A 71755-nucleotide genomic window follows, 5' to 3' on the forward strand; every position below is an offset into this window, starting at 1 on the left:
CATTTCTAATTTTTAAAAAATACCATCAGATAGGTCCTGCACTCATGTGCCTGAATGACAAAATGATTAACACTATCTCAAAAATAGGTTCTGCACTTAGATGCTCCTATCCAGCTCTGGTTGTGCATTAAAAAGGTACGTTTGCATGCGTAGTTGCATCCGAATGGGGATGTGCATGTGGCTGAGCACATATTAGAAGCAGTGCAGTGTGGGCAAGGGATATCTGTATTCTGTTGCCTAATCTGATGCACCTCAGGTTTAATCTCACAGTCTTTCCTATTTAGGAATCAGGGCCACAGAAACCAACTTCCACATGTAGATCCCCTTAGCCAGTGGCGTAACTAGAGGGGGTGCAAAGCACTAAGTTGCAGGGGGCCTTACCACAGTGTGCAAGTGGCCCCTCCCCTTTGGAGTCATTCTGGGCGTGGGGGAGCAAAACAGAGGTATTTGCCTCTTCTGTGGGTCTTCTCTGGCATTCACCTGTTTTGCTTCCACAGCCTGAAATGTCTCCAAAGGGCCGGGGGAGGGGCTGTTTGCATGCTGTGGTGAAGCTTCCTTCAAAACTTATTGCTTTGCATCCCCTCTAGCTATGCCACTGCCCTTAGCTGAATTCAATAATGGATAACTGAAAAAGATCCATGTGGCAATGGGCTCATCTGACAAGAAGTAAAAAGAGAGAATGAAGCATTTTAATTCATGGTGTTGCTGTGCAATTGCACAACTATCATAGCTTAAAAACAAACAAACAAACACACAAACACAGAAAATTGCACAATATTTTCACTAATGATAGTTGAAGCAGATCTGCCAAAAAAAAATCACAACAATGTGTGTCTTTAAATAAACGTATTTTTAGAGATGTTGTAAGCGTTTGAAAAACTGACTCCAGCAAATGCATCATTAGAAATAATGAGTATTCGTTTTGAAATCTATGTATATATTATTTTACAAATAATTGTGACGGGTATTGCCATTTAACACTAGGGCAACCATTCTAACCCATTTGCATCTGTTAGCAAAGAACCAGGACATGTTGCTGAAACCATAAATGTACTGAGGAGTAGGTAGAGCAAACATCTTCATTCCATAGCAGCAGGACAGATCAGTGACTAAGGATGAAGCCACAGCAGGCATTTACCAGAATTGAAGATTGATGCAATTTTCTTTACTATATTTGTGTTGCTTTTAGGTATTTTATATATTTTACTGGTTGCTGTAAAATGGGTAATAGCTTCACTAAGGTTTGCATCATTTGGTGAGGGAGCCCATTGTGTAACCCCCATGACAGACCTCCTCCCATGCAGTGGGTGGAGCAATACCCTGAGTAGTGGGCATGGTGATGTTGTATTGCCCTATCCCTGCTGGGTTTTTTGGCTATAAATTTTGATAGAATAGAGATATTAAAGCACAGTTTGTTCCATTGCACCCTGCCTGAAAATGCTCATTGAATGATATATAGCATGATTGTATTATTCAAAAATACCAAGATTTAAAAAATTTAGGCCAGTAGTGGTGTTGCCCCCGCCCCCGTGCATGTCCCAGTGCAACCTGTACACCCTCCACACCTCCCCACAGACACCACTGGATGAGGGCTCTCAAGACCCTCTTACAAAAAAAACCCCAAACACCCCTGCACACTCATACAGTGAGCCCTTGGTTTTCAGACTTGGAAATAACAAACATTATCTCTTTCTTTAAAAGCTAGTCATATGTTTTGCACATGTGTGTCTGCATTGCCATAAATGCATTTGGATTTAAGAGACCTTCAGCATTGACACCCTTTCCTCCTTCAACAGTCGAATACTAACCTCCTGTCCAGTGCCAATACAGCTGTGCCAGCGGGGTGCATACTGCATTCTGTGGTGGGGGGACAGTCACGGAGGTCTCCTCAAAATAATTGAATGTTTGTTCCCTTTCTTTGGGGCAGCATTGCGGCTGCATCAGTGCCAGAAAGTTGCTTAAGATTGAGCTATTAGGGCGCAATCCTAACCTCTTATGTCAGTGCTTTCCAGTACTGGCATAGCGGTGCCAATGGGACATGTGCTGTATTCTGCAGTTGGGTATCACTCACGGAGTCCTCCTCAAAGTAAGGGAATGTTTGTTCCCTTACCTCAGAGCTGCATTGCCCTTATGTCAGTGCTAGAAAGCACTGACATAGGGGGTTAGGATTGTGTCCTTACAGCCCAATCCTGAGCTGCCCAGAGCTGCGGGACCCGGCGGCTCCACAAAGGACTCCCTCTTTCCCCTCAGTAAGGGAAGCAGTCCTGCAATGGGACTACTCATTTTAGTGGCGACTGTTTGGTCACCGCTAAAATGAAGGCGCTTGTGTAGGGTGCGCAGCCCTGCCTGAGTGTCCTGGATCCTGCAGAGCTCGGCTCCGCGGATCCGCCTCTCCCCCGCCCCCAAAATGCCTCCACCACACCCCCAGCCACTCCTCCTCCTCCCCAGAACGCCTCCCCCACGCCCCACGACACGCCCCCATTTCCCGTTCCGCAGCCTGGCAGTCACAGACACCACCAAGCTGCGGAACGCGGGCACCTTACATGCGCTGGCTCAGCGCGGAGGTAAGCCCCACAAACATGCCTTATGGCACGTTTGTGACTGTGGTCTCTGCTGCGGAGGCGTGGCGCTGACCACAGGGTTGGACTCTTAGTCTGTTTAATTGAGGGTGCACTGTATGTCACAGAGAAAGAATCCAGTCTAGTTTCTCTGAGTTTCCAGTTTGCTACCTCAGTGAGGACTAGGTGACAGTTGAACCAATATGAAGGAAAGTAGTCTGTGTCCTCATGGGTGTAATTTTGTTAACGTGCATGGAGCCCCCAGATTGTTCATTAAACGGCATCCTGTTGCCATGCCATGAACATTCAGGGTTTCTGAAGTTCAGTTAGGTGCAGTAGCATAGTTATGGGCAGTGGCACAGTAAGTATTGCAGGCACTGCAATGTGCCATGTAAGTTGCCCCTCCCACTCGCTGCTCTGCTCTGAGGGATTTGCCCTGAGGGCCTCTTTCCTTGCCCTGGGAAGCCAATTTTGTGTGGCATCCCCAGATTGCGCTCCATGGAATTCCTTCAGGATGGTTTGCCCATTTCTAACATCTGTAGGAGAAATCTGCCAACTGCTTGTCCAAACTCATGTGGTGAGAGTTAAGGACCATCCTTGCAGTCTGGTTTTTTATTTCATATGTGAGGCTTCCCATTTGGAAGCTTTAAAACAAACAGATTATGGTTTAGACCAGAGCAGAAGCCTAAGTTTTGGCTAATCATTTTTTCAGGAGAGGTCCCTTGTTTTATCTGGGGAGTGGGCCTTCTCCTCCCCCCTTCCCCAAGCAACAACGTGACCATTTGCAGCAACTTGGGTATTAATTAGTAATGTCAAGCAAGCAAACTGGCTCTCTGCCGGGGACCACATTAGACATAATACTTGAGCAGTTGATCTGAAGCGAAAACACAGGCTGGGGGGGCACACACTTCTGAAGGGCCTCTTACTGGGTGGGAGTGTGTGTGTGTTTTGCCTGGGATTTCTCTGCGTCTGTTAAAGCCCAGCAGTTAGTACTACTTAGAACTGGGGAGGAAGCCAGGAAGTGTTGGGAACTGAAATCATGAACAAGGAGAGCGGTGGATTTGAGGCCACTAATAGAATGCAGAAGTGGATGGAGATTGGTATACAGTGCACAGAGGGCGTAGCAATATACACGTGTAGCGATATACACCTGTGGTGGACACATCTAGTGATTGGTAGTCGGTTTTACACTGTGTTGTAATAATTACATATTTATTTTAGGGGTTCCCAGACTCCTTACCTTGGCAACCCATTGTGTCGTGCATGGTGGATCGGGGTCCGCCAAGCAGTGGCATAGCTAAAGGGGGTGTAAAGCACTAAGTTTTGCAGGAAGCCTCACCACGGTGTGCAAGTAGTGTGCAATTGGCCCTTCCCCCTCTCCTTTGAAGCTGTTCCCAGCAGGGAGAGCAAAAGATGCTGCAGGGTAAAGTGGCAGATGACCTGGAAGTAGCTTTTGAAAACCCCATCCCAGACCTGAAAGCAATTTAGCTGGTGCAGATTCGAGTAGCCCCATTCAGCAGGCTAGGGATCTGCCCTGAGGAGACCTCCACCCTGCTAAGTTTCAGCGCTGGATAAAACATGAGCTCAGCAGCCCTGCTGTGCAAACATTGACTAGGGTTGGTTGGTCAGCTGCAACACCAGCACTTGTTGTCCAAGTGGGCACTTCTATCCCACTTGCAGCCATAGGGACATAGGGAAATAACTTAAATGAAAGTTATTTCATTTAAAATGACTATGTTGAGATTCATGCTCCCTGACCCAGAAGTAATTGTGGTGACATGATGACTTCACAGCAATTACAGTCAGGCCTCAGTATCTATGGGGGTTCCATTTTAAAGCATCTTCCAGTTGTAAAGGACACCTCTGGTTGTGTCGAGAGGGTACAGGCAGACCCTCAGCATGATTGTAGGAGACTGTGGAGGGGCAGTGAATAGCAGCAATACCTTCGTAGATGTGCCGCCTGGGCTCACTTGCCCCTGTTGACCTCCCCAAGGTAATCTAGAGCTGCTGAAGCACACACTGTACTCTGCTAGGGGGAACAATCATAAGGAAATATTTGTTCCCTTACCTGGGATTAAGTCTTCAGCACCGGAATGGATCTATATGGACCCGTTGCTGGTGCAAGATTGAAGTCTGAAAGGGGGATAATATATTGGTGGCAGTGCTTCCATCCCCTTTCACTCTTTGTTCTGTCTCCATTCTGCCCTGCCTCCTTCCCATTCCTCCCCCTTCCCATCCTGTTCTACTCCCTCTTGCCCCCCGCACTGACATACTGACACTGGGAGCAATGGAGGCTCTGTTGCTAGGCTGCCACTTGCCCTTGTGGCAGTTTGGCAGCCCCCAACGAGTGTCATATTTGCCACTGGCATACAGCACTTGACGCCACCGGAACTCCAGCAGTGTTAAGAGCAACTTAGGATTGGGCTGTAAGTTCTACATTGGAGACCTTATTCTGTAGTAACTTTCTCTGGCATGGGCACTGAGAATCTTTGAGTGATTTCCTGATTTAAACATTCTTCAGTCGAAGCTCAATGTGAGGGCTTTGACAAAGACTTCCAGTGGGACCCTCCCTTGATGCTCATAATTTTATAGGAAAGACTCATTGAATTATTAATACTGAAAATTTAGATAAGACTCACATTTCTCTGTTTATAACAGCTTCCTATTAATAAAGAAAATTGGAAATTTATCACTTAGATCACCTCATTAAAATTTACTCCCCTCCCCTCCTGATTACAGTACTTGCAGTGAATATGAACAAGAAAAAAAAGAGGAGAATCCTTTTGTCCATCCAGTCTTTCAGAGAATCCAGGCAGTCATGTTTTTAATAGCTCTTTTGCATTTCGATGTGGGGTGAACATGGCTGCATAGCATGCAATCGTATGTGTGTACTTTGACCATGTCTCCAGTCTGCCCATTCCAGGCATATGTGGAAACACCTAGAAGCCTGTGAAAATTTACAGAAAGTTTTGTCTTGTCGTTTGGAAGTAGAGTGCAAAAGAACGTATGTAAAATATGCTGTCATAATTGGTATTTTTCACCTGCATTTTATCAATTGCTATGTGTTGTTTCAAGGTGGATGATGTCATTAGAAGCTACTAAAGAACAGTTCAGTGCTTTCCCCGCTCTTCTCCTTCTGAATTGCCAGGAAAAATTAGCTACAGTAAGAGTTAAACAGGAGTTAGCTAGCCATGATCCTCTTTCTTTGTCACACCCTTTCATCTGGCATTCAAAGTCCTGCTACCTTACATCTGGCATTCCGAATGGGGTTACCTCTAAAACCTGAAGTTTGCAGATAATCATCATGAGTTGTAACCTGTGAGGGACTTTTCTTTCATCCATCCGTCCAATCCCCTTTTAAAGGCATCTAAATTCGGTGCCATCGCAACATCCTATGGCAAGGAGTTCCACCGATTAATTACATGATGGGTAAAGAAATATTTCCTTTAGTCTGTTTTGACTCTCCCACTGCTCACTGTTAATGGATGTCCCGTGATTCTGGTGTTGTGCAAGAGGGAAAAGAACTTCCCTCTATCCATCCAAAGCATAATTTTATAAGTCTGGCAGCCCAATCCTAATCTAGCTACTGCCAGTGGGATGAGTGTGCGCACTGTCACAAATGTGCTGTAATGCATATTGTGGCAGCGTGGAGGATTGTGGTGCAAAACACTCCAGATGTGTTCTGACTGCCAATTAGTACGATTTCCGATCTTTCAGCTTTCATGTCTGGGAGGACAGAACCTCCAGTCCTTTGAACAGACAGATCTGGGCTTGTCTCATGGCTCATGTTGATGTGTAACCCTGTTTGTACTGATTTTTCTCCACCTGGAAAGTGCAAGCAGTCTTGCTCTCTACTTGAGCAGTCACTTTTATTTCATCATATGCTTTTTTCTCCCCTTTGCTTTCAGCCATGGCAGATTCATATTCCTACCGAGGTGGGAAGAAGGTTGCAGGATCCAGCAAGCATAGCGCAGACAAAGATGGCCACAAGGCTGAGTTAAAGATCAACCCAATGTATGAGCAACAAAGGTTTGGTAAGGATGCAACATTTTTTCTAGCGGGAGTAGAGGGGGCTACTTTTAATTCAAGAGAAATGTCACAGGCACAAATGGGGAGCTCAGAGAAGGGCTAGACCACAGAACGCCTCCATTTTGCTCCCACTTTCCAGAATGGTTCCGAAGGAGAGGGGAGAGGCCACACATGCAGCGGTGAAGCTCCCTGCTAAACTTAGTTCTGTGCACCCCGTCTAGCTATGCCACTGGGCTAGACAGCATGGAATGGAATGTTTGAGAACAGAACAAGAAGCTCAATGAATATAAACAAACTTTATCCTCCACTGAGATGTTTTGAAGGCATTAAAGACTCTGTGGTGTAGCTACAAGGATGCCAGCATAGTAAGTACTGCAGGCGTGGCAACATGCCATGTAAGTGGAGGAATGGCTCCTCCCATTCGCCGTAGGAGCAGCCATGGCAATGCGCAGGCAGAGCACTCCTGCAACTGAGGCAAATTTTAGTGGGACAGAGGAAGTTGGCTAGGGTAGTCGGGATTCATTTTTGCTCCCAGGCAACTTGAAAGAGATATACAGGTATAATCTAATTATCTGTAGTTTTTTCACCTGTGGTTTTATCTCAGTGAGAAAGGCCCTTCAAATTAAAGGAAAAATGTCCTTTAGCAATAGCCTCGCTTACCTCTGTAATGTGGGAGAGCTGTAGCAGGCAGCCAATCAATCATAAGAACATAAGAACAGCCCCACTGGATCAGGCCATAGGCCCATCTAGTCCAGCTTCCTGTATCTCACAGCGGCCCACCAAATGCCCCAGGGAGCACACCAGATAACAAGAGACCTGCAAGGCCTCCTGGGAATTGTAGTTTAAGAACATAAGAACAGCCCCACTGGATCAGGCCATAGGCCCATCTAGTCCAGCTTCCTGTATCTCACAGCGGCCCACCAAATGCCCCAGGGTGCACACCAGATAACAAGAGACCTCATCCTGGTGCCCTCCCCTACATCTGGCATTCTGACTTAACCCATTTCTAAAATCAGGAGGTTGCGCATACACATCATGGCTTGTACCCCATAATGGATTTTTCCTCCAGAAACTTGTCCAATCCCCTTTTAAAGGCGTCTAGGCTAGACGCCAGCACCACATCCTGTGGCAAGGAGTTCCACAGACCGACCACATGCTGAGTAAAGAAATATTTTCTTTTGTCTATCCTAACCCGCCCAACACTCAATTTTAGTGGATGTCCCCTGGTTCTGGTATTATGTGAGAGTGTAAAGAGCATCTCCCTATCCACTCTGTCCATTCCCTGCATAATTTGTATGTCTCAATCATGTCCCCCCTCAAGCGTCTCTTTTCTAGGCTGAAGAGGCCCAAACGCCGTAGCCTTTCCTCATAAGGAAGGTGCCCCAGCCCCGTAATCATCTTAGTCGCTCTTTTGCACCTTTTCCATTTCCACTATGTCTTTTTTGAGATGCGGCGACCAGAACTGGACACAATACTCCAGGTGTGGCCTTACCATAGATTTGTACAACGGCATTATAATACTAGCCGTTTTGTTCTCAATACCCTTCCTAATGATCCCAAGCATAGAATTGGCCTTCTTCACTGCCGCCGCACATTGGGTCGACAGTGAAGAAGGCCAATTCTATGCTTGGGATCATTAGGATCAATCTCTCTCCAGGCACTTAGAACAGTTTAGTTTCAGTTCACTCTGAGGCAAGTGACCCCTCTCTTCCTCCGGATCACATGAAAGAATGCAAAGCAGAAGTGATTATTGCTTTTGCTTTGCGTTCTCTTGGCATTATTTCCCTGCGCCCTGCTGCCTCAGTGTGAAGCCATTCTCAGCACTTGGCGAATGACTGATTGATTGATTGCCTGCTGCTGCTCTCCTACATTACAATGGTAAGTGGGGCTATTTTTAAACCACTGCGCAAAGGGACATTCATTTTTAAATGGATTTTATTAATGTGATTTTTGGCATCTGTGGAAGTTCTGGGAACGGTACCCTTGCAGATGCCAAGACTCAGCTTGTAAAGCTGGTGTAACTTCAGGTAGCCTGAGAAGGGAGTTAGGATACATCAATCCTACCCCCTCCCAGACTCCCGTTCCACTCTCCCCCACTCAAGAATGCATTCTCCCCACCATCCTCCCCATGCCCCTCGCTGCCTGATGCGAGCCTACCTGTCTGGTTCTGCTCTTGGTGCTTTACAAACATTTGTGAGACTCTGAGCTGATGCAGGGACAGCTGCACGGACTCAGGCAGGCATTTGGATTGTGCTGTAAGGGCACAATCCGAGATGGCATCTGCATCAGCATAGTGCATGCTGCACCAGTACTAGCGGTCACAAAAGTGCTGTAAAGAAATCTGTAATCTGGCAACTGCCTCAGTCAATCTGATAGATAGTCTGAGGTTTGAAAGTCACATTCTTTTAACATCCCAACAGATTAGCTTGAACCACTAAAGAAAAAAAGTGGTTTTTTTCAACATAACCATCTATCAAACTTAACAAAGAGGCTTCTAGTTTCATCTGTATATTCACTTTTAAAATTAATTGTATCTGCATATGGATCTGTATCCAATATTTTTTCACCTTGCCACAGGTTCACCACATATAAGAACCTTCTTTTCTTTACATTTCCAGCATCTATTTGGCATATTATAATATATTTTTGCTAATCTATACAGAGTCATATACCACCTGTACATCATTTTATAAAAATCCTCTTTAACTCATTTCTGCCCAGCCCACAGGAGTACACATTTGATCCCTGTTGCGTGTATGCAATGTTAGGCAGAAATGGCTTAAGATTCATATTCAGTGTAAATTTCATTCATTTAATCCTTAATTTCTCCCATTGTTCCACTGGGATGACATTACCCACATTTTTTTGCCCATTGAATCATACAGTCTTTCACTTGTTCCTCCTCTGACTTGTATTTCAGCAACAACTTATACATTTTAGCAATAATCCTTCCATCTTCAGTACAGAAGGGAGGAATCCTAACCTCTTACATCAGTACTTTCCAGTACTGACATAAGGGCAGTGGAGCTCTGAGGCAAGGGATCAAACATTCTCTTACTTTGAGGAGGCCTCCATGAATGACACCCAACTGCAGGAAGCAGCACATGTCCCATTGGCACCACTATGCTAGTGCTGGAAAGTACTGACATAAGGGGTTAGGACTGCACCCTAAATGTGTTTCCAATATTGTCTTTCCCTGTTCAGAACAGCATGAGCTTTTATCTAGTTTCCATCTCTTCACCAACTGTACATATAAAAACCATTGACAATTAAAACCTTCTTATAACTCCTCTCTTGATTTCCTTTTATACTCCCCTTGTGTAAAAGTTAATAAATTTGTATTTAACATCCAATTTTCTCTCTGCTGTAGTCCCCTACCATACAATGCTTCATGTGGGGAAGTCCAAAATGGTATCTTTGTATAAAACCTATTTTTATATTTATTCCATATCCTCCATAATGCATGTCTTATATAATGATTCTTATGAACCTTTCAGAGCGCGATACCATAGTCTTTCGAGACTGAAGGTTGCCAATATACAATATATAATGATTCTTAAACTTTGCATTCACATTTATTTTATCATATCATAAATAACCATGTAGGCCAAACCTCAGGTCATGATCTTCAAGATTTATCAACTTTCTCTAAAATTCTGAAAGCATCCACCATAGCAGACCTCTGGTTCACATATCTGCTCAAGATAACAGCTGGCCTTTAAGGCACATCCAGTGTCTTTCCAGGACCTTTAACAAGGTTGATACATATGTATTGTGTTGTTGTGTAGATTTAAGGCATATTGTCTATTTTTTTTCTCTGTTTGCAGGAAATGCGACCAATGATAAAACAGAAGGCAAAAAGAAAGGGAGACCAAAAGCAGACAGCCATACCCTGAAGGATATTCCTGTAAGATTGTTAATGCATGTTAACTTTTCTGGTAATACAGAAGGAGAGAGAGAGAACAGTTCAGTATGGTCTAAATGGCTTTCATCCCATGAAGGTGCTGCATACTTGAGTCCAGTCATTAGCTCATCTTGGCTAGTACAGTAGTCCCCCATGTATCCGTGGGGGGTAAGTTCCAAAACTTACTGTGGATACCTGGAACCACAGATCGTAGTGAATCCTATATGCAAGGCTTTGAAAAACTGCCAGCATCACTACTTTTGCACTTTGGAGCCATTAATAAGCAAAATTAGAGTTATTTTCACATCAACACAACAGCAATGCGGCAACAAATGTGCACAGCGAGAATGGTAGTAGTTAACTGGATGCAGGTAAAATGAGCCAGCAGGTACAGAGAACAAAGAGAGTTGAGTCATGTGCCAAGTGCCATGGGGTGGGAAGTTTTCACCACATGACTCGTAATGGTGCACAATTTGAAATTTATGAATTGTTGATTTCTGGAATTTTCATTTAATATTTTTGATTATAAACCATGGGTAACTCTGAGTTCTACCTTTCTGTATGGAAAAAGGGTCTTTTTTATCTGGTTCTAGTAACTGCAGGGGCATGTCATGGTGGGGCTTTACCTCATTCATTTCCCCAGCAACTTAGTCCATGTGCTGTCCTCCTAGATACGTATAGAAGATGGCCACTTCTCCTCTCCCCCGTGGTTTTCTGACCTTTTTTCCCCTGTGTTACTGTGAGATGTGAGTGGCACCTCATCATGACTTTCCATTCAAACAGGCATTTCAGGGGCTACAGTGATGCATGATTCATGCAGCCATGTGCCACTCAGAGCCCCAGACCCTCCTTTGTCTGAATTGTACCCTGTAAGCTTTGGCTGTACCTGGTAGCAGGAAGGCATGGCTCTGACAGTCAGCAGGGGGGGGGGTCTTATGTCACATCGCTAATCAGCTGGGGACCAGACAGTGCTCTGCCCCAGCAAAGGGAAAGCTCGCTGACTTGTCAGAGGGTGGGAAAGGAGTCCTAAAGAGGAGCTAGGGGGAGGCAGCTGGTGACACCATTGGTGGCTATCTGCTCTTGGGGATAAATGCATAGAACCTAGCTGAGAGAGGGTGGGGTTTAAATGGAGCTCTGGGCTAGCCAGAGGGGGAGGAGATGGAAGAAGGATAATGAGGACAGGCCAAGTCAGCAGAGAGAGGTGAGGAGGAGGATAGATGGCACAAGAAAGGAAGAAGAAGTAAGTAGGCGGCCGAGACCAGTGAGAATGAGCTGGGATTCCTTGGAAGGTCTGGAAGGGGGGATGCTGACCTGGCCCCAGGACTAGGACCAAGAGGACAGCCTGGGACTCCCGGGGGAATGAGGAACCCCCATTAAGTGTCGCAGCCCAGGAGGAAGAGGCTGGGTTCGAAGCCCCTGTGGGCTGGAACTAGTCTCAGGGCAGGAGCAATAGCATAGCTAGAGGGGTGTGGGTGGTAAGTATTGCAGGCACTGCAATGTGCAGTGTAAGCAGCCCCTCCCACTTGCCATCAGAGCCATTTCGGGCAATGATGGCAATGCACAGGAGCACAGAGCACTCCTGAACATTGCCTTCATTGCCTGGAATGGTTCCAACAGTGAGTGGGAGGGTCTGTTTACATGAAGTGTTTCGGCGCCTACAATACAGGTGGTGCCTCTGTATCCACAAGGGTTCTGTTCCCAGACCCCCCCCACGCATACCAAAAACCACGATTAATGAAATCCACTGTTTTCTGAACCCACATGAGCTCTGAATGCAATTGGAGCCTTGATCCAGTTGTGGCTGGAGCCATTCTGAAACCCGCAGAGGTGACACGTGTCTGCCTGCGGCCTCTGTGGACTTCAGAATGCCTCCTAGATGCAAAAAAAGTCACTTTTGGTTTTTCATCAAAATTGGAAGTGACATTTTTATGCCTTTAAAAAGCATTCTGAGGGCTTGGACTGAAGGCACAGCTCTAGTTGCCTTTGGAGGTGCTCAGGTTGGGCCAATCTGGCTCAATGCAGGGGACCTGCACTGAGCACTTACTGCACTGCCGGCTATGCTGTTGGATGGGACTGGGAAACCACCTGCCACTCTCCCTGCAGGAGTGTTATTCTCAACTATGCAAAAGTCAGTGGGATGTTTTGGACCACATGATGTATGAATCTCTCCTTTTCCCCCCCTCAGCTGCCTCTGATGAACCAGTGGAAAGATGAGTTCAAAGCTCATTCCAGAGTGAAATGCCCCAACTCAGGCTGTTGGCTGGAATTCCCCAGCATTTATGGCCTGAAATACCACTACCAACGCTGTCAAGGGGTAAGGAGGACAGAGGTTTGTGTTCCCTTTTTGGTGACCCGTATTTCCAATTGTATTATTTCAATGTTCAGTATGTCTATCTCACCCTGCTTAACCCTTCCAGAGTTTGGGTGCCTTTCCAGGGCTTAGAAACAAGAGCCAAAAGGCCACCTAGACCAGCACCCACCCACTGGTCAACCAGATGACCATGGACAGCCCACAAGCAGGGCCTGAAGGCTAAAGCCCTCTCCCCTTGTGGCACCCCAGCAATTGGTACTGGGTGCCATCTTGCCTCTGAACCTGAAGGTTCCATATCACCATCGAGATTCATATCTGTTGCTAAACCCTGTCCTCCCCCCTCTTGAACTTGGCCATTCACTTAGATGGCTTGAAAAGGAGAGTGAGACATCACCATCTTACCAACTCACTCCTGTGGCAGTGAGTTCCTTATAGTAAATTACATATTACATAAAGAAGTATTTTCCCCTGCCTCTCCTACCTGCTAATTTCCCTAGATCACCTTGGGTTCTAGCATTACAAGTGACAGGCAGCCCAATCCTGAACAGTGTGTGCTGGCTTACCACTGGTGCGCACTGTTGCAAATGTGCCGCAAGGCACATGGACCCTACCACCGAGCGAGCACCAGTGGTAGCCCAGTGCTGACCAGCTGACCAGCACTGCATTAGTACCGGGCTGCTGCCAGAGCTCCGCCACTTGGCGGTTGCACGGACTGCTGAGCAGTGGAGAGGTAGGTGGGGGAGGCAGGGAGGAGGCGTCTTAGGGAGAGGGAGTAGGACGGGAGGGAGACAGGATCAGTGGAACTTCGCTGCACCAGATCCAGAACCTCCACATTGGACTCACCGCCTGACACGGAGGCTCTTGATTCACTGCCGACCTTTTGGTTGGGGGTGATCAAGTAGCCCCTTTGCAGGGCTACTCCATTTACCCCGGGGGAAGGGGACGAAAGTCACCTTCTCCTGAAGAGCTGCTGGAGGCTGCCCGAAGCACGCAGGATACGGTGGCAGCCATTTTCAGCGCCACTGCAGCCCCGCACCCTTGGCAGCTCAGGATTGAGCTGACAGGGTCCAATCCTATCCAACTTTCTAGCACCAGTGCAGCTGCAATGCAGCCCCAAGGTATGGGAACAAATGTTCCCATACCTTGAGGCTGCCTCTGTGACTGTCCCTCCACCACAGAATGCAGTGCATGCCCCATTGGCACAATTGCATCGGCCCTGGAAAATTGGATAGGATTCAGCCCTCATTCTGTATATCTGACTAAATATGCGTCCATTGCACCTTTATGACTTTAGTGCAATTGCTGCTTTTCTTGTATTTTGGTTTTATTAAGAATAAAAAATAAATGACGTTGGTAATATTTAACACACCCTCCCCAAGGAAACCTGCCAGAGAGTCTGGGTTTATCCTTTCTGAAGGCAGAGGGCAAAGTTTTTCCCGCATAGACAGGTGTTTTTTTTTTGGGTGTTTTTTTGGCAAGTGATTAAATTCTGAGTTAACTTCATCAGGAAAGCTGTTGACAAGCTGTATGGTTCTGCTTCTTTTGCTCTGTACTTCTGATATTTTTGGTTAATTTTTATTGATTTGCTCCAGGTAACTTTGATTTTTTGAGAGTCAGAATAGGAAGGACAGTGGAAAAGAAATGGAGAAAATTGGTTAAATTCCAGGGATGGGCGAGTCAAAAATGAGTGGGGGACTTTCCAAGTCACCCAGAGTGTTTTGGAGATTCTAAGAGACTCAATTCCTGAGTCTTTCCCTTTAAAAAGCTAGACGTGGCTTCATAGGAAAAAACAGAACTGCTGTTGGACTGTTTGTGTGTGTCAGTTCTCTTTAACCACTCCTCTGATGTCCCCCTCCCATCTGTAAACAAAGTGGGAGGGGGTGGGACAGACTGTGTGAGAGCGGGGACAGAAATGGCAAGAGGGAGGAGAGGCATGTGCAGTAAATGGGAGGCTTACCAGTATGACCTAATCCTTTGCAGCTCTACTCAGAAGTAGTTCCATTTGCACCAATTGTTCAATAAGGCTTCCTCCTCCCAAATAACAACAGAGCCATTCGTTTGGAAAGTGTGCTCGCTATGAACCACCTCCCCCCCCCCCGCTTCCTTGCCTCCTTCCCTTCCCTGGGCTTCTACAGCTAATTCTAAGGCAAGAATCCCTTTGGGCTTCCCCTTCTGTCCTCCCTCATTCAAAGAAAAAAATCAACCACCCATCCAATGACCATTGGTTCCTTCATGGACAGAAAAGAGAGTCTGCTCCTGCCTCCCTTCCTCCTGCTTGATGCAAAAGAAAAACATTAACTCTTCCCTGTCTCTTGGCTGGAACTCCCCTGTTGCTCACCTAGTCTGAATGATGGCCCCATGAGGCCTTTTGCACTGTGAAAAAAGTAAGCAAGCATACCCAGACAGACTTGAGTCTGCATCTGTGAGGACCAAGTTCTGAGTCAGTGGGCTCAAGCTTGAGTCAGTTTCAGAGTCATTGATACACATTACTCAAGTGTATATGAGTCAGCAAAAAAACACGTGTTTTTGCGACTTGGACTCGAATCTCCTGACTCAAGTTCCCATCCTTGTTAAATACTAGGGTTGCCCACTTGTTGCTTTGTCTTGTTTATATCACCAGGAAGCATGATACTCTGTGTCTATGGTGGTCCTATTCAGGTTAATCAAGTATGGCAGCTGAAATTCTGGGCATCTGTGTTCATATCCAAAAGAGAAAGCCAGTTTCTAGTCATTCAGGTGGCAGAAATATGCTTGAAAGCATCCATGCTACATCTAATACAAATTAGAGTTAAGCTGGTTTGTGAGATACCAAAAATCAATTATGCAAAATGAAAAAAGCTTTTTTGAATGCATTCACTACCAGCCTTTCAATATACAAGCCAATATATGCAAATATGCTTAGTTTCCATAAGTCCAAGCAGTTTATAGGATTCTGGGGTTTGCATAGAGAATTTGGATCATCATGCAATAACATTTTGCTGCTTATTTTTAGTAAGGCTGCACAGTATAGTCAGTTATAGCTAGCTCTCTTGAAAAGGATTGCCCTTGATAAGTATTTGAAAATGGCAGGTGGTACAAAACACTGTGACCAGGCTGCTTTTGGGAGCCTGAGCCTGATCATGTTGGGATCATGTGACTCCATTTTCCAGTGTGCATTGACTCCAGTTGGTTTTCTGGCTCAATCCAAGGTGCTGATTGTTCCCTTTAAAGCCCCAACTGACTTGGGCCCAATATGTCTTCAAGCACCTTCTCCAACAGAATCTGCCTGAATGTTAAGATCTTAAAAGCTAGGTTCCTGCTCCATGTTTCACCTCTTTCTAAGGATTGATTGGTGATGATACAGGGCAGGGCCTTTCTGGTGATGCCACTTAGGCTGGGGAACTCTTTCTCACGAAAAGTCTATATGGCCCCTCCATTGGCAGGCTTCCACTGCCTGATTAAGGGCGCAATCCTAACCTGGATTTAGGCCGGCACTTTCGCGCCACTCTGGAGGCAGTTAGGCTGGTGCAAGGGACTTGTGCCGGCCTCCCTGCGCTGTCGTGGGCCGCAGGGAAGGCGGGTTCGCATTGGTTGGGCTTGGCCAACGTAGGGGTCTGGTGAGGGTGGGGAGGGCGGGCAGCAGCCGTTCCTAGGTGCGGGCAGGCGGGGCCAGGATCTGACAGTTGTGCTGGATCCTAACTCTGTTCCCAGACTGCCTAGGCCAGCCCTAGGCTGTTTGGATTTGTGCCACTGATTTTGGTGGCATGGATCTGAATAGCCCCATTGGGGCTGCAGTGGCTCTCCCTGGGGTAAGAGGAAGTGATTCCTCTTGCCCCGGGCTGAGCCACTAAGCCCCTGAAACTTGTACTGGATACAGCACAGACCTACTGACTTGCCTGTTCCAGTGCAAGTTTGTACTGCACAACTCTTCTGTTTAGGCAGGCATTTCCTAAGTGAACAATGACTGTGCATGTTATTTTTCATGGCACCTCTATGGCACCTGTGTCATTAGGACTGATATTGTGCTTGTTAATCTAGTGTTAATGCTTTGCTGGTTTAATCCTTGTGTGCCTCTTTGAGCTGTATGGAAAAGCAGCACGTACATTTATTTAATAATAATAAATCCATTAGAAATTGTGGATGTTTCATCCACAATTTTTTTAGAACTTTATTTTTTTAATGGTTTTTATGGTTAATTATTTTTACAATATTTACAGACACACAGGTTGTAGGCATCTTCAGGAAGAGGCATCCAATCCTTCTCTCTCACATAGACAGGAATGCCTCTGCTGAGCAGGGCCTGGTGTGACACTGGCATATCTCATCTAAAAGCAAAGAAAGAATGCTGTACTTCATTCAAAGTGATTGTTTTGTTCCTATGAAAATGTGTACATTTGGGACCTCAGTATCTATGGGTGTTCTGTTCCAGGACCCCCCATGGATACAAGAATCAGTGGATACTGGGATCCCAGTTTAAATGCCCTGGAAAAAAGGCACAAAAATCTGGGTTTCTACCACTACCAAACCATTCTGCCAAACTGCACCATTTCCAAGGCTGAGGAACTTTTTTTTAACGCTGAAACGTCCACTTCCAACAAGGAACCTTTGTGCAGAGGTTTCTTGCTCCTCCCAGCCTTGCCCCAGAATGCATCATGGTGGCTGAGGTAGAAACTCCAATTTTCATGCCTTTTTTCAGGGTATTTAACCTGGGGCCCTGGTATCTTCTGGCATCCACAGTGAGTCACATCTACAGATGCTGTATCCATGGATACTGGGGATCTGCTGTACAGGTTTAATTGATTAATCAGTTAAAAAGTTATATGGTGAATCAGCATATTCAAGTGACAGCCCCATTTTCTAGTGTATTTATAGCACTGTATTGAGCTGGAAGACTGAGGAACAGAATGATGTGGGAGTAACATAATAGAGTTCTGGGGTGGCTAAATCACTTCTGCTGGGAAATACTATGGTTGAGTACTCTCTTGCAGTTGCAGAGCAAGGAGTAAGCTAGGCAACAACATGTCTTCTAGATGTGCCAGCTTTCTGCATGTGGGGCATTGACATATATATGAGGGAATATTAAAAAATGATGGTCTCTTCCACCGGAAACCTGAAGCAGTGCAGGCCAGTAGCATAGCCAGAGAGGGGGCAGTGCAGTGAGTACTGCAGGCATCGAAACATACTGTGTAAGCACCTCCTCCCACTTGCCATTGGAGCCATTCCAGGCAGAGGTGGCAGCATCTGCACATTGACATCACTGTCCACAATGGCTCTAGTGGCGAATGGGATGGGCCACTTATACAGCATATCGTGGTGTCTGCAGTACTTACTGCTCCACCACCCCCTCTGGCTACACCACTGGTGCAGGTCATCTCAAAATGGACACCAGACCCTAGGCTATACTCTGATGCTACCCCCTTCTTCCTCTTCCTACTTTCTTGCAGAGTGCCATCTTGGAGAAACGGACCTTCCCTTGTCCGTACTGTGAAGCCACCTTCACGTCCAAGACTCAGCTGGAGAAGCACTGCCTGTGGAACCATCTGGACAGGCCGTTGCCAGCTATTGCCCCCCCAGTGGAAACCAAAATGCAGAAAGCAGCTGGCAAGGGCGGAGGCAAAAAAAGGTATCAGCTGCTGGTTCTGCGATAGAGAAGAGGGCTGGCAGCTCCCACATGGACTGGGATGGCAGGAGGTGGTCAGACATAAGAGGCCTTGCTTTCTTAACTCCACTTTCAACCAGCCCTCTGTGCTTTGCCCTAGAGCTGCTGAGGGTTCAGCTTCCCCCACCATCCATCCCAAACAGGCAAAGGTGGAGAAGACCATTGCCCTGCAGCGCCCAGAGAATGGAGAGTGTGCTGCTATGAACCAGGGCGGCAAAGAGTTCCAAACCAGGGCAGGCAGAGGCGGTGTGGAGGTGGCTGCCCCAGCTGCACAGCCATCAGGTGGCCGAGGCTCCAAGCAACAGGCGAGCAGGCATGCCATCGTGCAAGAGGAAGACCCTGAGCGGATGAAGCATAGTAAGACTAGAGCAGTGTTACCCCAATACCCAGAGTTCAAAATACCGGTACAGGTCTGGCCTTAGCACAGTTTGGCCAAATTGGGTCCCACGCCTGGTGGGACCTCACACTGGGGGGGGTGGGTGAGTGGAGTGCCCGCAACCAATATCTTGCTGTGTAGCTGACACTTCAGAATGGAATCTTCCGTGCTGAGGCATTGTGAGGAGAGCTCAGCAAGCGGATTGTTGCTGCTGGGCAACCCTCCCTCCCGCCTGCCCCTTGGTCTGATTGGCTTGAAATTGACCTCCCCCTGAAGCAGTTGGTGATGACACCACTGCCGGGTCCTTTGCCACTGTCGCTCATCCTGATGAGTAGGGGGGCCTTATGAACGTGCCCCCTTCCACAAAAATGTTTTGCATTGGGCTCTGCAGCTCCTAAGGCTGGCCCTACATATATACTTCAAAATTTTTTCTTTTGGAGCATGTAGGAATAAGCCGGGCAATGGGTTTATCACAATTGTCTGCTCCCAAATTTAGAAACAGCAGCAATAGGGGCACCCAGTCTTGATTAGGGACTTTAATCCTTTGCTCCTGCCATGTTCCCAGTCCAGATCAGCTCCGTTCACCCCCATCCCCTGCCCCAACTGATGTTTTCCCTGCTGAGAACTGAGAATTTTCTGTTTAGCCTTAATTTTTTTAAAGCAAGACTGATCCACACTAGCTGAGCCACTTTGTGCTTTTCTCTGTAGTTAATTACAGCACTTTGTATTTTCTGTGCATTTGTAATCATGCCTTTGTCCATTTTTTTTAAAGGAAGCCCTACTTTAAGTTTGTCTTAAATGTTTAGTGAGAAATTCATTGTTACACTAAAAAATAAAAAAACAAGTTTCTAGTCTTCTGTACTCTGGAGATAAGCTCAGGAGCGTATGAGCAGGGTGTGAGATCTGAGAAGCCAGAGGTAGGCTAAGAAGGACTTTCTGTGATCAGGGGATGGTATTTCAGTGCTATGGCTCTACCCTTGGCTAGAGAAAGCAGAATAAATTATGCAAAGGAGACAGCCATTTACAAATTGCTTTCATTTGAATAAGTAGCTTTGTGTTGTAGCTTTGGGTGTTATAGCTTACAGTGCAGGTGTTTGACCACATTTTTATTTCTCATTTTCTCCTTTTCGAGTTAGGAAGGAAACAGAAAACTCCTAAGAAGTTTACTGGGGAGCAACCATCTATCTCGGGAACATTTGGACTCAAAGGTAAAATGTGAGCGGATCTCATTCCAGTGTCAAGATCCGCTAGTGCAGGGCTTTCCGGGTTCTGGCCTGCAGGCCAGATGCGGCATCCTGCCTAAGCCCTCCCCCATGTGAACAGTGTTTACCATTCTGTGGGAGTCTCTGCAAAGCACTTCTGTGTGCCCCCAGTCTTTGCCGTTTTCAGCTTCCAATGCCCCAGCAGACTTCGCACTTTGATTTCCAGGCAGAAGCAGCTGGTTACAATGAGTGAGGACAGGGGGCACGCAGAAACGGAAGTTCCCCTGCAGAATGGTAAGTGTCCTCTGTGCCAGGAAAGCCTTTCTGGTGTGCAGCAGTCTCCACTTTTGAGACCGCTGCTCTAGTGCAGAGATTTTCAACATTTTTCTTCTCATGGCACACTGATCTCTGCTGTTCGCACTCCCCACTTGAAACACACCCCATGCCACCATAAGCTCCTTCTCAAATCGCTTATTTCAAATTAACAATGAGCATTGAATAGACTGGTCACAGCATTTCACATACATTGTGTTGTTGTTTTTCTTGAAACAACTCTGTAAGATAGATCACTATTAACTCTATTGTACAGTTGTGGGGGGGAGGCGGAAGGTGAGGCTGAGAGATTGGCTTGCTTAAGGTCTTCTAGTGAGTCTGTGGCAGATTTAAGATGATGATAATGATGATTAACAATGGTATTTATATACCACTTTTCAACAAAAAGTTCACAAAGCAGTTTACAAAGAACATCAAGTAACTAATGGCACACAATCTAAAAAGGTTTGAACTTGATTTATAGCTCAGTCTCCTAGCCACTAAGGGTGAAATTCTAATGCACCCTTGGGCCGCTGTAAGTTCCTTGCACCAGTCCAGGAGTGTTACAAAAGCGCTGTAAAGACTTTTGCGCCACTCAATGGAGAGGTAAGCCAGCACCAGCAGATGTGCGCCGGCCTCCCTGCACTGACGTGGGCTTCAGGGAGAGGGTGAGTTGCGTCGGCCAAGCTTGGCTGACTCAGGGGCCTGAGGGGGTGGGGAGGCGTTTTGAGGCGGGGGAGGGTGGGCAGCAGATTTTCCCGGGGTCAGGCAGGCAGGGAGCGGGAGACGGGGCCAGGATTCAGTGGTTATGCCGGATCCTAATTCTGTTCCTGGGACGCCTGGGGCAGTCCCAGGCTGCTCGGATTTGTGCTACCTCTTGAGGTGGCGCAGATCCAAGTAGCCCCATTGAAGCTGCTGTGACTTTACTAGGGGTAAGGGGAAGTGATCCCCTTGCCCCGGGCTGAGCCGCTTTTAGCCTCAATCCTGTCTTGGATGCAGCGCAGGCCTGTCTGCTCCAGGGCAGTTTAGGATTGCATTGTACATTATTCAAGCTGACTAAGAAAGTGACATCCCATTTCAGGCCGAAATGCCCCTCTCCACATTTGCACTACTCCATTTGTAAGTGGAGAAGTGGACCAGGTATGTTTTGGCCAATATTGAAGTGGGGCTTTGGCACAGTAGTGCCTGTACTTCTCCTGGCAACCAGTAGGAAGCAGTCACAGTTTTTTCCTCCCAAAATTCCCTCTTGGCACAATGCCACATTGTCACATAGTGTTATTCCAAGGGAGCTTCCGAAGGAGAAATGGTGGCCTCCACCCACTGGAAGGAACATTTGTGCTATGAAACAGGTGGCAGCAGAAAAGCTAGACGAGTGGTTTGCAACCTTTTTGCACCGGGACCCACTTTTTAGAATTATAATCTGTTGGGACCCACTGGAAGTGATGTCATGGCCGAAATTGACATCATCAAGCAGGAAAATTTTTTGACAGTCTGAGACTACAGTCCTATCCAAGAATAAGTCCTATTGACTCTCATTGTTAGAAGCATATACACAGTAGCATTGTAGCATTGTGGCATTGTTAAAAAAACAGATCTGTAACATTTCCTTCCCCTTGACTTGAGAATGGCTCCCTCTCTTGAGACTTTTTGGCGAGGCCTGAAGACGCTTCTATTTAAACAAGCCTTCTGAGTTCATGGCCTTTTTAACATCTTTTCTACATCTTTTAGTATGTTTTTACAGGCCTGATTCCTTTATGACCTGCTGCTCTGTGCTCTTTTTACCTGACTTTTTATCTGACTACTGTTTTTATGAAGTCTGTAAATGTGTTAATATGTTTTTATCTGTTTGTTAAACTATGTTTTAATCTGCTTTTAACCTTTTGTAAGCCGCCTTGGGTCCCTTTGGGGAGAAGGGCGGGGTATAAATAAAGTTATTCTTATTCTTATTTCTCCAAATGCAGTTGGAATGTGACATGGCAGCATCAAGTCTAATATACTTTACTAAAAATAAAATATTGAACTGAATGGGGACCTACCTGAAATGGACCCACAGTTTGAGAAACACTGAGCTAGGCAGTTTAGCTCCTGTTTGTTTGGTTCAGTTCCTGTCACCCCCTTCACATTTGGAGCAAAAGCTTTCTTTACAGACGTTCTGACTCAGTCATCCCTAATTCTCTTTCAAAATAATACCCCTCCTCTCCCACAGGATTGGCCAAAGCGGAGGACAAGGCAAAAGCGCACCGAGCAAAGAAGCTGGAGGCAGCTCTTAGCAGCAGCAGCAGCAACAATGATGATTTGAAAAAGAAACTGGGAGGCCCCAGCATGAAGAAGGAGGTGGTGCCACCCCCAGCCCCTCCTCCAACAACAGGTGAGCTATTTAACCAAAGTCCGTTCTTGTGGATCCTTTTGCTCAGGGTCCAGGCACCTGTGGCATTCCCCTAAGACTTTTTTTCCCAACCAGTGTTACTCATTAGCTTAGCTTGGGGCGGGGGGCAAAACAGTAAGTATTGCAGGTGCTGAAACGTGCCATGTAAGTGGCCCCTCTCACTCGAAGTCAGAGCCATTCCATGCAACGATAGCAACATGCAGGCGCTCGCTGAATCAAATGATGCACGTTGCGGCACCTACTGTACTTACCACACCACCCCCTCTGGCTACACGACTGCAGTGAGCCTCTTGTTGCCTGTACATTTTAGCTGTACACCTAGCAGTAATGTGTGACTTTCACAAACAGTTGGTGGCAAATGTGTGGATTGTTCAAGTGTGCTCATCCAGAAGCTGGAACTAACTGCAGCTTTCTGATCAGAGTTCTTTGGCAGCAGTTGGTTAGAGGGGGTGCAAAATACAAAGTTTTGCAGAGAGCCTCATTGCAGCATGTAAGCGAACCCTTCCCTTCAGAGTCATTCTGGGCAGGGGGAGCAAAATGGAAGCAAATATTAGAGAAGACCCAGAGAAAGGGCAAATGCCTCCGTTTTGCTCCCCTGCCAGGAATGACTCCGAAGGGGAGGGGCTGCTTGCACCCTGCGGTAAGGCACCCTGCAAAACTTAGTGCTTTGCATTCCTTTAGCTGTGCTACTACTTGGCAGAAAGTTTGGTTTCTTTTCCTGCTCCGTATCTTGTGTGAAATTGTGCTGAGCAACCTCAGTCCCATGGCCCTAAGTCATGCAATGGCTGTAGTGCCAAGCTTGGTTGTGGCAAACCTGGACTCAAGTCCCAGCCCAGCTATGACACTCAAAGCTGGTTCAAACTTCACACGTTAAACTTGGGTACTACAGAATGTGTCCAGATTTAAATTACATGATACACATATAGCACCAGCAATTGTGAATGCCAAACCTCCATTTAAATGGCCATGTTTCCCTTTGGCATGCATAGAATCAGTGACTGGGAAGGACTTGGGCTAATGCTTCATTATTTATTATAGGGAAATCTGGCCATTTAAACATAAGTGGGTTGTTTGCTGTTTTTGGCACCACATGAATGTATATTAAGGCTCAGCTGCTGCCCAGCTGCTGAAATTTGGGGGAGTTGGGGAGCTGAATGGGGTCCAAAAGCTTCCCTCTTTTTTCACTGTTATTTGTTTCAAAGCATAGTGACAGTGAAATTGGTGGTCTGTTTCAACTAATCTCTGTAATCTGCCATTGATGATCAGTGATGCCATTGATCTTCATGGATATTTTATGTACCTGACTTTAAAAGCCAATGGAATGTGTTTGCTACCTGGCTGTGTGGATTGTCTCATGGATCACCTTTTTTGGATCTAACAAGTAGGCAAAACTCAAGCTAGGCAAAAACGTGCTTCTCTGGGGGTGTCTTCCTGGCTTCAGAAAGTCAGGAGATTCCAAGTAAACACAGCTGCAGCCTCTTCCAGCAGTTTCACATTCCCAGCTTTCAAGCCTATGATCAACGTGAGGCTGGTCAAATAAACAACTCAGCGAGCCTCACTTTGGCCTAGTCCACTACACTACAATGGAAAGAAAGCCAGGCTCACATTTGCTTGAGATCATGGCACAGTCCTGCCTCATTTGGCTCCGTGTTCTCATGTTGCGCCATTTAAATAAGCACAACTCCCAAAGCTGGGTGTCAGCCATCACCTGTCCTTATTTGTTCAGAGGGCTTCGTGCTCCATAATAGGACTGGTTGCTGGGCCTGTGCCAGCCTCTGAGGTCCATTACTTTAAGATATTAGTGGTGTTCAGGTATTACTTGCATGGCTAAGTATTTGTTTGTTCATATTTGTTAACCAGTTAACCTACTACAAAAGCTTAAGGCACTTTACAATTTGCAATCAGAATCCCAAAGCTCAAAATTTTTCCAGTGTTTTTCATTTTTTGCAAATCATATAGAAATGGGAGAAAACAAATGCTTCTGGAATCATCTGGCACTGTTTGCCATTCCTGACATCACTCTGCTTCTTCTCCAAGAGTGCAGACTCTTCCTGCCTTCTTGTGTCCATTTGCATGTTGACTGTGTGCAGAGGAGTGCAGCTCAGGGATAGAGCACACATTTTGCAGGGTCCCAGGCTCAGACCCAGGCTTCTCTAACAAGGGCTGGGAAAACCCTTTGCTGTCAGTCAGGGTAGACACTACTAAGCTGGATGGATCCACGTTCTGAGTCAGCAGAAGCGAGCTCTGCATGTTTGTAAGCTTGTAAGTTGTAGCAATATGTGTAGCCAACCCTTACAGTCTCATGATATCCCACCTACTTCTATACCCCTGGTTGCCAGGTGGAGCCCTTGCTCCTTCTCAAATCAACTTTACCCTAAATGGGGTTTCCTATCATATCATTTATTTAGAAAACTTCTTCCAAATGTTCCTCTAAGCTCAACTGAGACATGGGAAGTGTTAATGAGGGCGTCTTTCATTACCTCAGGGGGAGAAGAGTCACTTTTTCAAGTGGTAATCCTCTTATATTTAACAGGAGGAGAGCACAGCGAGAGCACAGGGTCCCTCTTCACCCCAGTGCAGTGCCTTGTTTAGTGCTGTTTGCTGGCATATCTTCTGCATTTTTTTTAGATTGTGAGCCCTTTTGGGACAGGGAGCCATTTACAGTCCCATCTTAACCAACTTTCCAGTACCGATGTAGCCACAGTGCAGCCCCCTGGTAAAGGAACAAATGTCCCCTTACCTCAAGGAGGCCTCCATGACTGCCCGCCACTGCCACAGATTGCAGTGCACACCCTAGTGGCACAGCTGCATCAGTGCTGGAAAGTTGGTTAGGTTTGGGCTGTTGGTTATTTGATTTTCTCTGTAAACCACTTTATGAACTTTATTGTTGAAAAGCGGTATATAAAGATTCTTAATGATCATAATATTCTTAACAATAGCATAAGTATTCTTTAATAATAATTAATGATGCCAATATTATAATAATTATATTATTTATTTATTTTTATTTTTCACATTTTTATACCGCCCTTCCTCCAAAGAGCTCAGGGCTGTGTACAAAACATTTCCCTTCCTTTTGTTCTCACAACAACCCTGTAAGGTAGGAGAGGCTGAGAGAAAGTGACTGGCCCAAGGTCACCCAGGAAGCTTCATTATTCATGAAGCTATTATTCATTATTATTAATTACAGTATGTTGTTAATTCTGTAATATATTATAATGATAATAACATGTAATATAATATATAATTTAGTTTTTATTTTTATTTTTGTAAATATGAGTGTCCTAGCCTGGATCAGGACCTCAGTATATAGGGAGGGGAGATTTAATTCTTTGTCCCTGCCACAGATCAGGGTCCCTGTGGTTGCTGTTTGCCACAACACAGGGCCAAACAATGTCTTTCACATCACATCTAAGTTGGTATCTGACTCCACACACACACACTGTCCAACAAGTTGACTCTTCCTCACTTTTGGACTTTCCTCTGTGCACGTAAATCCACCACCTACCTTTTCCTCCCTCTAGTGACTCCCGAGGAGCAGTGGCAGCGGATGATCAATGAGCATGGAGAGGTCGCCTGTCCGACCTGCAGCATGATCACCAGGAAGACCATCCTTGGCCTGAAGAAGCACATGGAAGTCTGCCAAAAAGTAGGACATTGCACAGTGATTGAAAACCTTCCGCCCTACCTCCTTTCAAGGTTAATTAGGGAGCTGAAATAATAATTATGCAAGACTGATCAGCTACCAGTTTTTCTGGTGTGTTAAACTGAGGAGGGAGTAAGGCAGAGAACATATGAAGAGCCCTGCTGGATCAGGCCAAAGGCCCATCTGATCCCGCTTCCTGTATCTCACAGTGGCCCACCAAATGCTCCAGGGAGTACACCACGAGATACCTGCATCCTGTTGTCACTTCCTTGCTCCTAGCATTCTGAGACAGCCTACTTCTGAAACCAGGAGGTTGCACACACCCATCACAGTTTGTAACCTGTGATGGACTTTTCTTCTAGAAACCTGTCCAGTTCCCTTTTAAAGGCATGTAGGCCAGATGCCATCACCACATCCTGTGGCAAGGAGTTCAGTAGACTAATTACACACTGAGTAAAGAAATATTTCCTTTTGTCTCTTTTAACTCTCCAAACACTCAATTGGAGTGGCTGTCCCCTGGTTCTGGTGTTGTGTGAGAGGGAAAATAGCATCCCTCTATCCATCCCCTTCATAATTTTATGTGTCTCAATCATATTCCTCCTCGGTTTGGCCTTACCAAATTGGATTATCTTGTGAGTGCTAATGCACTGCTGTCATTGCCCCAATAGCTCCAATGGTGAGTGGGAAGGACTGCCTTTATAGTACATTGTGGCTCCTGCTGTACTTACCGTGCCAACCCCCCCTGTGGTGACACTACTGGGCTAATATCTTCTGACACATGTTTCTTTTTCACTTTCTCACAAAAAGCTGGACTGGAATTCCAGATTCTTACACAAAGCCACTCCAAGCTAACGGAGCCCCTATACCAGTGAACTCAAATATCCAGCGTAGCCAGTCCTGTATTCGTTAACTCTGTTGCAGAAGTAGGGTGTCATGGGATTCACTGATCCAGAAATAATTTCCTTTTTGCAGTGAACTGATGAGCTTCTTGTTTTCTGCATGTACAGTTCCACCCTCTTGTCTTCTATAACGTGTTTTTTCCTGTTTGGGTTTAGGCCAAAAAGGCAACCATCCAGTTCAGGCTTCTGCGTTGAGAAGTGTCTGTTGATTCTTGCTGTGTTTTGTTCAGCTGCAGGATGCCTTGAAGTGCCAGCACTGTAAGAAGCAATTCAAGTCCAAAGCAGGGCTGAATTATCACACAATGGCCGAACATGTCAACAAGGTAAGGGCAGACCCTCGTGTGCTTTTGTTTCAAAACAAAACAACATTTCAAAATGCTGCCCCACATTCTAAATCAAGAAAACCTAAATTCTGCACCCTGGATTTGCATAATGTCTCTCACAGCTCAGTCCTCCACCAGCCCATCGCATGCAGTACCGCTGCTGGAGCTGGCGCTGCGTGGTATAGGGGTTGGGGCTGACCAGATGGCCCTGGAGAGGTAAGTAAAACTTCTCCTTACTTTCCTCCCATTGGCTCTCTGGCCTCCAATTGGTCTCCTCGGACCTATGCTGGCTACTTTGCTTGTGTAAGTCCAAGAAGACCCCCTTCCCAACCCTTATCCACCGACTTGGATTAGCACTGACTTGCACCAGCTATAGAGCTACTGCAGGTCTGTGTTGACCCATTGTAGCTGCTGGGACTTACCCCGGGGCAAGGGGACAAATGTCCTCCTTACTTTGAGGTGATTTCCAGCAGCCAGAACTCCCCCATGGGTTGCAGCACAACCCATGCTGACACTGCTGCATCTCTGCGCAGGTGTTTCGCTGCTGTAATTCTTTTTCAAAGCCCTCTCAGCTAGTGGCCATCACATCTTGTGGCAATGAATTCCACAAGTTATTTAAACACTGTGTAGAAATACCTTGTTTTTTGTTTCCATGAACCCATTACTAATCCATTTCTTTAGATGGATCGAAATGGTAGAAGTATGAGAGAGGGTAAAACATTTCTCCCCTCAGGTTTTCAAAGCATGAAAATCCAGGCTTCATGAGTAGTTGCAGCAGAGACACATGCCGTTTAGTGCTAGAACAAATGGTGTACCAACCAAAGGGCTTTGCCAGTCCAGTCACAGGAGTTTCTTGACCACCAGCCTTTGGGAGGGCATGAGCGGGTAGATAATGCTGCAGCCTCTCTTGGTTCCTTCTCTCCAGCCCGTTCCTGTGGAAGCTGCTGCTCCTCTCAATGAACATGAAGAGCGGGAGAAGCTGAGGAAAGTGCTGAAGCAGATGGGAAAACTCAAATGCCCCAACGAGGTATTTGTTTTTGCTCTTGGCTGATCTTTCCACCACGTGCACCAGCAGGGTCAGGGAGAACAGCCCACAACTTCAGTGCATGTGTGCAGAGCGGTAATTGTCACTTGATGTGGGAAGCTCACCCTTGCTCAGTCAGAGGGCAGAGATGTGGGCATATGTTCTCCTCTGGGACACGAACATCCTTGAACCACCTTGGTGGCACATAAAGACACTTAAGTTTGATCTCAGTTACACTGCAGTGCCAATACTGCATAGGTGGTAATGCAGGCTCCACCTTGGTTCGGATGACATAAGAAGCCAGTAAGGTATATCTGGCTGTGTCAAGCCACAGACTCTATACTGCTTCTTTGCTGAGTATCTTGTTGTTTAGATGCATCCTGGGCTGCTCAACTGCTTACTGGATGACATTCCTGACTTCCTGTCCAAGGCACACTTAAGAAAATCATTATACTGTATAACTTAGGGCGCAATCCTAACCCAACTTTCCAGCACTGTCATAGCAGTACCAGTGGGGCATGTGCTGCATCATGCAGTTGGAAGGCAGTCACGGAGGCCTCCTCAAGGTAAGGCAATGTTTGTTCCCTTACCTCAATGTTGCATTGCCCTTTTGTCGGTGCTGGAAAGTTGGTTAGGATTGTTCCCTTAGTTCAATTCACTCCCAGTTCTCATGTACAGACTATATAGGAGTGAGCATCTAGCTTCCTCATTCTCCCACAGTATGACTTCAGTTCTGCGCTAGTAAACGATGGGTGACTATGAGAATGCACCAGAGCAAACCTCAGACCTGTGTGCGCTCCCATTTCCTCTTCTTTCATGCATGAGGTGAGGAAGTTTTGAAGCATCTGTCCTCAGTTTCCCTCTTCATCTGAATACAGAATATAAAACCAGAATCTGACCCTTGACCCTTAACAATTAGCGTTAACTAATCATGGTTTTGTACAAACTACAGTTTCCCTTATTCCAACAAAACAGGAAACAGAGCAATCAGAGGGACATCCTCTGATCCCTAGTCTTTGAAATGTCTGCCGACCTGCTTGACAGTGTCTCCCACCATCCCACACCTCTTGTGATTCTTCCTGGTTTGTGAGACTTCCTGTAGTGGGGGAAACATCCCCATTGGCTGAGTAACGATGTTCACTCCTCCTCTCTGTTTTTGAAGACCTCCCCAGGGGTCTGACCTTGTTGCTGAGGCAGGACTGAGGCAGGCAAGCCCATGTCTCTTGGGTGTAAGCTAACAAACCCAATTGTTTTGTTGGGCTTTGGGGTGAAACTGAGATGAAACTAGACCCTGGACAAAATGTATGGATAAAATGATGATGATGGTGATTCAGTATTGAATCCTTAGAATGAACAAACCACCCCTAAGAAAGCATTGAGGCCAGGAAGTGTTTCATTGTTATTGTTACCATTATTATTATAATCAACTTCACAGTCCACCAGGTATTTGGACTGGCATTTTGGGGGGGGGGCTCTCACTAGTTTGAATTCTAGCCAAGAATTTAGGAGCTAATGAGGTATCATCGCAATTTGTGGCATATGTGCAGTAGTGTGGCTTTTTGCAGCTGTCCAGTTGCTGTCCTATCTATGCTAGCCTTGCCCAGATGTTTCCTTATGGTCCTTGGAGTTGTGCTTAGTGCTCCGACCACTTCTGAGATTACTGAAGCTTTCATTCCCCCAGTTGTAGATGGTGGTGAGGATGAGGATGATGATCTTTTGTGAGATCTCTTTTGTGTCCCAGAACCCCAATTGGTTGCTGCTTATCTTCTTATTGCTTGTATTTACAAAGCCCTTTTCTATGCCACTTTTCAACAATAACAAAAAAAGCTTATGAAGTGGTTTATAAACAAAAGCAAATAGCTCTCTGTCCCAAAATGGTTCACAGGCTACAATGATGCAGAAGAAACACCAGCAAACAGCCACTAGACAAGAAATTATGCTGCGGTGAATAGGGACAGTTGCTCTCTCCCTGGTAAATCTAAGAGGATCACCTCTTGAAAAAGTGAAGGGGAGGCAGGCTATGGTGCAGATGGGATTCACATGAGCGAGGTGCATTACTTGCATGCCTCCCCCCCCCCCCCAGCGTGCAGGCTGCCTCACTTTGCCATTGCTTCTATCTCTGCAGGGATGCGTAGCTACCTTCTCCAGCCTCATGGGCTACCAGTACCATCAGAAGCGGTGTGGGAAGCAGCCAGAAGAAGTGGAGAAGCCAGTCTTCACCTGCCCACACTGTGGAAAGACTTACAAGTCCAAGGCTGGGCATGACTACCACGTACGGTCAGAGCACCCATCAACGGTGAGATCTCTTTTGTGCCCCAGAACACCAATTGGTTGCTGCTTATCTTCTTATTACTTGTATTTGCAGAACCCTTTGCAGTATTTGCCAAACGTGCACTTACTTCCTCTTGTGAGGAAGGATAATCTACACACCTGGGGAATTGAAATTGATAGGAGGCAGAAGTTTGCCTGAGGTGACAGCACAATGAGCACATGCCTAAACCTTTATTTTGCACTGAGAAAGTTCAAATTCTGCACTGAAAACAAAACCCTGCAAACAATTATTCACACAAATAGTTTATTTTGCATAATTATACTTGGGCCAGTGTGGTAAACTGGTTAGAGAGTCAGACTAGATATAAGCAGACCTAGGTTCAAATACCCACACAGCCGTGAGGCTCACTGGGTCCGTCACTCAGCCGACCCTACTGCACAGTTTGGTTGTGAGGATAAAATTGGGGGGGATAATTGGGAAGGATAAAATATACACCATCTTCCACACCTCCTTGGAGGAAGAGTGGGTGTAGCTGCCCCATCTGTGGAAGCCCCTCTAGAGGGACATTCAGTATAAGGCAACAGTGGGTGGCAGGCAGGACCCTTTAGCACAGTTACGGATACATGGAATGTATGATCACAGTAAATGAAGCACTCACAAGATCCAGGCATCTGCCTCATTTTTTAAGACTGGTAAGTCAGTGTGTGTTGCTGGCCCCTAACCCTTTGCAAGGCAACTGCCCCTCAGGACCCCATCAGGGACAGGGGCAGTTGCAGTCAGACAGAAATTTAACAAATAATCCTACCTTATTCCAGGACATAATGGATCTGTGCCTTGGAGTGTCTCAGAACACCAGTCTCTACATTACAGATAAAAAAACATTTTGAGACATCTGAACATCTGACTTTCAAACCTTCATTCTAGCAGACATCCAATAGCTTGTCAGAAGAATTTTAAGGGCCAAAGAGACCCACCTTACAGATGTTTGCATGCAGCAGCCTCCTGATTTCTTGGGGCTGGAGGGTTGGATGTTAATGCACATGTGCATGTAACATCTAGTTTGTTCGGGGTGGGGGCTTTCAGGATATTCCAGGTATCAACTTCTGCGCTTGTGCCATGTGCAAACTGAATCTGGCTGACAGCATCGGATGTGGTGCTCGCACCTTTGTGCTAATCCTTGAAACTACTGACGCAGGAAGTGGTGCTGAGCTTTCTTTCAGAGCATCAGTTCTGCCTTTCCACTTGTCACTGTCCCTGTTCCAAGCCCTCTCTGTCTCCTCAGCCTCCTGAACAGCCTGAGACAAAGCCTGAAGTCAACCTGTTTGAAGATTTCGAGAGGACTCCGAGTGGCAGGATCCGGCGTACATCTGCTCAAGTTGCTGTCTTCCACTTGCAAGAAATCGCTGAAGATGAGCTGGCGAAAGACTGGACCAAGCGGAGGATGAAGGAGGACCTGGTCCCAGAAACAAAACTAGTGAGAGCCTCTGATTTAGCTGGCTTTTGGGAGGAGTTTGGCTCTGTGTGTGTCAGGGCTAGTGGCCTGGAAGCCAGCAAGTTGGAAGGCAAGCCGGCCAAGCGTAGCTGAGGCTGAGAAGCCAGGCCAGACTCAGCAGTGCAATAGCACCACCCAGAACTCTGTTTTGTTAGCTCCTTGTTCTGCCTGGTCTTTGTGGAACTGGCTGCAGTTCCACCCTCCATCTGTCAGCAAATAGTGGTGCTGAGGTGGAGCAGAGAGGCTAGGCCACCTGTTCTCTCCCCTTGCAAGGTGTCACACTGGTGCAGTGAACAGAGCATCTGGGTCCCACTGAGTGCATGACATACAAAAGAGTCAGTGTGAACTGTTTCTTCTACTTTTGAATGAGCTCTGCTTTCTCTTACTTGTACTTCTCAAGTTACACGTGTATTTTTTCCCCAAATCCAAACCTGATGTATCTTTCTTTTGATTCTCCCTGGCACCAGAGTGAGCTTCCCCCTTGTGGGGTACATAGGATCTGGGGGGGGGGGGGATTCAGGTTAGAAAAATAGTGGAGAGAAGATAAGAAACCTCTTCCTCAGTGCTGTAGCCCTCACCTGATTTGGGCTTCTGTTCCTGGCTCCGTTTATCCTTTAAAAAAGATGCCTCGCATTGCCAATAACCCTGCGCTGCTCAGCAATTTTCAAACTTTTTCTTCTCATGGTGCACAGACCTCTATGCCCTTTATGGGGTTTGCCTCTTGTGAAGTCACATCTGGCTTCCAGGAGACTTGTCCGGGTACTACAGCTCTGTTTCTAGGGCAGTTGTCTGTAGTAACACATTGTCCTTCACCACCAGAGGAAAGACAATTCATTACAACAGACAGTTGCCCTAGAAACGGTACTGCAGAACCTGGAAGAGTTCCAGCCATTTTCAACCTCCAGACTCGCATGGCACACCTGTGGAACTTTTGCAACCCATCAGTGTGCCACAGCACACCCTTTGAAAATCACTGATCTACATTAATGAAATCCTGGTGGTGGTGATGTATAGAGGTGGGGGAGATGATCAGGGTTCCCTCAGAGCATTTTGTTTTCCCCTAGTCCTTTTCCACACCAAGCCCTGTGGTTGGTCCTCCTCTGATGTGGGAGTCTCATTTGATTCGGATTCAGGGGGCTGGCAGTTCCCTCCCCCTGATCTGGGGCTCTCCCCAGTAAGCAATTGTTTCCTGCTGATTTAGGGAAAAGAAGAGCTTTCTTCATGGGAGAGCAGAAACTGAAATCTTGAATGGAAGCTGATTAAATTAAGCTGACAGTTTTAAGGCCTTGTTCTGGACTCCTCAGCTATTTACTCCTTTTGGCTGAATGCAGTTATAGGCACTCCCTGAAGGATTGGGCTGCGGAGGGCCTCCTCTTACAAAGCTTTGTTCATGGGAACAAATGGGAGGAGAAATGCCTGTTCCGCATCTCAGGCTCAAGCTTAATAGAAACGCAGTGATGCTTCTCAGTGGTTCAAAGCCAAAGCACTGGCCTCCACAACTGCTCTGGGGAAGTGAAACCTTGTTGGATTCTAAGGAAACTCTTGAGATTCTCTCTCTCTCTCTCTCTCTCTCTCTCTCTCTCTCTCTCTCTCTCTGTGGAGCTGAAAGAGTGAGAAAATGCAACTACACTTTAATTCTTTGGGAGCCACCAGTTGCCTTTCATACAATCATATTACTTTCCCAAACCTATGAATCCATAGAGCATATGGAGCGCAGGGAGGGCTGCAGCTAGTACACCAGCCAAGCAGCCCAGTCCTGAGCTGCCCAGTGCCCAGAGGAGCAGTGGCGCCAAAATGACTACCTCTGCATCCTAAGTGCGCTTGGCAGCCACGGGTGTCTCCTTGGGAGAAGGAGACATTTGTCCTGTTCCCCTAGGTAAGGGTACAGGCCCCACAATGGGTCTACTCAAGTCTGAGTTGAGAGCTCTGCCAATTTCGCCCCCTCCCACCCTGGTTCTTCTCCTTCCCTGCCTTTCCCCTGGCCCAGAATGCCTCCCCCCACCCTGACTGACCTCTCCACCGCCCAAAACTCTTCACTTGCTCCATGCAGTGGACTTCCAGCTGGCGCTGGGCTCAGCACAGACTGGTACTGAGCCAGTGCCGGCGCTGACCTGGCACTGACTGTCGCAGGCGTGCGTTGTGGCATGTTTGTGATAGTCAGCGCTGGCATAGGGCTGGCACTGAGGGCTCTGGATCGGGCCCTAAGAGGCTTGCCCAGTAGCATAGCTAGAGAGGGTTGCAAAGCACTAAATGTTGCACGGCACCTCACCGCAATGTGCAAGCGTCCTCTCCCCTTCAGAATCATTCTGGGCTGCTAGTGCAGAATGGAACATTGAAACTGTCTGCCTACGAAGTCAGAAACATCAATTTTTGGGGCTTTATTTTTAATTTGAAGTTCATGCTGAGAACAGAGTTGCATGTAAGATCCTTCAGTTTGGAGCTCTCAGAATGGACTAAAAAGTTCAATTAAAATTCTGAGTAAAGGTTGTTGTTTAAAAAGAGAAGGCAAATTTGTTGTATTCCAATTAGAAGTATGAGAACACTTCCCACTATTCTTTTCCTTTGACACTTAGAAAAATATAATATTGTAGTTCTTTGCACAGTCCCTGGGAGGAAACTCCATTGAAATGAGTGATGCTTCTGACTTAGCCCAGGCCAGCAAGAGTTAGTCTGCCGCAGTAATACAACGTTTGCATTTCAAAAAAGCTAAGTGCAAAAGAATGTACTTTCTAAATATTTGCTTGCCTTTTATAAAAAGGCAAAAGCCCAATAGCCCAATCTCAGCTAAAAGCCCAATAGCCAAGCAGTGGTGTAACTAGGGGGTTGCAAAGCAGTAGGTTTTGTAGGGGGTCTAATTAGCTGCAGCATGTAAGCGGCCTCTCCCCGTCCCCTTTAGAGCCATTCTGGGCCATGAGAGCAAAACGGAGGCAGCTTTTTGCTCTCTCAGCCAGGAATGGCTATGAAGGGGAGGGGCCGCTTGCATGCCGTAGTGAAGCTTCCTGCAAAAATTAATGCTTTGCAACCCATCTTGTTATGCCTCTGTAGCCAAGCCTGCCCTGCATGATTCAAGGAACAATCCTATTCTGAGCTAGAACAGACAAGCCAAGAGGCTTGCGCTGTATTCAGCGCAGGATAGGGGCCCAAAGTGGCTTAGCCAGAGGTAAGGGGAAACTTTTCCCCTTACTTCTGTGTAAGGCACCCTACCCTTATAGTGTTCCTCAAACGTGCGCCACCTCCTGAGGTGCCACAAGTCTGAGGAGAGCGGAGCAGCTTCAAGTCGCTCCGAGCTCCCCGGGAACGGGTTGGGATCTGGCAGAACTGTCGGATTCCTTCCCCACCTCCCGTTCCCCACCTGCCCCTGGGGCTGCCCACCGCCTGCCCACCCCCCACCCCAAAACACCTCCCTCCCGCCTCCTCCCTGCCCACACCACAGTCTTGAGGCAGCTGAGCTCGGCCGATGCAAGACTCGGTGACACCATCACTGCAGAGGCTTATGCCAGCCTCTGCCGGCCTTGCCGACTCATGAGGAAGCACAAATGTGCCTTATGGCATGTTTGCGAACCTCCTGGGCTGGTGTAAGGGACTTGCGCCAGCCCAACATGCAGTCTGGATTGTGCTGTCATTCTCTCTTTCTCTGATCTTCAAGCTTTTCCAAACAGAGCACAGTCTCTGCCTCTGTTGCTTCTAAGGTGGAATCCCAACTACCTTTGATTAGCAAAGATAAGATAGTTTGTTCCCCCCTTCCTTGAAGGCTCCTTTGTCTTGTCTTTGTAATCTTTCTTCTGCATCTTTAGCGTTTGTCCTAAAGACCCAAGCAATTAGGAAACTTTACAACTTGCTCTGAAGTTTGCTCCGCCTCACCTTTACCTGCTCCCTGACTGTGCCATTTATTCAAAGCAATCACCACACAGAATGGGATAATAAGGGCTTTTGTGGAATCCTGGTTTCCCCCCCCCCCCCACTTAGGTTGATGTTCCTCCAGTTGTAATAACCTGAGGCAAATGGGGCAGACAAAGGAAGAGGTGTCCCTCTCCCCCCTCTGCTGCTTGACTTATGCAGGTAGTCCCTGGGTCATCCTAACCATGGTTAGGAGATCAAGATGGTTAAGAGGTTTGGAGGATTTGCTGCTCCCTCCTCCTGTAAACAGATTCATGTGCTGACTCCCATCATTTCTTGTTTGACAGCTAAATTATACCCGTCCTGGACTTCCAAAGCTGAATCCAAGGCTTCTGGAGACCTGGAAAAATGAAGTGAAGGAGAAAGGACACATAAACTGCCCTAATAATGTAAGAGCCCCTTTCTGGAAGAATGATTGAATAATTAAAGGGCTGGTTCCTCTATTAGTTTTTGGTACATAGAGATTCATATGCTATCAGAATCGACCTTAACAGCAAAGGAAGCTTGTGGATCTAATGGGGAGAGGATGATTGGAACAGGCAGGAAGCTGGTACCAAAGAGTCTCATCCTCTGTTCACAGTGATTCATGCTTGTGGTGATTCTGATTGTGATTGTGATTGTGGTGATTCATGCACAGTGATTCTGATTGTGGTGGTTCACTCTCTGAAGGAAACACTCCCTGTAATTGGGAGCATCCAGTAGGATCTGCTTTTACATTCTGGTTCTGCTGGGCTTCTAGAAATGCAGCCTGGGATCTGTTTCAGATTCCAGAAGCCCAATTCTACAAAATCTAGGTTGTTCTCACTGCTGTGAAACCTGTTTTGTTCTTTTGGTCTTTGCTTGGACAGCTGCCTTTGCTTGTTTGTTAGAAACAAGAAGGTTGGGTCATGGAGAGAGAGGAGGAGGAGGACAGAGGTGGAATCACTTCCTGTTGAGAGGGGAGTCTGAGGGAAGCAAGGCCCAGGCCTGGAGTCCATGACATGCAGTCGGGCTCATTAATCTTAGCTCCATTATGGCTCCTTTATCTCCATTCTCCACAACCTCGCCCTGTGCTCATGTTGTCATTCTGCCTGTAAAAGGCAATGGCTTGCCCTGCCAGCAAAGAGCCTACATCTGTCTGAGACGCATTTGCACCAGAGCTGCAACAGGTTGCTCTGGAAGACATCCAGATGTTGCAAGATTCTCCTCCAGTTGCTTTTCAATGCAAATTTTGTGTAAATGCTCTAATTAAGGGAAAGGCAGTGTTGATTCTTACATCCAGGGGATGCAATTAGAGGAACTGCTAATTCAAAATCAGATGTCTTGTTTGCATGATGGCAATCCTGATTAGCTGTTTGCATACTGTGTCTCCTAGTTTCTCAAATGCCGTTGCATTTAATCTTCCCAACTAGTCAAATGTATATATTTCGCCAAGAAGAAAAAGATCGAACGTTGCAACCCAGTTTGGGATTCATTTCTGTAGCTGATGCCACTTCTTTTGCTGTTGGTTTATTACCTACAGAAAAAATATTCCACTGGGGGCCCCCAACTGCATCCAGTCCCCCGTTAGGTTCCATCACCTGTCAGCACAGAGGTAGCACTGCACATGTTGCTGCCAGCTCAGGCAAAACCGCTCATCAACAGTGTGGATGAGGCACCACTTCATAGCTACCTGGCCCACAACCCCTCTGTCTTTCCAAGGCTGAAGGAAGAGATGTCATCCCTGTGATGAGCCAGAGATCTGAAGGCTCTCTTTCTAGAGCCAAAAAGACTCAGGGGTGATGCACAGCTCTCATAGGTGCTACACTGACAGAAGCAGCACAGCCTGTGCTCCATACAGAGCACCCAAGAGACTGAGCTTGGTCACCCTCTCAGCCTTCCCAGTGTTTGGCTATAGGAGTGTGTCCATGGTGATGAAAGCATCTGCCTGGATGTTCAACTGCAGGGAAAGATGCTGATGATCGTGTCCAGTTCGGCCACCACATCTCAAAAAAGATAAGAACATAAGAACAGCTGCACTGGGTCAGGCCATAGGCCCATCTAGTCCAGCTTCCTGTATCTCACAGAGGCCCACCAAATGCCCCAGGGAGCACACCAGATAACAAGAGACCTGCATCCTGGTGCCCTCCCTTGCATCTGGCATTCTGACATAGCCCATTTCTAAAATCAGGAGGTTGCACGTACACATCATGTCTTGTAACCCGTAATGGATTTTTCTCCAAAAACTTGTCCAATCCCCTTTTAAAGTCATCCAGGCCAGATGCCGTCACCACATCCTGCGGCAAGGAGTTCCACAGACCAACCACTCGCTGAGTAAAGAAATATTTTCTTTTGTCTGTCCTAACTCTCCCATCACTCAATTTGAGTGGATGTCCCCTGATTCTGGTGTTATGTGAGAGTGTAAAGAGCATCTCTCTATCCACGTTATTGTTCCCATGCATAATTTTGTATGTCTCAATCATGTCCCCCCTCAGGCGTCTCTTTTCTAGGCTTGAAGAGGCCCAAACGCCATAGCCTTTCCTCATAAGGATGGTGCCCCAGCCTAGTAATCATCTTAATCGCTCTCTTTTGTACCTTTTCCATTTCCACTATGTCCAAATGGAAAAGATACAGAAGAGAGTGACCAAAATGATTACTGGACTGGGGCACCTCCTGTAGAAGGAAAGGCTACAGCATTTGGGCTCCTCAGTCTTGAAAAAAGGAACCAGATTTAAGGCAGGGCACCAGGATGCATGTCTCTTGTTATCTGGTGTGCTCCCTGGGGCATTTGGTGGGCCGCTGTGAGTTGCAGGAAACTGGACTAGATGGGCCTATGGCCTAATCCAGTGGGGCTGTTCTTATGTTCATCCGAGGGGGACATGATTGAAACATACAAAATTATGCAGGGGATGTTCTTTTCCCTCTCGCACTCCCCAGAACCAGAGGACATCCACTAAAACTGAGTGTTGGGAGAGTTAGAACAAAAGAAAATATTTCTTTACCCAGTGTGTAAATAGTCTGTGGAACTCCTTGCTGCATGATGTGGTGATGGCATCTGGCCTAGATGCCTTGGACAAATTTCTGGAGGAAAAGTCCATCACAGGTTACAAGCCATGATGGATATTCTCAACCTCCTGGTTTTAGAGGTAGGCTACCTCAGAAGGCCAGATGCCTTCTTGTTGTCTTGTGTGCTCCTGCGGCATCTGGTGGGCCACTGTGAGTTACAGAAAACTGGACTAGATGGGCTTTAGCCTGCTTCAGCGGGGTTCTTCTTAGGTACTTATGTTCTTATAAACTGGGGGGAGAGCTCTCCCATCTGGCCAGTGTCGCAGGAGAGGACACCCCAGACACTGCTACAAGAGATGCATTCTCTTCTTAAAGGCTGAAACATTGTTCTGCTTCTGTATGAGCACTGTGTGAGTGCCTCTGTGTGACAGACCCCCCCCCCCACTCGAGATGCAGGCAGTGGGGAAGATGCGTAGTGACGTCATGGCCAGGGTTCTCTTGTCCCCAAGTAGCTTAGTTGGGAAGAATTCAGTTCCTCAGGTGTATTCTGGGTGATGTTGCTACTGGAATGGCTGTGAGGCTTAGCAGGTGTTCTTTGAAGATGTTCATAGCTCTGAAACAGATTGCAGCACTGCCTCGACAATTAACCCATTTTCCCTTAAAGCAGCAGCTTATGCACTACCGCTGCTGCTGTCAGATCTCCTGTCTCCCAGCAGGGCCTCCTATAACTGCATGAAAATTCTGTTTTTCAAAAGATCCATTTAGGGATTTGTCTGCTAGGGACTGAACCACATGACTCCCATTAGCATTAATAAGGAGCATGTGGTAAAATCCCAATGCATCGCCTATAAAATTAACCTTCTGTTGATTAGGCAGAGCTTGCAATAAGAGAGGACCTCAGGGGACCAGTAGGCTGAAACCCATGAAAGGTGGTCGAAAGGGGGGAATCAGAGGGAGGAAAGGAGGGAACCAGCCAGCCAGCCCCATTCACCATCTGCCTTTCTGCTTTTCTTTCAGTGCTGCGTGGCCATCTATTCCAGTGTGTCTGGTTTGAAAGCCCACCTTGCCAACTGCAACAAGGTAACTTATTTATTTAAACAATATCTGTCATTTGGCTCCTCAAGGACGGGCAGCACACCAAAAATCAGGTCACAACCCCCAGTTTGGGAGAATACTGCCTTCGCAGAATCTAAAGGAGATACCCCAGGAAAAATAACCTTCCTATGTTTATCACAGGTTCTTAACACTGGCTTGAATAAACATACAGTAAAGTAATGAGAGCATTTGGAGTTTCAGCGAACAGTACAAAGTTCTCACTGAGCAAGAGCTGTTTATAACTTTCCAGAAGAAGTATCCGCATTAATGTCCAATTGACAAAGTGTTGTGAAAGAGAAGGCAGGGATGCCCATTATCCCCACTCCTGTTGTCCTTGGTCATCAAACCAGAGGCTCTTGCAATTAGTGCTTTACATATGATAAAAGGGGTCCAAGTCGATGATGGGCAGGTTATCTCTGTAAGCTGATGACAGGTTTGATTTCATTAGAGGACCCAATGGTTAACTCATATGTTTCCACTCAGGTGGAAAGATTCAGTGTTTTACTGGGGTACAATACTAATCAGTAGCAATCCTTGTTGGTAGCCGTTAATGCCTCACCACTAATGAATTGAGCATTATGTTTCGACATGGTGTGTTGGCTACTGATATTCCTGTCAGATATCTGAGGATAAGACCTGAAAAAAAATCTTCTTTGAATTGCAGAAGTGAACTACTCCCTACGATATAAACTATAAAGCAAAATCTTCAGAGATGGAAAGATTTTAATCTTTCCTGGTTTAATAGGATTTTAGCAATTAAAATGTCAATTATTCCTAAATTATTGTTCTTATTCCAGCCATTGCTGATGGCTGTGAATTAGAGAGAATTATTGAGCTGCAGAAGATACTGGAAGATTTCACTGAAGCAAGCGAAAGGTTTACAATTGATAAAAGGACTTTGAAGACCTCAGTTAAAGAAGCCAGCCTGGGATTGAGTTTGATTCACTATTAGGAAGCATCACAGATAAACTGGTTCCTCTTATGGCTGTGTGGAAATAAAGAATATAAACATGAACAGTGTTTTATATGGGGATTTTATATGGGGTTTATTATGAGAGCAGTGGTTTTCAAACTTTCGGGGAGAATTTGAACCGCAGTAAGTTCTTGTGGGGCGGGGGGAAGCAGCGACGCAATCCCCAGGATCGCACTCCAGACGATCGCTGCGCTTTCACTTTTCAAGACCTGGGGAGCCTTGCAGACACTCGCACAGAGTTCCCCGCACCCCAGGAAGGCTGCTGCAGGGACTGGTGAGTACATCCCAGTCCCTGCAGCCCCCTGAGCAACACGATCCTGGGGATTGCATCCCTGCTTTCCCCCTGCCACTTAAGGGGGAAGTGGCTAGGGTTCACAGGCTGGGGTGTCATGACGCCCCAGTTTGAAAAGTCCTGGCCATCAAGGAACAGCAACAACGATGGTGTCTTAGAGTGGCTGGTAAACAGAGCACAGTGACACAGGTAGAAGAAAAACTCCTCTTGTGATCAAAAATGACTAACTGCCAAAGACTGCTTGCAACTAAGACAGAATGATATGCGTAAAAACTGAGACTGAGGTCAAAGTTCAAATGAGTACTTCACTTAGAGCCCAATCCTATGAGTATCTACTCAGAGATAAGTCCCTTTATAGTCAATGAGACTTACTCCCAGGTAAGTGTGGATAGGATTGCAGACTCACAGTTCTTAAATATTTATTTGTCAAGCATCTGGTTTGGTACCCAAGGTTCTTTGAAAACATAAAACATTAACCTAGGCTGTGTTCGCTTTTCACATTTTGATCCCTCCCCCCACTACCTACGGGGGCATGGCATAAACCAGGTTTCTTAATAGATGAAAAAACCCTATATAGCCACCAGAATATGCGTAACTGCACAGATGCACACCCTGAAAGGAGGTAACCAAGAACTATTGGGGGCATATATGCTCATTTTAAAAATTATTCCTTCAGTGCTTAGCCTGGTCTGTTTGACCACACCTTGCCAGCATGGTCTGAGGGATTTATATTTCTCTTCTCCTTGAAAAGTGCCTCCACTTTTTAGTGTGTTTTTAAACACGTCTTCGCAATGTCATATGTTTCTTGCATTGTGATGATGTCACTGACAGAGATGTGGCAAAAGGCTCCAAAGGCTGATTTTTCAGCTCCAGTTCACTGAGCAGTCCATAAGCTAGCTTGCAGGGCCCAGCAAAGGATGAAAACCCAAGCTATCCCTCAGGTTGTCTGACCAAGGTTGCTGAAGCTCTCCAACCCACATGAGGTAAAAGTTGGGCAGTACTTCTTTCTATATTCTCTGAAAGCTTTCTTCAACTCCAGCTCATGTACAGTATCTATAGACAGGGCTAGGATGAAACTGATACCATTCACATGGATTTGGGAATGTCCTACATATAACAGGGCTATGGCTGAACCAGTGGCATAGGTAGAGGGGGTGCAAAACACTGAGTTTTGCAGGGAGCCTCACCGCGGCATGCAAGCGGCCCCTCCCCTTCGGAGCCATTCTGGGCAGTAGGAGCAAAAAGAAGACATTCTTTTAAAACTTGCCTGCTTGAATTGACATCATAGATTTAATTGCCAACAAATTCTCTCAGGATCTGCTTTACATCCACTCCCCTGGGGAACTCATACGTGATGTCCTTATCAATAGAGGATATATTACGCAATCTCTAGTGGTAGACAGAGGCTCACTCGTTTTTCACAAGTTGGTGATACAGAAATCCAGCATTTTAATTAGCTGCTCAACAGCCGAAAAAGAAATTATGAAAGCTCTATTGATCAGTTGTTCATAAATTAGAGTCTCTATACCTTGTGCATAGCTGTAGTGCAGAATGAAATTACATTCTCATGAGTGTTGCATTTCTCACCATACTGAAATTAAAACTACAAAGAAGACTGGATGACAGTTTGCAATGACCAGGAATCAGGAGTTGTGATGCCTTAAAGGAGGGTTGGGCAGAAGATACATCGGCTTTGCACCCAATCACCAACGCCAATGCAACAAGGGCTAATGCCAAACCAGTGACATCACTAGAGTTTGTGTCACCTGGTGCAGGTGGCTAGCACATCACCCCATGATGGAGTTGTTTCTCCCATGAAGTGGACCGGACAACACCCTGGGCATGGTGATGCACTATCGCCCTTCTCCCCCACTGGTTTTTTGCTATAACATCAATCCATCACCACCATGAAGTCGGTGCATCCTCCATGTGACATCTGCATGTCATTGCTGTGATGTCCAAAGGTTTCCTACTGTCTGAAATAGTACATTCCTTGAAATGTACCTCATGATCTGTCATTTGTGTGGATGAATCCTACATTTTCAGGGTGAACACTGAAATAAGAAGGGAGAATTCACATGCTGGTGTTTACTTTGCAGGGAGACCACTCTGTGGGGAAGTATCAATGTCTTCTGTGTCAGAAGGAGTTTAGCTCAGAAAGTGGAGTCAAGTACCACATCATTAAGACTCACTCTGAGGTAAGTGCCTACTCACCAGCAAGAGGGGATGCAAAGCGCTAGGTTTTGCAGGGAGCCTCATTGCAGCATGCAGGCGCCCCCTCCCTCTTCAGAGCCATTCTTGACAGTGGGAGCAAAACAGAGGCAAACACAAACGGAGGGGCCGCAAGTCCCTTGCACCAGCCGAAGAGTGTTGCAAAAGTGCCATAAAGCCAACAACAAGTGCCTGTTGAGTGTTGCAAAAGTGCCAACAGCAAAAGAAAGTTGAGGGAACTCGGTATGTTCAGCCTGGAGAAGAGAAGGCTGACAGGGATATCATAGCGCTCTTCAAATACCTGAAGGATTGTCATATGGAAGAAGGGACAAATTTGTTCTCAACTGCGTCTGAAAGTAGAACTAGATCCAATATGTACAGCAAGAGAAGAGATTCCAATTGAATATCAGAAAAAAAATTCCTGATGGTAAGGGTGGTTCAGCTGTGGAACAGATTACCCAGGGAGGTAATGGATTCTCTCTTACTGGAAATCTTCAAGCAGAGGTTTGACAAGCACCTGCTGGAGATGCTTTAGGAAGATTTCCTGCTATAGGCAGGGGTTGGACGATGACCTTTTAGGTAACTTCCAACTCCATGTTTCTATGATTCTATATGTGCACACGCATATCAGCAAAGCTGGTGGCTGGCACAGGTCTCAGAGCAGTATCTCATCACACACTAAAACAGCTTCTCTAGCTCCCTGTGTGTTTCTGGACTCTGTTAAAAATGCCAGTGCTGAGCTCTATAGCCTTGTACAGCTTGGGGACTACCTAACAATAAAGTATTAACCAGGAATCTCTTTCTGTTCCTCTTGGACCACAGAACTGGTTCCGAACCTCCACCGAAGCCATTCGGAAAAAGAAGAGCGGAGAACAGACCACCCCCAGCAACAAAGAGAAAAAGAAAATTACAGATGGGAAGAAAAGGGGTCGGAAGCCGAAAGAAAGACCCCCAGAATTGTCATCTAAGAGCAAAGAGAGCATGATAGGAAAGACTAACCATAAGAAAGCTACAGGGTCTTGGCAGACCCCAGACTGCAACCCTGACAGGAGAGAGAGTAGTAACAAGGTCCTGCACAGCAAGAAGGGAGGAGCCAGTAAGATGCCAGAGAAATAACTAAGTGAAAGACTCTCTAGTGATTAGTTTACAGCCCAGGGTAATAGGGTGGGGGTACACCCAGTTTGCTGGGGCCGTTCACCCTCTGCTCATCCCTTTTTTAAACAAAAAACCACTTTAAGCATCATCTTGGACATTTGTTTCACACTGGAAGAAAAAAGGACAGCCGGCATGATTCCTCCACTGAAACTGCCCCCCCCCCCCGTGGGCTGTACATACAAGTGCACTTGTGGGCACCTGTGGTCTGGGTACCACGTCCATGAACCTGGGGAAGAACATGGCTGTTGATGGGAATCTCCATTCACCACTTCTTCCAGCTTCTGTGCTTGAAACTGACTCTGCTCAAGCAAGGGGAGAGCGAACAGGTGCTGCTCATGCAGAGGGAGAGCAAAGTGCAATAGGAACCCAGGCGTAAGCTCTTCGTGCTTTTTTTTATTTGTGGATTGCTTTTCAGGTAGCAGTCATGTGTTAGGAAATAGAGCTGGTGGGAATTCTATGAATGAAATTATTGTTGTGATTGTGGTTGCAAACCAGCTTTCTTTTATAATTTTCATAGAAAATGCTTTTATAAGAAAAATCTGATGAAATTGTTTGACAATGAATATTTCAGAGTTTCTGTTGACTTTTAAATTTGTCACCCTAATTTTGGAGTCTATGTTCATTTTATATTTGCCAGTAGACTGGCAAGAGACTCCTGCCCATTCTGGAAATGATCGATTTTTTGGCAAATGAAGCATTTTTAGAGAACTAAATATGGGAGCTTTTGGCCATCAGACATTTCTGGAAGCAGTCTCCTTGGGAGTTTTGAAAACAGTCATTTTCCCAAAGAGCAATGGTCGGGATGGTTTTATTGTGGAAACCACAAAAAAAATTTTTTTGCGTTATGTAAACGCAAATCGTTTACATAAAAGAAAGCTTTGAAAGGAGGCCATTCATTATGCTCAGAAATTTATACAAAGAGAACGAAAATACTTAGTCCATCTAATCGGTTCATTAATTCATCAGTCAGTTAATTCCAGTTAACGTATATTGAAGGTTCCATTTGTCTTGCATAATATAGTTTGTCTCCAGGGTGTCCTGGCATGTATATTTTGTTCTTTAGGCAGGTCTGATTCCTACAGTCCACCTGCATCAGGTGAGTTTTTTCTGGTTACAAATTCATCACACAGTTAATGGGATGGTTGTGGGATCATTAGGCACTGCCCAGTGCATGTGGCTAGCTTCACAGAGTCAGCACAGGAATGTCCCAGGCCAGGACAGAGAGCTTCCCACACTAGTGGGTGTGTCCAAAAGCATCACAGTGCATAGGAAAATTTATGCATAGGAAATCTCACAGAGTGACAAACTTATGTCTGGGCTGTGCCACTTGAGGCTGCAACTAAGGTCTCAAATACTCCTCTGTACAAAAGGTAGCTACTCCACATGGAAAAAGTGTTCTAGCTTCACTTTCTGTTACTTGTTTCTTTTTATGAGCAGGGAGGTTTTTTTGTATGGAAGGTTATTCAATCATCTGAACTCCTCCCTAGGGTCTGAATTGGTGCAGGCTCAGCAGACATTCACCATCCCAGTGAGAAATTGTATCTATGTGTGGAAATATCCCTCTGGAATATTAGTTTGTTTTGCTGCAAACATAATCATGGTTTGTTGCTTTAACCCTGGCTATGATCCTAAAGCTATGATGAGACCCTGATTTAATTTGCTGACCTAAATCCAGCTTCCCTGGACTCATACTGGAAGACACAGGTGGCACTTGCTTGATCTTATATACACAGAAGCTGGAGAGGCAAAGAAAATTGTGATCTGTCATGTGCATATATAACGCTTAAGAAAAACAAACCATGATGTCTGTTGCCTGGGATAAGCCTGATATAGACAAAATGGAGAGACATCACCAGCAATAAAATGTATTACTCTCCATTGGCGTAGCTAGAGGAGGTGCAAAACACTAGGTTTTGCAGGGAGCCTCAGTGTGGCATGCAAGCAGCCTCTCCGCTTCAGAGCCATTCCAGGCAGGGGAAGCAAAACAGAGGCATTTGCCTCCGTTTTGCTCCCACCATCTGGAATGGTTCCGAAAGGAGGGTGCACTTGCAAACCGCAGGAAGGCCCCCTGCAAAACTTAGTGCTTTGTACCCCCTCTAGATACACCACTGTTCCTCTCCATATAGTCCTGTGTTCAGGGCAGCTTTCTGGATCAAGAGTAATTTCCTTTATGGGGAGAGGCTCTGCACCACATGCAGAAATTTATGAGCAGAAATCCACATGCGAAGGTTATCCCATCGCAGCATCTGCATGGCAGAAAACCAAAAGTTTTGCTTCTTCAATTTTGGCTGACTTGTGTCTATTTGGGGAAGGGGGTTAAGAGGACTGATGCATGCAAACATCTGGCAGGCGCTGTTTGAGTGAGGTGTTGGTCTTGTGTGCCTGGGCTTGTTTCTCACTGACAAGTTCCAAAGGCCCAACTGCATATTACATGTCTACTGTGTATAGTGTTTCTGGGTCGTACAGTTTGAACTGAAGTTTCAGGGTAGTAACTATCTTTTCAAGGTTTCTCGGGGAAGCAATACAATCTCAGAGTTCAGAGCCAGGATCTAGAGAGGAAGCAGGCTTGAAAGTTTTTGCCACTCACTGCATGCATGCACACAAACCCCTTTGGCCTATATCCTGAGGCTCCAAGCAAGCCATCTTCTGCCCCACTGGGAACCTCTAAGTTCTATCCCCTGATCTGCCAGACTCTTGGTTCCTGGGCTTCTTCCCCTGTATCTCAAAGATGGAGTCTCTAAAGACCTGGCAACCCTAATTAACCTAGTTTTAATTCATTGCTTCCTCCCAGGGAACCCCAGTTATCTTAGGAGCTAAGATTTTCAGCAAAATGGTCAAAACCCAGTGAAGGTAGATGTACGTGTAGCTCTTAATGTACATTTTGCCCTTAATCTTTAGTGTACATGTTGCCCTTAATCCAAGCAGGCAAGGTCTTTTACCTCAGGCAAGTACTTCACAGCCAGACTTAGGTGACGTACACAAATTTTGATAGAACGCTGGTGATCTGCATTCAGAAAGGAGATAAAGAGACTGACTGTCCCAAGTTGTCAGCATAGTTTGCAGTGCTGTATGCTGTCATTTGTTGCAGGCTGATATTTACATTAGATGCCAGCAGTCCAAACTTGTAAGTAATCAATTGCCTAGTTGCCTGTGGCCGGAGGAATAACTATGGCTAGCAATAAGCATATGTGTGGGCTGTCAACATCGTTGATGGTTGGTCACTTTTGAGGACTTACTATAGAAGAACTGAGCAATCCATATCTATCCAAAGAATTCTCCTTGGATAGTATGGAAAAGCACAAGGAAAAAGGAGGAATTGGGAGAGAGAGTTAACTGGTTTCAATGTATTTGTTTACAGGCAGGACAATACAAGTGAGCAGCACAGGAAATTATTGCTCACAGTGTCAGTTATTTGCTATTTTTAGTAAATGGAAGTAATATTGGGCTTTTTTCTTGTGACAGAAGCATAGCTTTCCTCTCTCCCTACTCTTAAATTCAAGCACATGCTAATTGGTAGCCAGCTACGGGTTGGTTTGACCTTTCTCACAGGGAGAAAGGACTCTTTCTTTATATTGATAATGATGTTACTGAGCACAATCCGACATCATCATCTTCAATTCAGTACAAGTCCCTGTTCATATCGTATTGCACAGTGCACAGCTTTGCAGTCATTCATTTCAGACTTGCACCATGGAAGTTACTGTTGAATAGGCCCCCCCTTGTTTGTGCTTTAAATTAAAAGTTGGGCAATAGGAAAATGTTGTATGCATTTAGAGAACATTAGTTCTAAAAGTTTCTTATATTGAGAAAAGTCATTTTGGTTTGGTTGTTCTTTGAGAACTGCTACATTTTCGTACGTCATGGCCATTGTGAATGGTTATGACACCATAACTATTCATGACCATTGTGAATGGTTACGGCAGAAGATCTTGGTCAGATACCTCTGGAATTAAGTCAGATAAAGGTTAAAAGTAAAGATGTTTCAGACCTCATTGATAAGTTGATAAGATCAATAAGTCACCTGATGGCGACTGATGTCACCTGATGGCCCTGATGGCGTCCACCCTAGAGTTATTAAGGAGTTGAAAAATGAAGTTGCTGATCTCTTGACTAAAATATGCAACTTGTCCCTCAAAATGGCCACAGTGCCAGAGGATTGGAGGATAGCAAATGTAACACCAATCTTTAAAAAGGGAAAGAGGGGGAACCCAGCAAACTATAGGCCAGTCAGCCTTACATCTATACCGGGTAAGATGGTGGAATGCCTCATCAAAGATAGAAACTCAAAACACATAGACGAATAGGCCTTGCTGAGGGAGAATCAGCATGGCTTCTGTAAGGGTAAGTCTTGCCTCACGAACCTTTTAGAATTCTTTGAAAAGGTCAACAGGCATGTGGATGCGCGAGAACCAGTGGACATTATATGGTTGGACTATATACCAGTGGACTTTCAGAAGGCGTTCAACATGGTCCCTCACCAAACTACTGAAAAAACTCCACAGTCGGGGAATTAGAGGGCAGATCCTCTCCTGGACTGAGACCTGGTTGAAGACCAGGAAACAGAGAGTGGGTGTCAATGGGCAGTTTTCACAAGGGAGAGAGGTGAAAAGCGGTGTGCCCCAAGGATCTGTCCTGGGACCGGTGCTCTTCAACCTCTTCATAAATGACCTGGAGACAGGGGTGAGTAGTGAGGTGGCTAAGATTGCAGATGACTCCAAACTTTTACGAGTGGTGAAGACCATACGTGATTGTGAGGAGCTCCAGAAGGATCTCTCCAAACTGGCAGAATGGGCAGCAAAATGGCAGATGCGTTTCAATGTAAGTAAGTGTAAAGTCATGCACATGGGGCAAAAAATCAAAACTTCACATATAGGCTAATGGGTTCTGAGCTGTCTGTGACAGATCAGGAGAGAGATCTTGGGGTGATGGTGGACAGCTCGATGAAAGTGTCAACCCAATGTGTGGCAGCAGTGAAGAAGGCCAATTCTATGCTTGGGATCATTAGAAAAGGTATGGAGAACAAAATGGCTCATATTATAATGCTGTTGTACAAATTGATGGTAAGGCCACACCTGGAGTATTGTGTCCAGTTCTGGTCACCGCATCTCAAAAAGGAAATAGTGGAAATGGAAAAGGTGCAAAAGAGAGCGACTAAGATGATTGCTGGGCTGGGGCACCTTCCTTATGAGGAAAGGCTATGGCGTTTGGGCCTAGAAAAGAGGCGCCTGAGGGGGGACATGATTGAGGCATACAAAATTATGCAGGAGATGGACAGAGTGGATAGAGAGATGCTCTTTACACTCTCACATAACACCAGAACCAGGGGACATCCACTAAAATTGAGTGTTGGGAGAGTTAGGACAGACAAAAGAAAATATTTCTTTACTCAGCGTGTGGTTGGTCTGTGGAAATCCTTGCCACAGGATGTGGTGACGGCATCTGGCCTGGATGACTTTAAAAGGGGATTGGACAAGTTTCTGGAGAAAAATCCATTACGGGTTACAAGCCATGGTGTGTTTGTGCAACCTCCTGATTTTAGAAATGGGCTATGTCAGATGCAAGGGAGGGCACCAGGATGCAGGTCTCTTGCTGTCTTGTGTGCTCCCTGGGGCATTTGGTGGGGCCACTGTGAGAGACAGGAAGCTGGACTAGATGGGCCTATGGCCTGATCCAGTGGGGCTGTTCTTATGTTCTTATGACATTTAAAAAGCTTTTGAAGTAAAGCAGCACTTGTCCTCCCTGGCTGCAACCCAGCACACAATATGTGCACATGGAGGAAAAATGAACACATAGTAGGGGGGAGTAAAGTTTTGTTTTTTGACGTTTGCACTATTGAAGAGGCAAACTGCCTTTTCAATTTAAATATTATCAGTGTTCCCTGAAAGGTGAATTGCCTTTTCGTTATGCAGCTGAAACTTTCAACATTTTTGTCTAGGACCTCTATTTGGTCCTAGGGACCAAATAAAAGCGGGACCAAATAAAAGAGCACTAGGGATTATCAGTGATCTCTAGACCATGGCCCAGAAGTGTTGATCTTTGACCTCCGTAGCACCATCTCTCCATGGCAGTGGAGATGAAAAATGGGGAGACCAACCTCTGAATTGTCAGTAGCAGTGACTGTGGCAGCATCCTGTGCACCATCAGGGGGTCAGTGGGGGCCCCCTGAGGGCCTAAAGCAAGGTTTTACCCCAGGACCCCCAGCAATCTGGTGCCAACACTGATGTTATTTCTATCACAACATCCATGCATTAAGCTCTTTTACCTGTTAATACTACTTCCTGTCTCCTGCCTTTGCAAAATTCGTGGAACTAGTGCTCATTTTAATGGTCCTAGAATAGGAGAAACTGCCAGTGGCATTTGTCCCGTGTGAATAACAGGGTTGAGCGATTCCTTCTGTTCCTTTTCATTTTTAAAGGACTTTGAATTCCAGAAGGAAAATCTATTGACAGTTTAGTTAATTAAACTCCCAGTTTTATTTTTCACTTGTACCCTCCCCGCCGTGGTTGATAGTCCTTTCTTCACGCTCTAAGGAGCCCATTCAGTAATTTAAAGAAAAATCCCCTATCTTGAGATGCATTATAAATGGTATACACAGAGGTGCCAACTTACATCTTGTCAGGTTGACTCTCTGGGGAAATCTAGACTCCAGCTCCACCAGCTATCTTGATAGTTGAATTAAAACACGTACATTTCTTCCATTGCCATGGAACTGTGAAGAAAGATCAGCTAAACCTGCTGTTTGGAAAAGAGAGTGTCATTCTGCAAGCAGCAATTCAATTGAATCAGGGTCTGAAAACTCATTGGGATGGTGGTCACTTGCTCATACATGCACAAGTGCTTTCACAACTGGGGAGGGGGGCAATCTATAAAATGCCGCATACTCACTGAGTCTTTTATAAAGTTGTCCCAATTTTGGTGTGAGGTTAGGCTGTGTTTACTGCACAAGGAGAGAAAATATATTGTACATAGAATTAGAACAGTGGTTCCCAACCTGTGGTCCGTGAGACCTGAAGAAGTAGTCCGCGGGGTCTCAGGAAAAAAAGGATGATCACCTTTGATCACTTTGGGTGTCTTGCCAAGTGACTCCCCCATGGACTACTGAAGTGTCAGCTGTGGGTATTCTCCACCCTCTATGATGGTCCAGTGCTAGCTGAAGTGCCTGCTGAAGGAGGGTTCATTCTCCACCCTTTCTGGTAGTCCATGGAGAAGTGCTCACTCAGTGAGAAGCTTCCTCATGACCCACTAGAGAGGGCAGAGAATGGACCCCCACAGCTGACATTTCCAGTATGCACTCCCCCATGGGCTACCAAATTGAATTGTATTTTTGTGTGTGTGGTGGGGATGGAGGGGGTTGCATGTGGTCCACGGCCATTCCGTTGTTTGCTTCAGTGGCCCGCAGGCTCCTAAAGGTTGGGAACCACTGAATTAGAAGATGCACTCTCATTCAATCTTATATATCCAGGGTTCAGCTGTGGAGCCTGCAAGTTTCAGATTGAGCCCTCAGGTCTCCACAATTTGTGACCCAGGCAGTGCACCAGTCAAGAGTTTCATAGACCTGAGCAAAGATGATTCTGACAGGCTACTGCTTATGGTGTGTGGACTTCCTTGAGCTTGGTGGGTCACACATTGTGAGGCCTGTTCTGAGGAGTGGAGGGGGTGCTTCTGTGACCTCTGGGTTTGAGTGAGACGCAGGTTGCAGAGGAGGACACACTCTCTGTGGGGCAAAGAAGACACCCTGGCCAAGTGCAATAAAACTTCCCTTGCACCAAATACATCCTGCAGAGCTACAAAGAGATGCCTAAATACCATAGATATTTTTAGCTCTAGCTTTGAAGCTCAAAGCCATATAATACATTCTGCGTCACTTTATGTATTTGCTACCTGTGGCTTTAGTGACTGTTAGGAAAGCAAAAATGTTGCTCTTGTTTTCTGAGAATTTTAAGTGCTCAGAGCAGAGGCAGCCCAAGGCACCCTGAGGCAGAGAATCCAAGTGGTTCCTCCAGGGAGCTAAAAGTGTAATAAAAACTAACAGAATTCCCCATTTCTTGCCCTGTGATGGTTGTCCCAAAACTGTTGTCTGGTGCAGGCCTACCCATCTGATGTACTGGCAGGGCTGACCCCAGTGCCAGATAAATACATTGGGGGGGGGGGGGTCCTGCGGTTCAGTCGTAGAAGTTGTGCATTGCCTGCAGAAGGTCCCTGCTTTAATCTCTGGCGTTTCCAGCCAAAAGATTTCTGACTCCCTTGGCTCATGTCAGATAGCCTCAGAAGTAAGCAGAGCTACTTACCCCAAAGTCAGGCAATAGTTTGGCTCACTTGACTTCCCAGACTGACAGTTGTCTTTGAAACCAGGGTTTTTTGAAACTTGTGAGGTTCCACAATTCCTGGCTGCAAATTCTGGAAACAGGTAGACAACCTGCTGGCAAAACACAGGCCTACTGCAGCACAGCCTTTTGCCCCTGCTAAAGGGCTGCAGTGTCTCTCTACCTCCCTGCTGAATTCAGTGGAAACATTGATGCCTCACATTGGATTCAATGGAGAGATTGGATCCAAGTTAGAAAAGAATTGCCAGGCCTCTAATGCTCCCCTCTCCTTTGAAGCAAGCATTACTAAGCCTCATAAGTTTGTTTTTGGGTCTGAGGCTAATGTATTTCACTGGCAGCTCTGAGAATTTCAGGAAAGGCTAATGGGCTGGTGGAAGGCAGTTTGACATGCTCATATTCAACAAGTTTGTCCAGAAGTTTGGTGGGCTGCTGTGAGATACCGAAAGATGGGCCTATGGCCTGATCCGGTGGGGCTGTTCTTATGTTCTTAAGTTAGAACCACCAGAAGTCAAAACAGTGTGAAAGAACAAGATCAGGCGATGCTTTTGGAAAAGCACAGACTTAGCTGTCCATAAGATCAGATGTCTATAACTTGGGGCTACCTGTATTCGTTTTTGCCAGTGGCAGACCATCACAGGCTGCTTCTCTGGCTGGTTGGAAGTTTCCAGTCTGCTTTACAAGAATACGTTCCTTGCAAGAAGAAAATATTGGAGACTTGTAAGATCTGCTTCTCTCACAGTCACTCATGATGAGCAACAGTTTCATCTTCCATTCACCTCCTAGGGCAAGGAAACATTTGTTCCCTTGCCCCGGGGCAAGCCTGCCTCTGCCAAACCAATTGGTCTACTTGGACCTGTGCCGACGACATCGCTTGCACAAGTCCCCATGGACTGTGCATCTGCCAAATCCAAACTCCCTTCCTGGTCTCAGTTTGCCTTCACAGGTCCATGGGGACTTGTGCAAGCAATGTTGCTGGAATAGTTCCAAGTAGAACACCTGAGCTGAGTCCATTCCCTTCCCAGTCTCGATCCACCCTCTTTCCTGCTGCCATTGCCACCTTGTTCTAACTGCCCCCAAACCCATTCCGCCTTCCCCCCCCACCCCTATATTTACTTATCAGGGCCAGCAGATGTCCAGAGTTTGCTGGCGTGCAGAGCTGTCTGCTTGCCACTTGCAGCAGTGGCCAGTCTATACACTCCAGCACGTTGCATTTTGCAACAGCCAGAAAGCATCTAGCACTGCAGGAACACTTGTTCTGGTGGTGTTAGGCTCCAACAGGATTGGGGCCTGCTACAAACCATTCACTTTGACAGGTCTGGGTAGGCCAGTTAGTGGAAATATGTGCATTATTGTGACTTCTCTGTGTTTGCAGGGCTGTTTGTATTTCCCGCCTCCGAGGGCTATGCAATGTTCTAATGCTAACATTGGCCTTTGAATACTACTTTCCCTGAGTACTTAAGCACTTGCTCTATCATCTCTGGAATCCTGGCAACAACAGCCCTATAAGGGTGGCCACTGTTGTTATCCCCCTGTTACCAGAGAGGTTAAGGCTATGAGGCAGTAACTTGACTTCATCGGACAGCCCAGGTGTTCCATTTTCTGACTGGGATGAAATTTGAACCAGAGACTTCCATCTTGTGTGGCTTATTTGCTTAGCTAGGTCTCTATATCTATATCGTTTGTAACAGTCTGCAAGCCTGTTCTGTAGTCTCCCAAGAGAACTTCTCATCTCATGATTGCATGGAGGCACCATGGTAACTGCTAATCTCTAAAGGAGTGAGTGACATCTTTTTAGTGATTTCCAAGCTGGCTGAGAGAGAGAGAGAGAGATGGGTTTGATCTGGCATGTTCTGTATTGGTGATTTGAAGGGGGTGTAAATCTTACAGGCTGTTTCACTGAGATTCATCTGTCTATAAATTACCCATGCTATTATAAATCATGCTGTCTATAAATCATACCCATGCTAGGGAATGAAGGAGCACAGTTTCCATTCTTGAGTGCCTTCTCTTTTGTACCTTTGAGGATCAAAAGAACCTGAGTGAATCCAGAGAGTGATGCCTCAGAATTTCCATATCCAGAAGCTGGTCTGACTTGCTTAGTTTTCTTTTGGCAATAATTTTCAGCTGAACCTGCAGTTGAGTTATGTAGGTGCATGAAGAATAAACCCATTCACAGCACAATCCTATGCATGTCTACTAAGAAGAAAGTTCCTTTGTGTTCAGTGGAGTGTCCCTTACTCCCAGAAAGTGTATATAGGATTGCAGCCTCAGAGTCACAGAAGTTATCCAGTTCAACTTGTCATATTTATTTTACAGACTTGCTGGTGTAATTTTTACTACAGAATGCTGTGAGAGTTTAAGATAGCTGTAAACTTTTCCACCATGTTGGCTTATGTGTGACCCATGGAGATAAGCTGGATTATCCTTTTCATTGGTTCTGAAAACCGAGCTTAGGGTAGTGAGCAAACTAGACATTATTCTTTTTGCATCTTATCCAAAGCAAGGACAGCGTAGCAACCATTTCCAAGAAATAAAGATTGCTGAATGGACGAAGCCATGATTCCTATCCCTGGCCTTCATGCAGTTCAGTTTCCTATTTTAGCAAAATTCAAACAAATCAGGTGAACTTATCCATATTGTTTCATCCCTGTTTGCAACTTTCATGAAGGGAGAAAAGCAACAAGGCCTCTTATTAGATGTGCAGGAATGTTGTAAGGAAGCATGTATTTGGACAACCAAAATTGCAGTCGCTGGACTCATATCTGCAGTTAGACTACAATCCTAAACATACTTACATAGGAGTAAATCCTATGAAACTCAGGGGAGCTCACTTATGAGTAGACATGCATAGGATTGTACTGTTAGACTTTAATGGGTCAATTAAAAGCCAAAACATGTTGAAGGTGAAGAAAAATCTCTACATAATAAGTCCTAGAGGAGCAGCTATGTTAGTCAGCTCTGGTCCAGCTCTGGTCCAGCAGGTTTTTGGTGACATAAACTATCATGGATTTTTGACCATTTCTTCAAATATGTGGACTCTGGTCCACAAAAGCTTGTGACATAAGAGACCAATTAGTTTTTAAGGTGCCAGAAGACTGCTCTAGAGGACAAAGAGCTCTGAATTTGCCTGCATTCTGGGATACTTACTGTAATGACATGAACATTAGTGTGGCTGGTTCTTCCACCTGCACATAGTAAAAAACACCTGATTCTTACTGTTCACTGGAAGAACCAGGTGGGCTTCCAAGTAACTTAAGGGGTCTGTATCAAGAACTGCAGCATTGATTCAGGATAACAGCCTGAATCTACACTGAAGTTGATATCCCTGATCAGGTAAATTAACCTTCTGTTTGATGAAACCATCTGTTCCTCCTCTTTGATAAAACCCAGTTGATCATTCCTGAGGCATGTATGCTATTTTAAAATGGGAGATCTGGACCTCTTAGCATTTATTAGGGAGCAGCAGACAGGATGTCTGACTGGCCTCACTGAATTACATGAAAAATAAGTTGGGAATGTACATCTCCGCACCACCCAACAGTAGCAGAGCAACAGGGAGAGCGGCAAAGTAAGCATTGCAGGTACCTCAACGTGCCATGTAAGCAGTCCATCCCATTTGTCCTTGGAGCCATTCTGGGTAGCAGCGCTGGTTGCATGGTGCGTGCACACTTAGCACACCAGGACCCCTGTAGCTATGCAACTGCCCCCCAACATACCAGGACAAAAACATGCACATCCCCATGTTCCTCCTCACATGCTCTGGTATCATATCTTCCCAGCCAGCCTTCCTATCCATACATTTTCCTGTCCATACATCTAGCCATGCATTTTCCACAGCCTTCTGTCCAGTTGAAGCCCTGTTCTCCTTTGATATCATCACTGAAAAAACTCCATACCTAACAGTATCCTGTGTCCATGATCTGGCCTGTCCAAAGTGATCTCTAGTGACCAGACAATATTCATTTTTCATTATATGTTACTGTTACTCTCTTTGGTGCTAAGAATTCTAGGGACCACTTGCCCCTACTCCCCAGGCAGAGAATGCTGGAATCTTCCATTATTTTAAAGCTTACAGTTGTTGAACATCTACTAACTGTGCAATAAGTACTGTATACTGAAAAATGTTTAAGCCATATAGCATCGTTCCTCAATGGAGAACCCTCAAAGACTTTTTATCTCCATTATTCCTGAAGCCTTATCATACCTGGCTAGGCGTAGAAACTGAGTTGTCTCCTCTTTGGACTAAAGGAGGGAAAGCAGATAATCAATTTGTTCTTGATTGGTGTGACTTTCATGCCTCAGCTGCCCCTTCCCCCATTGCAAAGTTTAGAAACACCTTTAGGTATTTTTTTTTTAAAAAAAATCCAGTATGAGAAGGGCCAGGTTCCAGATTAGAATAATAAATTATAGAAACTGAGTTTATTAGATACTCTGGTTGAACAGATTGTTTTGCGTACACATTTGTGTGTGTCTTTTCTTTTGACAAGGGTTATAGAAAGAAGGGCTGGAACCAGTACTGTAGCTGCAGGGGGAGCGCAGTAAATATTGCAGGCGCTGCTACGTGCCATGTAAGCAGCCCCTCCCACTCATCCTCAGAGCCATTCTGGGCAGCAACAGCAGTTGCAGTCTCTGCCCAGAATGGCTCCAGAGGTGAGTGGGAGAGGTTGCTTTCACAACACATTGTGGCACCTGCAACACTTACCATGCCACCACCCTCTTTAGCTACATTCTTGGCTGGAACTCATACATCTCTGAGAATGGGCTAGTACAGGGGGTGGGGGGTGCGTAAGGGGAAAGAAAGACTCTCCATTTGGAGAGGGGGGAATTTGGGAGCAGTTCTGAATGAAGTCATCCTACCTCATGCCCACTCAATGCAACCAGGGCTTCTAAGCCTTCAGCAAATATTGTTCACATTCATTCAGCACTGCTTGGTTTTGCCTGCCTTTGTGAGGCCTTGAACTTGTGTTTAAGGAAAAAAAATGCAGTGGTCAAGGTTCACTATGAGCAGTCTCCTCAGTTCCTACTATATTTTGTTCTTACATTAAACCTCAGAACAGTCTGGGAGAACTTTTCCATGGTACAACAAGCATGACAGAACATTTCTTGCACCTGTGGCAAATCTTGACGTCAGAATTGGTCCTCAGCAGCAGAAGTGTTTTGATACTCTACCACTTGTGGTGCAATCATAGCCATTCAAATTCCTAAACCAGGTCGTGGGTGAGACGGTTTCTGATGAACAAAAGGTGCAGACCTCCAGTGACATAGCTAGAGGAGGTGCAAAGCGCCACCCCTTCCCTATGCAGCCATTCTGGGAGGGAGAGCAAAATGGAGGCAAATGCCACTGTTTTGCTCTACCTGCCCAGGATGGGTCTGAAGGAGAAGGGGAGGGGCCTCTGGCACACTATGGTGAGGCTCCCTACCAAACTTAGCACTTTGCACCCCCTCTAGCTATGCCACTGCAGACCCCCAATCCAAAGGATGAGGTAGTGAGCATTGTATCCACTGTAGGACTCGCCAGCCCCCCCTCCAATTTCTTGAAATAGCCTTTCCCATTTAATTGCCCTTCAACTGCTGCTGATGGAAACCTGAATGCACATGAGTAATCTCTTATTGGCACTCAAGAGGTTCTTCTTGAGTAGTAACCATTCAGGAGGTCAACTGTGGCTTCAAGCCGTAGATTGGCAGAGGGTACCTATCTCTGCCCACCCGCTTGCCTTCACTGGTCCCCCTCCTCCCCAACTCCCTGAGGAAAAAGTGTGGAGAAGAATAGAGTGAAAACACTCTCGGCCGCCACTCCTCTCCACACTTCCTCTTCCGCTTGTCTCCTTCTTCCTTTTCCGACACAGGGAGCAGGATGAGCAGAGGCTGGCAGGTAAAGGGGGCAGCATTTGGCATACTGCCTCGGTCACTGGGAGATCTTGGGTCAGCCCTGTACCCATCAATAGAAAAACTTAACTGAGCAAAAATGCTCACTGTTTTATTTTTCATAGAGGAGGAAAGCAAGAATTAGAGTGAACATCTGTGCATGATACAAATGCCACTGAATGGTTCACAATTATCTTTTCCCCATCTCCTCCCATGGAAGGAGGCTTTTGGAACTCACTGCAGATTTAGGCCTGGTCTATATATGCAGCACCATGAGGCAAACAAAAGGACTGTACTACTTCACCTGGAAGTGAGAAATCCCATTTTTGAATGCTCCCTGATACAGAAACTCTTCTCTACAAATAAGTAAGCAGCACATCATGGAGAAAGAGCCTGCACATTGCCATTGATGTCCTGAATGGCTCCAGTGGTGAGTGGGAGAGGACACTTACACAACACTTTGCAGCGGCTGCAGTACTTACTGTGCCCCCCCCGGCTGCGCTGCTGGCAATGGCCACGCTTAAGCTGCACTTTACCATTGGTTTTCCAGTGGAACTGCCTGTGGAAATGCCCCTTTGTGACATGTGTTGAATGTCACTAGTGGATGTCGATGGGGAGATAGGATGACACAAAAGTCATTCTCAGCTACCCCGAGGAAGCAACCCTCAGGGGTCTGTCTAAAGGCTCTGCATGTGAGGATGCTGCCCGTCTGCCTGAATAGTAGCATGGAGTGTCCATTTGAAATCCATCATGTTCCCATAGGGCAGTTCCAGAAGTGAACAGGCTCGCAGTATCAAACTACACCTTATGTTAATGCTTTGTGTTGGTGTGCTTGTTTTCATTTTTTTTAAAGAAAACATGCATGGATTGCTGTGTACATTGGACCAAAAAGTGGGGAGGGAATTTAAGTCCACTCTGTCCGGATTATCTGGCCCACCAGCACAACAGCTCTTTTCCATGGAAAAAGCATTCATAGACACCAATGGGAGCTTTTCTCCCAGGGCAAATAGCTATGGTGCAAGGGAGATGCAAATAAGGACCATGTTGGCATCAGAGTGTTAAATCCCCTTTCTGATCTAATGGTCCTGCTGTTTAGTTCTAAAGAAATGAGCTCATTAACATTAAGTGTATGTTTAATATTACATGTCATTTGACCATGTGCCATAGAGGAAGTACCTGTTACCATCAGGGTCTGCAGCAATGGTTGGTCACGGGTTGTGTGCAACAGCTGCTTTTTGGTACCCCTTATCCCATGCCAGGCATGCTAGTCTCTTTAGACCAGCAGCCATCGGGATGGGATTCAGCTGGCATCTGGGTGCTGGTCACTTGCAAAAGCACAACAATTCTTGGAGAAGCCAGACATCTGAAAGTGCCCAAAGTCATTTCAGGGTTGAACATGGAGACAGCCAAGGAAAACAGGAACCTTAATGGGGTTGTCTGGTCCGTGTGGCTGCTATAGAAGGGATGTCCAGTATTACAGAACTACAGGAATAGAGTTAGGCATATGGAAACCACAACCTAAATGTTTATTATAAGCTCTGCATAAGAGCGTATCTCCAAATTAACATTATCTACTGTGATAATTACTGCTGGATGTAACTTTACTGCTATAAGATTCTGAGTTGACCAGCAGCACTTTTATGTTAAATTAGTGACGGTTTATCTGCTGCAGTAAATGAGTGCAATAAATTGCCTTAGGAGTAGTTTACTACTATTTTCCCTGGGATATTTGCAAGAGATATCACGAACAGTTCAGGAGTATACACCCATCAGTCTTCCTGGACATAAGGGATTATGTACGCACCATCCTTCATATTTTTTTCACTTGGTGCAAAGGGACTTGGCATAGCAACAACATTTCTTCTCAGCATGGGGACCACAGCAAAGATTATAGTGGTCCTTTCATCTTAGCAAGAGCAACAAGCATCAAACATGCAGAAGTTATTTATTGCTGGTGTTAATGTGGGAGTCAACTACTACCCTTGAAAAGGTAGGTGTGAACATGCCATAACCTTAGAAAGTGAATTGACAAGCGCATTCACACGACTGTTTTCCAAGCGGTGACATTTTCCACACTTCCACAGTCACCTCATGGTGTTGATCCAAACTATTATCACTGGCCCATGTGAGTTCCTCAAGCTCCAGAAAATATAGTGGTTGAATTCATATTGACCTGTGATTCTAACACATGTTGATTCTTTCAGATGACCTCATGAATCTCCTGTTGTCCAGTGTTGCCCAAAATGAAAAGAAAAAAATATGTGGAGAAAGTCAGTTGTGTTGCTCCCTTCCTGTGGCAGAGTTCCATGTGGCTCCCTGCCATAAAATGACCTCAAAAAACCCTGGAAAATATTTTAAAAGGATATAGTAAAACAACATAATTGTGTCAAGGTCTTCCCATGACACTTTTTCTCTTGTGTGTCCACTTCTATAGTAACATCTTGCAATGGAGAAAACAGTTGTTTGAATCCAGGCAGAGATTTTCAGGTAAATTGACAATCAATTTTTCTGTACTAATGGGATAAATGTACTCAGATGATATTCACATACCATTGCAATTCATAAAAATGATGTGCCTAATTGCTCACCTCACAGCTTGATCCTGTGCAGGGCTAGGTGGTGCTGAAGCAAATTGAAATCAGCACTTTGACACACCTAAATGCACAAAATTGGGCTGTCAGTTGCATGAAAATCTGGCTGTACAATGTTCTATTTACGTAATACAGTGAAAAGGGCTACAGTGGGGAAAACAGAAATATTGCTTTTGCGTATGAAACAACATGTATGAGAAGAGCTTCATTATAACAATGAAGTCTTTCAAAAGCTAGCCCTGAGACCTAATGGCCTCACCTCCTTCAGAAGAGCATTTTTAAGTTGAAGACACAATGACTGTGGACATGTGTATACAAACCTAGCCAATTCTGATTCAGTACAGGAAAATCAGTCATCTTGCTCTTGTAACTGACCATGGGGACCAACACCTGGCGGACATAACTTCCAAGAATGAAACAGTCAAAACTAGAGACAATCACCCTGAATTTACAACCCACATGCACACCAATGGAATGTCCTGCTCATTGTACTGCCCTGCTGTGAAGATGAATGGGGAAGCTCTTAACAGGTCTGTAGGGGTGGTTTTGCTTGTGATTGATGGTGAGCACAATCCTATGCATGCCTACTTAGAAGTGAATCCCATTAGAGTCAATGGGGCTTACTCCCAGGTAAGTGTAGATAGAATTGGACTGGGTTTCCCCATGCTCACAATAGATAGGTGGGTCAAGGTGAGCTGAACACACTCAAACAAGAGTTGTGCTCTGGTACATCTCCCATTCATTTCAGTGTGCCCAAAGATGGCTTCCCTTACTGCAGACTCACACAGTCATTTTTCTTTCCATTCTTCAGTGTGGTACCCATTCCAGGACATCTCTGAATGTTGTTGTTGATTTCATTTTGGTTTTTTTTCTGATGCCAGACATTAATGCATAAGTGTATTTTGAAAAATTTAAAAAAAAAAGATTTTCAATTTATCACTTGTAACCATATATAAATATATATATAAATATATAAATATATATTTAAAAGTGTTTATTTGCAAAAAGAAAAAATTAAAATGTTTTAACTGTAAACTATCTTATAAACTGATTTGTGATGATCTGTTCTTTTGGTAATCATTAACAGAATAATTCCTCAGCTTGAGTACTGTAAGAAATAAATATTAATATTGGCGCCACTGAAACCCTTGAAGGGACAAATCTATGTACTGTATGTATTAAAAAAAAACAAAAGCCCACAGTTGTATCAAATAAATGTTTATTGCCTTTTTCATACTTTGGCATGAGAATCTTGATTGGAAAACCATTATGCGCACTGAGAATTAGCCATGTGTCTTTCCATCCCAATCTAGAATTCCATGCACCTTCTGATGACTTGTGCTGTGCAGTTCCTCAAAGCATTTCAGAGACTCCTTTTCAGTCGAAGCTGCTCTTACATCCAGCTGAGAGAAATGAGATATCAAGTGGTCACCCAATCTCAAAAACTGTGTCTTAGATCTAAAAAAAGAAGCAAAACAATTAGGTGTCTGTGATCTTTCCTATGAGGGAAGAATGAAGTGTTTGTGTGGAAAAATTGAAAAGAGAGACATTTTATTCCCTCTCTCATAATACTCGAATTCAGGCTTAGGGCACAACCCTATCTTCTTCAGCTCCTGCGGTATGCATGTACTGCTGACTCTGGGTGTTCCAAATGTGCCGTAAAGCATGTTCGCAGCACCCAGAGAGGAGGGAGCACCCACGCTGGGCTCAGTGCTAGGAAGACATCGCCAAGGAGCAACCGGCGGTGAGTATCGCTGCCACTTAGTGGCAAGGCTATTCGGGGCAGGAGGAGGAAGGTGGAACTGGGCGGGGGAGGGGAGTATAGTGCCTGAGAAGGGGGTGTGGACAGCAGCAGCCTCTGCCACTGTATCCTGTGCTCCCTCCCTGCCCAGAAAGCCCAACACGGTCCTCCTCAGTTCTGCACCCACTTAGTGCTGATGGAGACCCATTGGGGTAGCAGCCGTGTTCCCTGGGGTAAGGGAACATAGGATGCAGTGGTAGCCATTTCAGTGCCACTGCTCCTCTGGGAGCAGCATAGGATTGAGCTGCCCATCAATGAAATTCAGGATCAGTAGTGCAGCCTGGAGAGGGTATACTAAGAACCACAGGCACCTGTTGTTGTTGGCATCCTTCAGTCTCAGAAGACTATGGTGTCACGCTCTGAATGGTGGTTCTGGAACAGTGTCCTCTCCAGTGCGCGAAGCCTGGGTAAAGTAGGTATGGAGGGTAGGCTGTTACCCATGCAGCAAATCCCCCCTCTCCACGTCGCTGAAATGGTCCAATGGAAAGGCAGAGGCCAATACGGTTGGTTCCAGCGGCGTCGCAGGAGTTGCCAGAACGTGACTGTGTTCAGCCATGAACTGCCTCAGGGACTCCGGCTCCGGATTTTGCCTCGAGGTTGACTCCTGAAGCCTTTTCCATAACTGGATGTAGCCACAAGGCAGTAGAGGTTTGGGATCAGAGTTTCCCTTCTCACAGATGAGCTGCCTTCCCAGGCTAACGAGTCCCATCTACCCAGTGGCTGTTTAGTCGCCTCTTACGACAAGTACAGCCAAACTGAGAGCCTATTCTTATCCCCAGCCCCCAGGCACCACAACGTGCCATATAAGCAGCCTCTCCTCACCTTTAGAGCCATTCTGGGCAGCAATGGCAATGCATGGTTAGCCACTGGATAGTCACTTCCTACCAAATATCAGAGGACAGGATCTGCTGGAACAGCCAGAAGACCACTTTCCTCCATTATGAGCCGATCAAAATAGTCACATTTCAAATGCCACTTTTGAGCCTTCTTTCCTATCCTCCAAAAGTGAGGGGGAGGAGACAGCTGCCTTCAAAAGCCAAAACCAAGGAGAGCATAAGGTGTGATCTGCTGGAAGCCAGTCCAGGCCAGCACCTCCCCTCCTCAGAGGTAAATTGAAGATACTGATAACCATGTGAGTTTTGCAACCATGCATTCAAAAGCCATGTGGAAGATTTCCAATTCAGAAAAGCAAAACAGTTACTTTGATAGTCCCTGAGAAAATGCTCATAGATGTCTAAGACATGTGCAGCACAGCTATTTATGACTATTAAAATGGCTGGGTTCCTCCATGGTTGACAGACCCAGAAGTAAGACTGCCACTTGATTTAAGAAACTTTAGTTGATAATCATATGAGCATTATTTAATGCAATTAATCAATTAAATCCAGATACATCTGGACATGACTAAAATATTACATTTATTTATTATTATTATTAAAAAAGTAATTGCTGTCCAGTTAAGCCTTAATCAATAAAAATTTGACCAAATGGTTTAATTGCAGAGCCATTTTGTGCATGTCTACTTAGAAGTAAGTTGCATTATCCTCAGTGGAATTGCTCCCAGGTAAGTTGTACATACGATTGCAGTGCTGAAGTGGCAATCAGGACATGTCTGGGCTTCTGTGGCTTTTCCCAAGAAAATCCACCTATTTAAACATATGATGTATATGCCATTTAAAATAGTGTGTGTGTGTTAACTTTGAAATATTGGTGCTCTTGTATCTGAGTTGAACAAGTCACTTGTAAATCAGATCAGCATTGGGGAAGCTGGATTTCTTTGGAGGTTCCTTCAACTCTAAATTTTTTTCCAGGAAATTTTCAACTGAAAGCAAAGTGCAAGCAAAATGACTGGCCTGGAATTCTGCCTCACATTTGAAAGGCTTTCCCTGTCCTTTTTTTTTAATCCCTCCGTGTGTACACTGTGAGTAGGAGAATGAGACACACTTGAGAGAAAATGACAAGCCTTTTCCATCTGTTTCCCACCATCAAAGTCTGACAGCTGTCTTAAAAGCTTGTAGTTGTAAAACCAAAACTGTTCCATTGAATGAACACGGCACATCAGGGAATGGGTCACTAGAGCTGAACAGAACAGCAGGGTCTGAAATGTTGGTGGCGAAGCCAACTGAAGCTTGCAGCTCTGGGGATGACCTCGAAGGAATAGAGGGGTCTCCCGGGAGATGTTGTTCCTGTTGCTTGCATGGGAGGAGCGTGGATGCAACGAGAAAACATGTTCCTGCCTAACCAAATTCTTGTTTGTTTGTTGGATACGCCCGGGGGGGGGGGGGGTTGCTCGCAAGCTGGGAAATGGGCCAAAGATTTTTTCAGGCACAGCCAAGGAAGACACTAACAAAGAACAAGAAACAAAGATAGGGTTGAGGTCCTTTGGTTTAACTCACTGAATCCCATGATTACAAAAGTGTTAAACAGGATGGCATGGAAAATAAAACTGCAGAATATGTTATCTATAACCCTTCCTTAGCATGCACACACTGGCAGTAGCATAGCTAGAGGGGGTGCAAAGCACCAAGTTTTGCAGGGCACCTCAGCGTGGCGTGCAAGTGACCCCTCCCCTTCCCCAGAGGCGTTGCCTCCATTTTCGTGGCCCAGAATGGCTCTGGGAGAGGGGCCACTTACATGCCATGGTGAGGTACCCTGAACAACAGTGCTTTACATCCCCTCCAGCTATGCTACTACACACAGGGCTTTTGGGGTGCTCAAAGTGCTCCCTGTGCATTGTGAGCCAGTGGGGTGTGGTGAGCATCATGTTGGCCTAGAACGGGGAAGACAGGTTCAAAGCCCTGCTCGGCCAGCACTAAACTCAGTGGGATGTAGGATTGCTCTGAGGGTGTCCTTCAGCCAATCACCTAGTGGTGTAACTAAGGGGGTGCAGGGGGTAGCAATTGCACCAGGCAACAAGTTTTAGGGGGGCAACAAGCTGAGCTTGACACTAGTGGCTAAAATTGTGAAAACCTTGGTATGTACAAATAATTATGTACCATTCAGAGCGCAATACCAGAGTCTTTCGAGACTGAAGATTGCCAACTATCCAATGATGATAGTAGTTGGCAACCTTCAGTCTCGAAAGACTCTGGTATCGCACTCTGAATGGTGGTTCTGGAACAGCGTCTAGTGTGGCTGAAAAGGCCGGTTCGGGAGTGACAATCCCTTCCACACTGGGAACAAGTGCAGTCTGTCCCTGGTCTGTCTCCCTGGCTATGGACCTTCCTTCTTTGCCTCTTTGCCTCAGATTGTTGGCCAAGTGTCTCTTCAAACTGGGAAAGGCCATGCTGCACAGCCTGCCTCCAAGCGGGCCGCTCAGAGGCCAGGGTTTCCCACCTGTTGAGGTCCACTCCTAAGGCCTTCAGATCCCTCTTGCAGATGTCCTTGCATCGCAGCTGTGGTCTACCTGTAGGGCGCTTTCCTTGCACAAGTTCTCCATAGAGGAGATCCTTTGTGATCCGGCCATCATCCATTCTCACGACATGACCGAGCCAACGCAGGGGTCTCTGTTTCAGCAGTGCACACATGCTAGGGATTCCAGCACGTTCCAGGACTGTGTTGTTTGGAACTTTGTCCTGCCAAGTGATGCCAAGGATGCATTAGAGGCAGCGCATGTGGAAAGCGTTCATTTTTCAAGCAGTGCTCCACTTATATTTAGCAGTGGGAGAATAACTGTCCCTCTTCACCCCAGCACAGTGTCTGGCCAATAAGGGGCACACTTTTTATTCATTTACTTAATTAAATTTGATTTTTGTTGTGGAGGGGGGACTACAAAATCTTCTTTGACCCCAGGTAGCAGATAGGTGCCTTAGCTAGGTCACTGGCTGGGGGAAGGTGGCAGAGCAAGTGGGCAGCGAACTCCTGAGGGGAGGCGGTTTCCCCCCGATTTTCACCTTTTTAAAAGCCCAGGCATGATCTCACTTCCAGTTGTGACATCACTTCTGGGGCATCATTTTGAGCTCGGCACCAGGCTACATTGTCATTAGCTACCCTACTGCAATCACCATCTCTCAGCCTCACTTCTCTCTCACTATTGCGGGGATGAAGAAGGAAAGAACCATCTGTGCTGCCCAGACAACCCAGGAGGAGGGAAGGCCAGTTAAAAAATGCAAGCAATGAAGACGTTTTCAGTAAGCATGAACAATCATGAAAACTCACACAGGGAAAGAAATCGCAATCAACTCAAACAATTTCTCTGCTTATAGCACCATCGGTGTGAACGGCACTTTGCAAAGGTCTCTCTCAGAATCTGAAAGATACATGAGGAGACTATAAGGGAAGCATGTATATTCTCTATATGGCATGATATACCAACTAATGTAAGAAAAACTGGGAAGAAAGCTCCCTTCCTAACTGCCCACTACAATCTGTTGTAAATACTGAAAACCAGATATCCAATCAATGTTTCTGGTTTCCGGAATTTCCAACAGATAATTGAACTTACTTCTGTAATAGGAGCATACATACTTATTGGCTTACTTGCAATCTACGTATATTAATTTTTGCAAGTTTGTAAATGGTGCCCATGTGAACCTGACACCTCTTGGCTTTCCTTCCTCTTTGCTGGGTTAAGTTGGTGAAAGAGTCAGTTCTCATTACCTTCCTTACTAACATAGCAGCTTACCTAAGGCTACCTGCTGATCTCTCAGAGCTTCAATGCAGTTGCTGCCATACTAGGGACCTTCAGCTGTGCCGAGGCATTGCTTTTCCATAATTATGTGGAAGCAGAGGCATAGCTAGAGGGGCTGCAAAGCACTTCACCAGTGTGTGGAAGCAAAATTTGAGTGGTGGCTCACATCACACTCCACTATCCATCAAGACCCTTGCCCCGTCAATCCTTCATGAGCATTCATAAGCATGGTCAAGCATTCATTCATAAGTACTGTATGCTCTGTTCAGCAAATTTGTAGGGTCTTCCCCTTTTATTGCTTTCTCTTCAACAGGATTTGGGGTGCATCCAACCAGGTAATCCTAAACTTTAATAACTGGTTTCCTAATTATGGGGCCATTTAGTATTTAGCACTAATCCCCCAGCTGTGCTGAACATAGGGCTGCCAACTCTGACTGAAGCTATTGGAGATCTCTTTTTCCAGCATGAAGTAGCATCATTTAGCCAGGGAGGCCCTGTTAAAATCTGCAGGATTGCTTGTCTTCTGGAGATTGATACTGATTCCCAAACTACAGGCAACTCCAGCTGAACAGCACATAAAGGTGAAGAACCTGAAGGAGGAACCTTTTTATTAAAGCAATGTCTGCTAGCTCAGGATAGTGACCCTACATAACCTTCCCTGAGATAAGCCCCACCTAGCACAACTGGGCTTACTGTTGAGTAGACATGCACATCAGATTGCGCTGTAAGAAACTGAGGGCCCAATCCTATCCAACTTTCCAGTCCTGATGTAACCTCAATGGAACCCCAATGAAATCCCAATGGAACAAATGTTCCCATACCTTAAGGAGGCCTCTGTGACTACCTTCCCACTGCAGGATGGAGCACATGCCCTATTGGCACCACAGCACTGGCACTGGAAAATTGGATAGAATTTGGTCCTGAGGTTGCAATCCTATGCACACTTACCTGGGAGTAACTCCCATTACACTCAATGGGGCTTACTTCTGAGTAGACACGCATAGTCCTGCACCGTGAACTGTGCACCAGGACTTTCCATAGTGGCATAGCTAGGGGTGTGGTTCAGTGAGTACTGCAGGCGCTGCAACACGCCAAATAAGTGACCCCTCCCACTTGCAGTTGGAGCCATTCTGGGCAGTTGGGCATTCTGGGCAGTTGCAGTTGGAGCCATTCTGAGTGCAACACTCAGGCACTCAAACACCTGCGCATTGCTGTTGCTGCTCAGAATGGTTCCAGCAGCAGATGGAAGGGGGCCATTTACACTGCATGTTGCAGCATCTGCAATACTTACCATGCCACCCACCCTTGTAGGCACGCCACTGCCCTGATTTGAATCTCTGCCATGAATTCTCAACATGTGGCCTTAGGCAAGTCTCAGTCTCAGCTGCAAATGGAGGATAATAATACTTCCCTTACCCAGGAATATTGTCAGGCTTCAATCAAGACAATATAAGTGAAATGCTTTGCATGATCAGAAAACAGTATACAACTGTTAAGCAGTGGCATAGCTAGAGGGGGTGCAAAGCACTACGTTTTGCAGGGAACCTTATTGCAGCGTGCAAGTGGCACCTTCCCCTCCCCTTTGGAGACATTCCGGGCAGTGGGAGCAAAACAGAGGCAAATGACTCTGTTTTGCTCCCACCGTCCAGAATGGCTTTGAAGGGGAGGGGCCACTTGCACGCCGCAGTGAGGCTCCCTGGAAGACTTAATGCTTTGCACCCCCTCTAGCTATGCCACTGAGTTCAAGAAGGTTTAATAACAACTCCAGAAATTGATCTGGTTTAGATTTTCAAAGAACTTCAGGAGCTTTCCACAGCTGTAGGGAAGCCACAAAGCATTGGCCACTTTCTCTCAACACATAATTTTTATTAAAAATGCTTCTGGTTACAGACTGGGCTACCAGAGACAACATGGAAACATGCTACAGTCCTGGGTGACATTTGCGGGCTGAACACCCCCTATGGTGCAAACCACCTTCCCAAGTCACAACCCCACCCATTCCTCACTCTTGTCTGGATCAGCCTCAGTCAGCTCACCTATATTCAATTCGCTATCAAGGGAAGACATTGATTGGGAACACAGGCCCAAGTATATATGGTATCCATTACATTCTTAATATTTAAATAGAACCAGGGTGCATGTGAATGTCAATTGCATATATTTATCCAAATGTCTTTCTGTGTAGACTCTCTGGTCAACCTCCCATCTCATTATCACAATAGTGAATCATACACAAGGAGAACCTACTTGTGTAGGTGTTTACAGTTCTCATTCTATTCTATACTAGAGGCATGGCTAACTCACTTGTCCAGGACATGTTGAACCAGCCTTCAATAATCACAGAAACTGGGGGACCTGGGGTGGATATAAAAGAGAGATCCAGCAGTATTTCATCTGACTACACTAAGCGCCTATCCCTCTGCCCAGGCTTGCCCTGCAGTCTTACTGCACCTTGAAGAGGACAGAGCATGGAACAGACCAGGAACAGGATGGATTCCTAGGAAAGCTCATAGAGAAAGATCTGAGGAATGACAAATAGGGGATCAACAATTGCCCTTCACCATCCTCTGGAATCTCCCTGCTGAAGAACTCTTGAAATCAGTCAAGTGCTGGAACACAGATACTGACGATACCCTACAGTTTCATTGCCAGCAGTATCAAAGGTCACAGAATAATCTAACAGTTTTTCTGCCAGTGAAATTCTTCAGGTGCTCAAACTGCATAAGAGCATAATGCAAAAATCTCAGTTACCACCAGCCCTTATCTTTTGTGAGAACCCTTTCAGATCTTGTTTTTAGAAGGTTATGGAGAGACATGACTTGGCTACAACTGGAAGTAGTTGGGGAGGAGGGCTTCACTAACTTTCCCCTCCAGATCTGAACACTGGTTTTGATGGCACTTCATGGTCAAAAGCTATTCTCAGAGGAGTTGAGACAGTTAATGAGATCAACTGTGTGTCTGTTGCCAGTGGACATCCAAGTTTGGTTTCTTTGAGCAGGGACCAAATGATGGCAGTTCTGAGGCATGAAAAGCCCCAGTCAGCACAAGCCTCTCAGGGTGCAATCCTAACCAACTTTCCAGCACTGAGACAAGGGCAATATAACTCCAAGGTAAGGGAAGAAACATTACCTTACCTTGAGGAGGCCTCTGTGAGTACCCCCCCCCCCAACTGCAGGATGCAGCACATGCCCCACTGGCACAGTTATGCCAGTGCTGAAAAGTTGGTTAGAATTTGGGCCTCGCTTTCCAGCATACTTTCACCAGCCAGATGGGATGGGCATGGGTCCAGTTTGCAAGTGGTCACTCTCCTATCCCCCGAGCATATCCTCAGCCCTGGCTGGCAAGACAGATGGAAACTGACCAAGAAAACCTGGTCAAACCTCAGGTCTCCTGGAATGCCAAATGTGGTGACTGCCTTGAAGACAGCAGCCCTCAAGTGGAGCTGAATCCCAGAGATTTTCATAGCAAAGGAATCAGCAAAACTATCACCATGTCTGTCCAACGAATCAATCTCGGCCCAAGCCTGCTAGACTGTTCAGCTCCCAGCACATCTTCTGTGGATGGAAACTAGCACATGTGAGGGCA

General features: G+C 45.9%; 1 protein-coding gene across 4 annotated transcripts; it reads left to right on the plus strand.

Moving 5' to 3' along the window:
- Positions 1 to 6468: 6468 nt before the first annotated feature.
- On the plus strand, positions 6469 to 45123 carry ZNF512B (zinc finger protein 512B). 4 transcript variants are annotated; one of them, XM_066625007.1, is made up of 16 exons: positions 6469 to 6592; positions 10415 to 10494; positions 12677 to 12820; positions 18226 to 18404; positions 18541 to 18797; positions 19953 to 20024; positions 22537 to 22698; positions 26241 to 26365; positions 27492 to 27584; positions 28510 to 28611; positions 30734 to 30904; positions 32163 to 32354; positions 36557 to 36658; positions 40251 to 40313; positions 43693 to 43791; positions 44627 to 45123. In XM_066625007.1, exons 1-16 carry the CDS (start codon positions 6469 to 6471, stop codon positions 44918 to 44920), a joined length of 2259 nt encoding a protein of 752 aa, XP_066481104.1. In that variant the 3' UTR covers positions 44921 to 45123. The 4 variants fall into 4 exon arrangements, with proteins under 4 accessions (XP_066481104.1, XP_066481105.1, XP_066481106.1 ...); XM_066625008.1 differs by having other exon boundaries at positions 12677 to 12805; XM_066625009.1 differs by lacking the exon at positions 12677 to 12820.
- The last annotated feature ends 26632 nt before the right edge of the window (positions 45124 to 71755 follow it).

Source organism: Tiliqua scincoides, chromosome 4, assembly GCF_035046505.1.
Source record: "Tiliqua scincoides isolate rTilSci1 chromosome 4, rTilSci1.hap2, whole genome shotgun sequence".
In the NCBI taxonomy this organism is placed as follows: domain Eukaryota; kingdom Metazoa; phylum Chordata; class Lepidosauria; order Squamata; family Scincidae; genus Tiliqua; species Tiliqua scincoides.

Coding starts and splice junctions, on each gene's coding strand:
- ZNF512B (XM_066625007.1), top strand. CDS start 6,469: ATGGCAGATTCATATTCCTACCGAGGTGGGAAGAAGGTTGCAGGATCC. Junction 18,405..18,540: donor AAGGGCGGAGGCAAAAAAAG/GTATCAGCTGCT, acceptor GCTTTGCCCTAG/AGCTGCTGAGGGTTCAGCTT. Junction 40,314..43,692: donor ACCTTGCCAACTGCAACAAG/GTAACTTATTTA, acceptor TTTACTTTGCAG/GGAGACCACTCTGTGGGGAA.